We start from the raw sequence: 72,089 nt of genomic DNA on the forward strand, positions 1-72,089 counted from the left end.
TGGAAGATATTAACAGAATGTCTCTATGCTGGTGTGAAGGATTCAGGAGACGGAAATTTGACCACAAAAAGAGACACAAAAGCATTGTTGGAATGATATCCTCAGGTAGGGGAGAACTACAATCCAGTGCAGGAGCTGGTTTTCCACAGATAGTTAATCCACAATAACGAGAAGGAAAGCAGATTACATGGACACCGGGCGTGGGGAGGGGGTAGGTGTGACAGTGGAGAAGAGAGAAATAAGGACAAGAAAATGCTGGCAATTTAAGTAAAGAGGAAGTATGAAATCATTATCAAGGAGAGTGGGAGAGTTAATAGGGAAACACAGGGGAATTATCAAAAAGCTGAGGGTCAGTGTGGGGTTATGGTCATGATTTAAAATCAAATCAGGGGCGCCTCGGTGGCTCAGTCGGTTGAGCGTCCGACTTCGGCTCAGGTCAGGATCTCGCGGTCCGTGGGTTCGAGCCCCGCGTCGGGCTCTGGGCTGACGGCTCGGAGCCTGGAGCCTGCTTCCGATGCTGTGTCTCCCTCTCTCTCTGCCCCTCCCCCGTTCATGCTCTGTCTCTCTCTGTCTCAAAAATAAATAAATGTTAAAAACATAATAATAATAAATAAATAAAAAAAATAATAAAATCAATCAGCAACTTGTGGTTTTCTTCAGCTACGTTCAGCTGCTTTAGTGCAGTAAGGGAGTGGACAAAGTTGAGCTTCATCCGCAAATGCAAGGGAGGCGTGTTTAAATTTTCCAGGTGGTAATATGTGGCTGAATTCCAGTCTCAAAAACATTGGTAGAAATGAAATATGCCACTTTCAGGCTTGGCCTTGAAATTTCCCCACATGAACGTAAGCATCACCTCCTATCCATATAATAGGAATCAGAACATTCCCAGATAATACAGACATAAATGGAAGAAGCCCAAATACTTGAGTCATTAATTAGAGAAAGCGCTGCTCAGAAAAGCCATCCAACCTGATACAGATGAAGACTCGAATAAGAAAGTAACTTTTTGTAAGTTTATTTATTTATTTTTGATGGTGGGGCAGAGAGAGAGAGAGAGAGGGAGAGAGAATCCCAAGCAGGCTCCACACTGTCAGCTCAAAGCTGAATGAAGGTCTCGATCCCATGAACCATGACATCATGGCCTGAGCAGAAATCAAGAGCTGGACACTCAACTGAGCTACGCAGGGGCCCCAAGAAAGTAACTTTTATTCTGTGAATCCACAGAGATTTTAGAGTTTATTTCTCACTGCAGCTTTGATTAGCCTACACTTACTAATAGAGAAAAGAAAGACTGTGTTCTCTAACTGTTGTCACATATTTTTCCCAAGAAAGTCTAAAATCCTTTGGCTTTCTTTTATCCACATGACTTTAACAAGACCAAATTACACAAAGTTGTTACTAGGAGCCCCAGGTTCACCAAGTTGCCTCTGGAAACTTCCATGGCAGCCAGTTTAGGAAAGGATTATCAGTACTTCTCAGAACATTGTAAGAGTTGCTTTAACCCAAGAGGCACATAGCATTATCTGATAAGATATGATGTTGGTTTCTTGGTCATTAAGTCTAAGGAGATAAAGTTTTCTTGACATGGAGAAAATTTGAGGCCAAATAAGTTATTCCCCCACATGACTACAGTCAGAAACGCAAAGGAAAATACTGAGCTTAGCATAGGATATTCAAATGTTTACAATTTTTATTGCATGAATCTTCAACTGCATCTCAGTCTCAAGCTGATTACCCTTGCTATTTCTTAGGTGAGGATTTTTACCTCATTATTTTCAAAGGGAGAACCCTCTTGCCCTTAGATATAAAATGGAAATACCACTAATTTCTTGCCATGGGTACCTTACCAAATGGATACAACAATGCAGTTCTTTTAAGTTCAGTCTTAGAACAATGTAATTTGAAACCAACAAGCCATAAATGGACAGATCACCACTGTGACCACCAGTATGTGACTCTTACCCTCAATCCATCCGGCTAGTTCAGAAAAAGACAGCACTGGAGGCTGCTTTTCTGCCAGTGCCTAATAGGCTATTGTCTGTTTTACAAAGAATATCTGTACAGCAAGCCTACAGATTGTCTGCCCAATCAATTATTTCTGAAGCTTTCCAGTGTTGACTTATTTTTGAGCCTGACATTAATACCTTATTAAGTGGCCAGGTTGGAAGTAGCTCCATGATAACCAGCTGTGAATCCTCCTCCTCCTCCTCAAATAATTTTAAATAAAAACTCTTGGGCATTTTTCTAAATCTGTCTTTATTTTTCCCAAAATAGTATGTTTTCTCACCTCTGCTTGTTCTATTTCTGACCAGAATCTGATACTCATCATCATTTAGAAGTTCTCTTTGGTTCAACCATACTAATGGGACTGGATATAGATAGCAGCTACTCCTGATTTGCAATGTGACCTTACGAATTATTTAACTTCCAGATTTTAGTATCCCCAGACAAAGAACAGCTACTGTTGCCTACCAACTGCTTGCCACAGTGAAGGCACAGGCGTTGTGTCATTTGAAAGTAAATTCAGATTTCAGCTCTGCCATCTACTGGCTGTGTGGCCTTAAGCATGCTACTTAACCTACCTGAATCTTTGTTTTCCCTGTGAAATTCACTGTGAAAGGCATTACTGTGAACTTTCAGACTTAAGAGCTGATATATGAGGTTACTAACTCAGTGCCTGGCACATTACAGACACTCAACGAGTGTCCTTTAGCAAGTTCTCTATGAAATACTAGGAACTCACTGGTCTGGGAGTACTACATAGCTACAAGGAAGAATCACTGAGCATTCTCTAGAGGCAAACTGTTACCCAAAAGGCTTATAGAGGAAGGTGGAGTTACTAATAACTATATCAGTTCTACCCTAGGGAGGGAGAGGGAGAGTATACCAAAAATATTTTTATCCCTGGGTTTATAACCCCCAAGATATTTTCAGTGGTCAGCTTTACCGTGCATCAAAATGACTGCATGTGTCTCTGTCAGATATAACAGGATTGCTGATCTGCTGAGATGGGGGAAAAGGAGACTCCCAACGCAAAGAGTGCCTCATAGCAACAAGAGTACAGCCACTGTGAGTCGGGTAAACCTCATGAGTCCAGGAAGCACACGTTCCCTCCAAATTTACTAACTTCTGAACTTGCTCAGTCGAGACTGCTAAACTTCCTTGGCTTTGATTCTTGGGAAATGAAATCCTTCCAGCTGTGAATCTTTAGAACTGCAGGTTAGCTCTTTACACTTGGAAGAACCATTAGGAAGGCAAGCTTGAAGGAGGAAAAGAGCTAGTATTGATAAGATAAGATGCAATCATGTATTGATCAGGTGTAGCCGAAGACAGACTTGAATTGATGATACTTCCTGTTTTGATCCTTGCTCAGTCTCAATTGTAAATACACTTAAGAATGGGTGTAGGGGGCACCTGGGTGATTCAGTCAATTGAGTGTCTGACTCTTGATTTCAGCTCAGGTCATGACCCCAGGGTCATGGGATGGAGCCCCATATTGGGCTCCATGCTGACCATGGGGCCTGCTTGGGATTGTCTCTCTCTCTCTCTCTCTCTCTCTCTCTCTCTCTCTGCCCCTCCCCCACTCATTCTCATTATCTCTCAAAAAAAAAAAAGAAAGAAAGAAAGAAAAAGAAAAAGAAAAGAAAAAGAAAAAGAAAAAGAAAAAGAAAAAGAAAAAGAAAAAGAAAAGAAAAGAAAAAGAATGGGTGTAGGACTGTGTAGCATTGTGTTTTCTGCCCAGGCACAACATATTACTACCTTTCAAAGCCTATATCTATGCCACATTCTTCATCAAGCTTCTCTAGATCCTTCCAAATGAATGTCATCTCTGCCTTCTTTCAACTTCTCTTTAAGACACACACATTTTTCCTTACATGTAAGAGGAAGGGTATAATAACAAGAGACAGGACCTGGAGGTCCAACACTCTTGAGTTCAAATTCTGCCTCTACCATTGCTGCATGTGTTACTCAAGCTTGCTGAGCCTTAATTACATCATCTCTAAAATGTGAGAGGTGATATCACACAAATAGAATTACCATGAGCATTATATAAAATCATGCATGTAAAATATTTAGCAGACCCACAGTAAGCGCTTAAAACATTGCTGTGGTTATATTATCAAGGTTATTATCATTATCATTCTTATCTTTTCTACCATGACATAAGCTCACAGAGAATAGGGACAAGGTTTCATACTGCATTGCTTCCCTTGGAAGATTTGACTAAAATAACTACTCATAAAGTGTTTGTCAAATGAATTTACATTGAATATTTATAGTCGTTTGTTTCAATGAGAATGCTTTTAATTGTAACTGATGGAGACCATAATAAAACTGACTTAGGCAAGTGAGAAATTTATAAGAATAAGACTGAATACATCTCACTGAACTGAAGGACACCTGAATGACTAGGACCTGAGCAAGGCAGAAATGTGCCTGGGTTTCAGGAAGAGTTAAGAACTTGAATGTGACAAGGACCAACTTGGACCTCCTTTTTTTCCTCTCTTGGAGTGTCCACTTCAGTTTCAGCAACCAAAAACTGGTGTCCCCTACATAGAGGGAAAGCAATCACCAAGAGATCCTGAGCTTTACAAGTTGTGGTTCTCCTGTGCAGAGGGGAACGGAACTTTCACCAAAATCGCAAGGGAATATTCCCATTGGCTGAACTTGTCATGGCCACTGTCTGGCCTTGTGGTCAGAGTGAGACAGGGTTTTGGAAGGAGGTGGTTCCTGTGTAACTATACGGTGGAAATAGGGAAGAAGGAATTCCCAAGAGAAGGAGAACACTATTTCTGGAGGAAGGATGGGTACAGGACAGAAAAGGCCACACTGATCGCTAAACTAGGATCACAGAGTGCTACACTGTTCTTGAAACACAATAATGGTGATTCTAATACACTCTGGTATTTTAATGTCCAGATACATACAGCATGTAGATGAGTGGAGTGGCAGTAAAGGCCCAAGGCTAATGTACCTACCTCCAAAAAGAAAGTGGCATAAAATATTGTACTTTTTAAAGAAATAACAGTATGTGCTGAGACTTCAACGTATAATATTATCATACAAATAAATCAAATAGACCAACTTAAATGGATCACTTGACTAGAACAATATGCCTTTGTATGGGCTGATCTGCACAGCCCTGCCCCCCAAAACTACAAGCTATTAAAGTATTCTCATGCTCATATGTGTTGCAAAGTGGCTGGATTTTTCTTTTGCTTCTTATTTTTTCGGAGTATGGATTTTGACCTAAATTTGGTGTTCTGAATGACAGACACCTACTCTAGGTCTAAGCAATAGAAAATTAATAAGGAAACAAGTGTAACAAACAAGGAAAGGAGAGGGGAAGGGGATTTTATTTTTTATCTTCAGAAAAGTAGTACCTCGTTTTTTATCCCAAAATAAATACATCAAATAAACCATCCTATATGTTAAGTGACAGTACTCATGATCTTCCTTCAACGAATGACTGGGACCTCACCACAAAATCAGGCACTTGTGATAGGACGTTTTAAGACAGAATAAGAAAAACCAACCCCCATCAAAAAAGTAAGGAAAAGAGAGGGTTCCCAGTTGTCATTGCAATTGAATGACATTCTACCCAGCAACTTTTTGGCATCTGGAATTTAGGTTTGCCCCCATTTGCAGGCCTGTAGCAATCCCAGCTTGCCCGATTTATCTGAATCTTGGCAGAGAAAAGATGGCACTCGCAAACTGGGATGTGAAGAAAATGTAATAAAGAGACTATTTCCTATTTATAGGCAAGGAGTAAGATAAACACAAAGAAAAGTGTTGTCATCCAGGGCTAGTGATGACAGTATGCCATCACTTCCCTAGGTAGGAGTGAAGGGGTGAAGGAAATGTGGAGCCATGGGTACCAAAGATAGAAAGGGCTGTGGAAGGGGCACCTAACAAACCCGTGGCCTCCCATTGGCCACTCTGCAGGGAGACAACCAGAGAAACACTTTGCCTCAGTCTCTTCCTTCCATGGATCTCCTGCTGGGGCTCCCGTTAAACCATCTAACTCAAAGCCAGAGTGCAAGGGAGTCAGTTGATCTAACCCTTACAGGTCATATTCCCAGGGCCCAGGGCAGGGCAAAGAAGGGTGGACAGTGAACCCCGCACACCAAGGAATGGCCCCCTTATACACACAGCCCTCTGACTGGATCATATCAACACTTGAACTCTCTCTCGTTGTGATCACCCCAACCACGTGGTAGGAGATTCACAGAAAACTCAAAAAACCTCACATAACTTAATATTCTACAAATGCTAGGAGAGAAGTGAGAACATGCCCTGCTTCAGTCCAGCAATTTAACAAGAACCGCTTGGCTCCCTCCTTCCCTGGAGATCTAGGCTGTCCTCCGGGTGTCATTAGTGCAGCATCGACTGCCAGGGTATTGGACAGCTGACATCTCTTCAGGACAATGGCTCTTGCATTGCATACTGGGCCAGGTCCCACCAAGCCCACCCTCTCTAGCCCAGTAGATAGTACACATTTAACAGCTTCCAGGGATCAAGTCCTAACCCCTGCTCCTGTGGTGTGAGGTGTTGACAGAATTATGGCCTTTTGGCTCAGAGTTTCTGAAAATTCCCACAAGGGAACCAACAGGATTACAAATCAGGGAGTACAGATGGGCTGCCTTCTGAGTCCCAATGCCTCCTTACGCGGACTCCAGAGTGCCTTTTTAGAATATGAAATTGAAGCTGAAAGTGTGTCCAACATAAATTTTCCCGTCTCGTGGGGGAAGCATTTAAACTGTTACGGCCAAACGAACTCATGTAGAACCAAACTATAGCACAACTTGCCTCGACCATTGGTACTTGCTTCATTCTATAAGAATCTAGAAGCCCGCTTTGCTTCCCTCCCTTCCTGCAGGCTCCGCAGCTGAAGCACACTCAGTGTGAATGATCAGAATATTCATTTCCTAATGAACCTTACAGATGACCCCACCACCATGGCAGTTCACCACTGTGGTCTCAACCAGATAAAACACGCTACTCGAAAAGAAAGAGAAGAAAGACCAGGAAAAACACGCCTGACTAAGATTTACAAAGCAGGCACGTTGGGTTCTTTGCCCCTCACAGTGATCACGTGAGGCAGCAGGCAGGCGTCATTATTGTCCCTGTTTTAAGGTGAGATTCATGGACACTTGTCAACGTCACAGAGTTTTCCAGTGGCGGTGCCGGACTTGAAGCCCAAGTGTTAGGCCATGAATGTCATGATCTCTCCACTGTTTTATGCTGCTTTTTGTGGAATTAGAGTTAAGTCATACTAAGGCAGCATTTCCTCTGGGCGGGAGGTCACCAAAGCCAACTCATAAATAAACAAAGGGATTATTTCAGCAAATTTGTATCTTCGTCCTTTAGGCCTGTTTATATATATCATCAAAATAGAAATCCCTTATGCCATCCGAATGTTTTGTCTCGACAAACTGAACCTTCTGATATTTGAGAACCGGGTGTCCAGCATTATTAATGCCAGGCGGAGAATATATTTGAATGGTGAAAAGGGGGCTCCTTTTATTCCTCACTCTTGTCATAGAATGGCTAAAAGGCCAGTTTGCTGGTTGTGCAACTTTCCCCGATGATGTGAGCTTTAAAATTTTTACCACGGTCAGAACTTCCAACCCTTGAAAACTCCAACCAATAATCCTGGAGAAACTTCAAGGTTTGCTCAGACTTTGAGAAAATAATTCCGATATGTAGTATTGCATGACACCATATGTATGGGATCATCTGCTCTGTGCCTGCAATAAAGCAGGCCCTTCGTTGGAAATGAATCTGAATCATTCATTAGGGTTTTCTTGCCTGGTCAACACACCATTTTGTATTATATCTGAAGAAGAAGGAAAAACAGTGATTTATTCTTTTTCTCTCCACTTTAAAAGGGCATAATCTTCATTAAGATATAATAGATTGGGAAGGGAATATATGTTTCAATAATAATAGTAAAACAAGTGATAGTAGCAAAGAAATGTGTGTGCAAAGCATAAACTCAATAGAGGTAGATTTATCTTTCGAGATTGCTCCTTACTCCTTATAAATTTATCAGACACTAAAGCAGTCTGAATTTATTAGTAAATGTGTGATTTAGTTTGCACATGCTTGAGAAGGAAGAAAATGTTATTTTTACAATCTTTCCTTGATAATGAGGGTTCAGCAGGGGGATTGGCTCATTTGGTTACATGATTCTGTTTCTATAATGACACGAATCATACTTCGATGATTAATGCTAAAGTCTCATTCATGGTCCTTCTGTTTCCCTGTGGTGCAAGACATATGCTATCACTCAGTGTGTGTGTGTGTGTGTGTGTGTGTGTGTGTGTGTGTGTGTGTGTAATGCTATAAAATTACGTGACTTAGGCACATAAGCCTAAGAATCATTGATCTTGATTCACTCTAACTGTGAGAGATTTAGAGACCCCTGACAGTCCTATTTTTCATAACCCTCTCCTTTCTACTTTCTACTTTCTACAGGTATAGGTCTGTACCTTTTTTTCCCTCAGCAGCCTTTTTGGCACTGTGCTCTGGGAAGGTGAAATATCCCTACATGTCCTTCAAAAAAATTCTTTTCCCAATAATTTGCTATTGAAATGGGTTGGCTCATTAAGTTGGCTTATTGCATTTTTCTCTCGAGGGTTTTTTTTTTCAATTCAAGCTCTGCACTCTTTCACGTTTTGTTTTCCATCTTATTTTTGGAACAGCTCCACTTAGTTTCCAACCATACCTGCTTGCTACATAGACTGATCTTTTCTACTTGCAAGGAGAGGGTACGAAGAAAAAAATTCAATGTGAAATGGTATCCTGGAGAATAAACAGAAGCAACTAATTAAGATAATTGACTGTATGTTAGCATTTTTGGTCCTTGAAAACTAGTGGGGTTTAACGGAGTGTCACCCATAGTGGCCACACAGGGGGAACACCGTGCCTTTCCATCCTACTTCTGTCCAGAGCAGTCTAATTTTAGTTGTCACCCACTGCTCTAAAAAGTTTAGCGCCTTTAGAAAATGTACACAAAAAATGGCTGGTAGGCAATGGGTCACATCACTATCATTGCAAATGGACTCTTCCTCCTCCTCCTCCTCTATGACCTGCAGTGTCCCACTGCAGTAAATGGCACTATCATCCAGCTCGCCAGAACCTCTGGAGCCATCCTTTACTTCTCCAACCTGACCCCCCATCACCATCCAGTCACCATGCCCTAGGTATGCTGCTTCTTTAACATCTCTTGAATATATTGAATTTTCTCCATCACCATGACTATCACCCATCTCCACAGGATCACCATCATCTCACAACCGGACCGTGATCATACATGTGTCCACAGATACCTGCTCATTTCCCACTCTGCAACAACTGATGGTTTAAAACATAAATCCCAATACACCACGCCCAGGATTAAAACTTTTTTTACTCTCTTCCTCCCTTGTTACTTGCAGTTTGAAAAAAAAAAAAAAAAGGACCATTTGTACTCATTTTAGGACTTTGAGGTTAACTGAGTGACTATAAATTGATGTAGTATGTGTATTGGGCCAGGAGAGAAAGAAATCCTGTTCAGAAGGAAGAGGATAAGGCAGCATAACAATGAATCACAGAGCTGATTCCAATGCTGGAAGAAAGGAAAAAGACAATATTGAGAAGTCAGCTTGAACCCCAAAGTCCAGATTAATGTGGAGGAATGAAGGGCTCCAGATAGTACATTACAAAATAAAAGAAAATAAATAGATGGGTTATTCAACACACATCATCGTGATGAAAAGTTTGAGGAGTAAATAATAAGAGGCTTTTTTGAGAAAACAGCAAGATGAAACAATTGTTGCTACTATGGGAAACAACTTACACAAGAAAGTAAATGCCGTCGTATCATGGCTCAGATGTAAACACTATGAAACACTTATGTATACAGACTCTGAATAATAATTTAAGCAAGAATCATTTGTATCCACAGTAGGAGAATGGGAGAGCATGTATAAGTGAACAGGTCCTCATCTACCGTACTTGGAAATCAGCAGGACTGCCTCAATTAGAAAAAAAAAAAAGTTAAAAATAATATTTTAAATATGACATCTTAAAATATGAAGATAAATATAAACACAGTTAAAAATGAGTTTACATGTTTGCCTCTGGAGGGTTTTGTTTGGGCAATAACAAAAAAGAAGACTTCAGGTTTTCATTGAACATTGCAGCATAATTTGGCTTTTTTTTTTTTTTCAACGTTTATTTATTTTTGGGACAGAGAGAGACAGAGCATGAACGGGGGAGGGGCAGAGAGAGAGAGGGAGACACAGAATCGGAAACAGGCTCCAGGCTCTGAGCCATCAGCCCAGAGCCCGACGCGGGGCTCGAACTCCCGGACCGCGAGATCGTGACCTGGCTGAAGTCGGACGCTTAACCGACTGCACCACCCAGGCTCCCCAATAATTTGGCTTTTTAAATTATGGCCATATACTATTACTCTTAAGAAAATGTATATAAATATCTACAATGGTAGGATGATAAAATATGCAGCTAAAACATCAATCAATGAAAACAATATTAATACCAGGCAAAATAAAGTTTTAGACAAAAATGTTATTAGAAAAAGAAGTCTTTTTTAATGTTTATTTATCTATTTTGAGAGGGAAAGAAAGTACATGAGCAGGGGAGGGGTAGAGAGAGAGGGGGACAGAGGATCCCAAGATCTTGGATCCCAAGATAGGTTCCACACTATCAGCACAGAGTCTGATGCAGGGCTTGAACCCATGAACTGTGACATCATGACCTGAGCCAAAACCAAGAGCCAGAGGCTTAACTGACTGAGCCGCCTGGGTGCCCCTGGGAGGGTGGGGGGGAGTTTTATTCAATGACAAAAAAGGAACAACTCACCAGGAATTTATTATAATTCTATACCTGTAACCCTCTAACAACACCAATTCAGAAGGCAGATAGTGAACTTGGAGTTCCGTGAAGAAATAAAACACCCACAAGTGATTTAGAAGGGGAAAGGGACAGAGAAATGTGTATACTCAACAGTGTGTACAACGCAGCAGTTTCAGCATAGACTGGTACTCGTGAGAAATGTTTTGTACATGATTATTCATAACACACTTATTCATATTAGCCCCAAACTTGTAATACGCCAATAACCCTCCATCAACAGGTGAGTAGATAAACAAATTATGGTATATTCATAAATGGAAAGCTCCTGCGGAACGAAAAGGAAGTAACTACTGACCGCTTTACATTAATAAACCAAAAATATCATTCTAAGTTAAAAAGACAAACACAAAGGACCCACACTTTATGATTCAATTGTTTGAGGTCACAGAACGAACAAAACGAATCTATGGTGACAGCAAGTAGATTGCTGGGTTCCTGGAAAGGCAGTGGAGGTGGGAGGAGTGGATTTGACAGCAAAGAGGCATGAGGAAATTTTGGAGGTGACAGAAATGTGCAGTGGCTTGACTGGGATGGTTACAGAGGTATGCACGTTTGTCAAGATTCATTCGTATACCCAGATCCCTTATTCTATGTAAATTATAGTTTAAAAAATGTTATTTTTTTAATGTTTTATTTATTTTTGAGAGAGAGAGAGACAGAGAGAGAGAGTGAGAGCAGGGGAGGGGCAGAGAGAGAGGGAGACAGAATCTGAAGCAGGCTCCAGGCTCTGGGCTGTCAGCAAAGCCCAACGTGAGGCTCAAACCCATGAAACGTAAGATCGTGACCCAAGCCGAAGACGGACGCCCAACTGACTGAGCCACCCAGGTGCCCCATATGTAAATTATAGTTTAATAAATTAGGCTTTTAACGTTTTAAAGGCAGGGCATGTGTCTCTAGAGCAGTTCAGGCTGCTATAACGAAATGCCATACCCTGGATGGCTTAAACAGCAAATAATTATTGCCCACAGTTCTGGTGGCTGAGAAGTCCAAGATCAAGGTGCTGGTGGATTCCAGGTTTGGCAATGGTCATCTTCCCGGTTTGTAGGCAGCTGCCAGCCATCTTCTTGCTATAGCCTCATTTGGTGGAAGGGTAAACAAGGTGGGAGACGGAGAGAGAAAGACAGAAAGCTCTCTGAACTCTGCCTGTAAAGGCACTGATCCCACATGGAGGCTCTATCCTTCATGACTTCATCTAAACCTAATCATTTCTCAAAGGCTCCACTTCCAATACCATCGCATTAAGTAAGATTAGGGTTTTCAACATATGAACCTGGAGGGACACAAACACTCAATCCACAGCAACATGGGGCTTGTCAAAAGGCCTCTGGCCTGGGACCTGGTAACTTGTACACATTTCTTGGCAGTGGGGACTGGGACTTTGACAGAGTCAGACTACTTTAAGAAAGCCAATGAGGGGCGCCTGGGTGGCGCAGTCGGTTAAGCGTTCGACTTCAGCCAGGTCACGATCTCGCGGTCCGTGAGTTCGAGCCCCGCGTCAGGCTCTGGGCTGATGGCTCAGAGCCTGGAGCCTGTTTCCGATTCTGTGTCTCCCTCTCTCTCTGCCCCTCCCCCGTTCACGCTTTGTCTCTCTCTGTCCCAAAAATAAATAAATGTTGAAAAAAAAAAAAAAATTAAAAAAAAAAAAAAAAAAGAAAGCCAATGAAAAGGCGTAAGTCCTGATAGAAAGGAAGAGAACACTTTCCTCCCGTGAGAGGTGGAAACATGAGAGTGGTGATGGCCCAAAACCTACCTCGGTGGTCATGCTGGATGGGAGAAGTAGCACGAGCCAGTCAAGGCCACCAAGCAGTTTTCACACCAGAAGCAAGAGCAAAATTTAATTAGCTTCTGAAGATGTTGCTGGAGGCTCCACTGAATTAGTTATGTTTTATGACCATAATTAATATGATATAAACCCATAATATTCTCTCTCCCATTCTAAAGCTGATGTGTTCTGGGAAACTGAAATGTGCATCTATTTCATGGTGTTGTAATACGACCAGGAAAAACACATGAATAAGACTATAGAGACTGAACTGCTCTTAACCTCAGTTCCTCTTTGTTTAAAATGAAAACATTGGTCTAGGTGATTCCCAAGGTCTCTTCTAGTTTTATATTCTAAGGCATAGTACCTTTCCTTAAAGATGATGGAAGGGAATGACATTCATACATACATAATAAGAAAAAATAAATACAACATCAGTACTTGCATATACAGAAAACTCAAGGTAACCATTTCTAACTACTATATCATATTAATTGTTGATGTTGTATTATCATAATTACTATAATTATAGTAGAGTAATTATAATATGTTAAATATGTATGAGATTTTAGTAAAGTGAATGGAAACAAGATAATTACATTTATCTATCTCATCTCTTTATCTATGAATACCAGCAATAACTGGCTAGGAACTATAAGGTAATGAGAATAAAAAAAATTAGATTTAAAATGAGAGAAAAAAAGCATCAGTTAGCCAGGAACAACCATAACAAGAAATTTGCAAAATCCACACAGCTATAAACTTTCCAGACAGCTATAAAAGATCCGAGTAAATAAAAGGAGCCATAAAATATCTCTGGATGAATATTTCCTGGATGGAAAGTCTGAACTAAGCTGATCTCACATCTCCTTTTAGCTATCACTCTCTTCTATTCTCCCCTTCATGATCCAAATTTTTCGAGTTGTCTTCCTTGCCCATCTCCATTTCTTCTGTCCCATTTACTCTCCAACTGACTGCAGTCTGTCTTGCACCCTCTCTCTAGGCCACGAAGACTATTCTTTTCAAGGTCACTAACATACTTATTCCTAAGGCCAACGACAATTTGCATGCAGGGTCCTTCCTGATATCACAGGAACATCTGACGATGTCCCCTTTTCTAAGAAACCGTCTTCATTCTACTTCCAAGAGACCACGCTCCTCTATATGTCTGCCCTCCTCTGGCTGCTTGTTCTCTCTCGTTTTGTGGCTCCCCATCCTCTGCCTGAACCTTAAATACTGAACCTTAGACCCTCTGAGGTTATCACTCTGCAGACCCTGTCCGGAAGATCACAGCACTCATGTAGCTTAACCCACTCTTTAAATACTGAAGACACCCCAATTTGTACTCCATATTATCTCATTGCCGTCCAGATCTCAATAGCCTATTGGATGTGTAGTTCGAGCTATACTATGCACATCTCAAACTCAACATATGCAAAAATTAGCATTTTCCCCTGCCATCCTTCCCTTTCCTGCGTTCCCTCTCAATGAATAGAACCAACAGGTACCCAAATGCCACCTGATCCTTCTCTCTCCCTTATTTTATGTGCCTAATCAATCACCAATTTCTGTTTATTTTTAACTCCTAAATACCTTTCAAATATACCACGTATGTTAAATTCTCCCATATCTCTTCGTTCCTGGTACCATTACCCTAGCTGAGGCCAGCATCATTTTTCTTTTGTTCTGACTCATCAGAAAACTTGATTTCCCTGTCACATTTTTTTTGCCTCCATTCCAACTGATCTTTTGTATTGCAGCCAAACAGACCGTTCCTGAAGGTGAATCTGGTCAAGCCGCTCTCTTACTTAAGCCTTTCAATGATTCCCCACAATCCTCAGGACAAAGGCCATACTCCTTAATGCAGTTTGGCCCCTCTTGGCAAAGTCCCTGTCCAGCACCAACCCTCCACACTCTTGCCCCAGGCACACAGAATTATTTTCAGTTTCTCAAATGCATCAGGCCCTCTGACTTGGGTTTTACAGATGCTGCTGCATCTATCTTCAATTTCTTCTCTCTCACCTGTTGTAAACCTCAGGACTAAACCTAAATGTCATTCATCTAGAAAGCCTCACTGACTCCAAGCCTGGGGTAGACTCTTACCATATGTTCCCCCAACACCTTGTACCTCTCTTCTCATCACTCATGTTTCACTGGGTTGTATATATCAATTACTCTCTTGCTTCCTTCTCTAAAACCATGAATGTGAGAACAGGAACTATGTCCATCTAGTACATTGCTGTATCCTCATGTCAAGCACAGTTTCTAATATGTAGTAGGTGCTCAATAATTATGGGATAAAATAATTTATTAATTGTAAACCTGTAATAACATCAATAGTAGTATTGATACAAGAATGACTGGATCAGGGCACCTCGGTGGCTCAGTCAGTTAAGCATCTGACTCTTGGTTTTGGCTCAGGTCACGATCTCATGGTTCTTGAGTTCAAGCCCCACGCGGGGCTCTGCTCTGGCAGTGCAGAGTCTTCTTAGGATTCTCTCTCTCTCTCTCTCCCCTTGTCTCTGCTTCTCCCCCACTCACACTATCTCTGTCTCTCTCAAAATAAATAAATAAAACTTAAAAAAAAAAAAAAAGAATAGATGGATGGATCAATACAACAAAAGCCCAAAACAGATCCTTAGGAGATAGAGAATTTGACAGAATTTAGTGAAAGTATCTTTGTAAACAAGTGAAGGAAAATGAGAATTTCTAAGTTACTATTGGCTAGCTTTTCGGGTAATGAGTGGAGAAAACTTTGCTAAGATAACAGTTTATGGAAAATGCCACCAAAAAGTGTATTTGATTCCATAAACACTTACATGACTATTTGTCATAAATGTCATGAGCCAAATTAAAAGACAAACTGAAACTGGGGGCAAAAAAGTATGTTCATTAAATATGAGAGACAAAAAGTTAAAATCCTTTTTTATATAGTTATCTCAGATTTTAAGAAAAGATGATGATCCCAGATAAATCACCAAGGACATAGGAAAACATATGAGATACAAATTAATAATGAACCAAAAACTTCAACTTCAGTTATAATCAAAGAAATGCAAATGTTAAAAATGAGCATTTTTTAACCTTCACATTAGTAAATAATTTTAATGTAAAAATTCTAAGTATATGAGGCATTATTGGAGGCATGACAAATTGATACACCTTTCTGTTAAGCAATTTGCAATACCTATCAAGACTCCTTAGAATCTAGAATTCTTTGATATTCAAAGAATCAAGCCTAAAGGTAAAATCCAAAGTGAAAAACTTTTGTCCACACAAATATTAATCACAATGTTATTTATATTCATGCAAAATCAGGAAAAAAGAAAATTTGTAATGTTTATTTATTTGAGAGAGAGAGAGAGAGAGAGAGAATGCGGTAGGGGCAGGGTAGAGAGAGAGAGAGAGAGAGAGAGAGAGAGAGAGAGAGAGAGAATCCCAAGCAGGCTCTGTGCTTGTACTAAGACCGATGTGGGGCTCAATCTCATGAAATCATGTCCTGAGCTGAAATCAAGAGTTAGACACTTAACCAACTGAGTTACCCAGGTGCCCCAGGGGGGGAAAAAAAAGTATTAAATGGTAAGAAACTGGTGAAGTAAATTGTAGCATATCTACAGACTGGAATGTTTTGCAAACATGGATAGGTACATAGGTAAGTAGGTAAATAGATTTAAAAATGAGATTACCATTGTAAAATTAAGTACACAAAACACATTCATAAAGAGGCCACAAAGACATAAATATATTAGATATGCTTTCCTCTAGGTTAAGAGACTATTTTCTTTTCATATGTTTCCGTATTTCTGCATTTTCTATACTATGCATTCTTTTTATAATCCAGCAAAATAAAAATGATAAAAACTGACTGTGATAGGCTCTGAGAAAGCTAACTTGACCATATAAAAAGTGTCTAGACTGATAGAGTCAGGTATTGATTTTTGCATTGAAAAATCCTTTGGGGTGTAAATGTGGGTGAATCCTACAGCCCAATAATGTGACTAAAGGATGTCTTGCACTGACTGTCAGCATAGTGAGGGCTCAGGTATTAGAAAAGCATTTAGGGGGTGCGCCTGAGATCCCAGTGTGGGGTCTGGAAACCAAAGGAGTGGGAAACAGAGAACTGAGAAACATCAAAGGGACGCCAAGTGTCCTGAAATCAGGGAACCTGGAATCACAGATGGGGATATAGGTTACGGGCCTGTAGACTTGGGAAACAGGAGCTTTCAACAACACATAGAGCTCAAGGAAGACCTCAAATGAGCTAGACATGAGGCTTCTGGGCCACCATGTTACAAGCCTATTTCAAAGTCAAAACGTGGTATTCCAGAAAAGGGATGATGCTTAACTCTGAAAATAAGAATACTGACTTGGGGGTGCCTGGGTGGCTCTGTCACTTAAGCGTCCAATTCTTGGTTTCCACTCAGGTCCTGATCTCACGGTTTGTGGGTTTGAGCCCCGCACCAGGCTCTGAACTGATAGTACGGAACTTGCTTGGGATTCTGTCTCCCTCTCTCTCTGCCTCTCCCCTGGTTGCTCTCTCTCTCCCTCTCTCTCAAAAATAAATAAATAAGCATTAAAAAATTTTTTATAATACAGACTTGAAAGGGAGACTGAAGAAAAGGAGGCTTCAAGGAACCTACCAGAAGAGAAGACTTAAAAAGGTGCACATGTGCTAGGGAAACTTAGGGCGATCAGTGACCTTTGCTCAAAGTTCTGTATTCCTACCCATGACAGTAGTGTCAAAATGAGCTTGAAAGCATAAATACAGTGGATTTGTTAGAATCCAGTTCACCACCAGTGACAGAAACACTAAAATAAGAATGGTTAAGATAAGGGGCGCCTGGGTGACTCGGTTAAGCGGCCAACTTCGGCTCAGGTCACAATCTCGCAGTCCGTGGGTTTGAGCCCCGCGTCGGGCTCTGGGCTGATGGCTCAGAGCCTGGAGCCTGCTTCGGATTCTGTGTCTCCCTCTCTCTGACCCTCCCCCGTTCATGCTCTGTCTCTCTCTGTCTCAAAAGTAAATCAATGTTAAAAAAAAATTTTTTTTAAAAAAGAATGATTAAGATAATTCAGAAGTTTGTTTTTCTCTACAACACAAGTCAAGGAGTAGGCAGTCCTGCTGGGTAGTCTGTGTCCAGTATCAGGGATTCAGCCTCCCTCTACCTTATGGCTTTGCCATGCATCAACTCCATTTTCGATGCCCCCTCCAGTTCTGGGACAGCCCCTCCAGCTCCAGCCATTTATCTCGATGCCGATCAGCAGTGGAAAAGGAAAAGGTCGAAGAATGGTAAGGGAGGTTTCCAGATGCGGCTCCCTGATGCTTCTGTTTATGGCCCATAGGCCAGAACTTAGTCACAGGGCCGCACGTAGATGCGAGAGAAGCTGGGAAACGTAGTATCTATTCTGACCAGCTACGTGCCCAGCTCCACATTCTACTCCTACGAAAGTTGGAGAAAAGGGTACTGGGGGCTAGGCAGCAGTCTCTTCCAAAGCGAGATTTTGATAAATGAAGTAAGAGGCGAGAGTTCCAGAAGAGGGGAACGTTTTGCGCAAAGTCAAAGAGAAGCGAAGAGCATCATGGGCCTGGGACCTAGTGAGTACCATCCACCGGCTGGGGACGGCCTGATTCAGACAGCTTTAGCTTACATATTTGCCTCATGGCGGTGGGTGAGGGACCAATGATACCAGGACTCCTGTTACTTTTCTCGTCTCTTTACTTTCTCAACTTGTCGTAATTTGCATCAGTTAAGATGCTCGTGGTAGTGTTGGTAGTTTGTTTTTTATAGCACTTAACTGCTCCAAGTTTGTTCTCGTCTCCCGAGGACTATTAAAATGACTCAAACATCTACAAGGATGCGAACTGCAAACGGCTGGGTATATACTCACCCTGGATTTAAAAAGCATAGGTTTGCCAATGTTAGCTACCCACAACCAGAGATCTAAGCCAACCCGCCTGGCCCAAACTGGTAATTTTCATCTTTTGCAATATTGCATCCAAGAATACAAGTTAAACAGGCATATGACATTCAAAGGTGAGACAACTGAAGAGTCATTACAGCATGCCAGATGATTATGTCTCACAGAGCCAGAAAAACAGTATTTTGTGCAAAGTGTGATTGCTTCATTGCTCCATTTCCAGTAAACTTGATTTGAAACAGGGGAGATCGTTCCCTTAACCCTGTCCCTCAGCCCCGATTCCAGAAAATAAACATGACGCCATTTATCTGGCCCTTGGGTGGGTCTCAAAACTTTTGGACAAGTGCCTTCATAATTTGCTGCAATCAAATGTCTTGTGCAAAGTGTGGTCAACAATGGAGTGGCAGAAAATTTAACCCACTTAGGCACTCAGGGTCAAGTGTTCTTACCCATAAAGTATAGCATCAAGGTGAACTTGTGCTCACTGTCAAAGAGTCTTAGTGACGGGAGCACATTTGTCTCTAAAGTAACCACCAGACGGGCTGCAAAATAGCCATTTTTTGCAATATTCAGTGGGGAGCTCCCGGAGCTAACGCTACCTTTGGGGGAAAGCCTTTGGCAGAGAAGGACATGGCCAAACAGCTGGAATGAGTTACCGCTATGCAAAAACAAAAAACAAAACAAAAAAAACACTGGTTCTGGCCCTGTTCACACTGCAAACATCTTTATGCCCTCAGTTTAAGAACCATTATCTACAGGGAATATGATTACCATTTCTCACTGTTGTGCTCTGGCATTTTTCTTCCAGCACACGAGCTTGCTGCATTAAAATCTTTGCTCTGGAAACAGCTGGCTCAGCTCGAACAGTTGATCAAAAATGAAAGCCACGCTTATTCCTTTACAAGTTTCGTATCTGAGCATGAAATCGAGGGATCCGATCCCCTACGGCCCTGGGACTATTCTTGGGACAAAGTGCTTCTTGTCATGTTCCTAGTCTTGTCTTCATAATTAAGAATTTAGAACCATCTTCCTCTGAGCATTTCCACAGACACTACATCCATGACCTTCATTCATTTGTGAACCAGCCGCACCATTTTTGTCACTCCCCCCCCCAACCCCACCTCTCATATATATTTAACTGGCAAAAGCAGTGAGCGGAACAGTGGGATAACGTGCTATCATTTGAGTTGAAAAAATAAATTAAAAAAAAACTTACAGCATGATTTACATATAATTGTACCCCACCTAAGTTTTTCACGGGGATTATATTAAAGAACATAGTTACTAGTCAGAATCAGTCTGGGGTAGCAGGGAGGTGATTTAAAAAACACGCCTTTTCTACTCAGCCATGAAAATGAATGGGATCTCGCCAGGTGCCACCACATGGATAGAGCTAGCCAGTCAAAGACAAATACCGTATGATTTTACTCATATGTGGACTTTAAGAAACCAACCAAACAAAAAGAGATAAACAAAAATCATAATCTTAAATACAGAGAAGGAACTGGTAGTTACCAGAGGAGAGGTGGGTGGGGAGACGGGCGAAATAGATAAAGGAGATTAAGAGTACACTTATCACGGTGAGCACTAATTAAAAACGGGAAGAAAAAAAGAAACATGGTTTTTCCATTTGCATGCAGGTGAGGCTCCTGACACATGATGTGGAGACAAGGGTCCCAGGATCTGCCCTTTATATGAATAGTATCAAATGTCTCAATTTCTCTGATCCCTAGCTTCGCGACCTAGATAAAATGGCAACAATAGTCATAGTCAACATCGTTATTATATTATGCTCTCCAAATGGCTCTTAAAATTAACAGAGCATTGTGCAACTTTTCTATCTCAAGATCCTTGCCAACATTTGTCATTTCCATCTTTTTGATAATAGCCATTCTAACAGGTGACACCTCAATGTGGTTTTGACTGGCATTTACCTGATCATTAGTGATGTTGAGTAACAAACGAATCCAATGTGCTTTCAGTTGGTTGGATTCTTCCCCCAGTGGTGGGGAAGCATCTATCTGAGACCACCTGTCACTCACGTCTAAGGCTGGACAATCTCTGATAAAAGATTAGCTGAGATCCATGGCATCATCTGGGGCAAATGAACAGCTTCTCTTCGGCCTCCCATGCAGCTTTACCTCCACACCTTGGTCGCATGCACTGAAGAACTGAGCCAACCAGCCACAGTTAAGCTGATATTTTGGTCCCCTGAAAACATACCCATTTGCAACTAAATATGCTCAAGTTCATAGAAATTGGCATCTGAGTTTTTTTTTTTAATTTTATGATCTAGCCAAACATATTGGTGGTTGAAACCTAGCAAGAGAAAGAAAGCTTGCCTACTAGTTAAGGAAGGAGGCGAGTCTAGTGGTTGTGTCAGGCTGACTGCCCATGGCTTGAATAAGACACCTTTCCCGAGTTGCTGCAGTTTGTGGACTACTTGGCGTGGACCTCAGCAAATCAGACTATTGGCATCTTTTTGTTAAATCTACCTTAGCTTTCCGGAGAGAGAGCCATTAGAAGAAACCATTTCCCCCTTTTGTTAGTTTGATTCATGCTCCAACCTCCTCTAAACCATTAAAGGATGAAAATATTCATTAACACTATTCCCTCTTTGCAGATCTCCTCTCTGGTGGGTAAGTGAGGGTCTATTCTTTCCTCTACTTCAAGGACATTAAGGAAAAAGTCAACACGTAGGGCAAGAGGGAAAAATGTGGGAGCAAAGGCCATATGATCCGACCTCATTTAATTATTCAAATTTTATTTTGAAGCCAAATTTTCAGCAACACAGCTTGATGTCACTTAGGGACAATAGGAAAGAGACAATATGGTGTAAGCAGTTGACCAATTTTAAGTCATCCATAAATCAGCTTCAAATTTTGCTATATCCGGGACCTCCAAATACATACAAAATAGCGGGGAAAGCAACATTCAGAATAACATGAATAATATGCTACCATTTAGGTTAAAAAAAAAACCTTTTATGCAAACACACACACACACACACACACACACACACACACACACACACTCTACAATGAACATAATATATCCCTGAAAATACCAACAGGAAATTGTTGGTTGTAGTTGCCCTTACAGAAAATTTGTATGGCAAAAACCAAGGGTATACCTTTCTGTAATTTTTTAATATTGTACCATTTGTATATACTATCTGCTCAATAAAATAAATATTTTTATTGAGATATAGCTGATGTATAACATTATATTAGTTTCAGGTGTACAACATAAGGATTCATTATATGTATACAGTGTGAAATGATCACCACAGTAAGTCTACTTAACATCCATCACCTCACATAGTTACAGTTGTTTTTCTTGTGATGAGAACTTCTAAGATCTATTCTCTGAGCAACTTTCACGTATACAACACAGTATTATTAACTACAGTCACTATGCCGTACAGTACATCACCAGGACTTACGCAGTTTGTGACTGAAGTTTGTACCTTGTGACCACCTTCATCCACTTCACTGACCTCCACCCTCTGCCCCTAGCAACCAGCAATCTGTTCTCTGTTTCCATGGACTTGGTGCTCTATTGTTTTGTCTTGATTACAAGTGATATTATACGGTATTTGTCTTTCTCTGACTTATTTCCCTCAGCATAATATCTGCAAGTTCCATCCATGTTGTCATGTCAGGATTGCATTCATTTTTATGACTGAATCACATTGCACTGTGCATGTGTGTGTGTTTGCATATTTGTGTGTGCATATGTGTGTACATATATATTTGACATTTGCTATATCCATCCACCCACTGATGAACACGTAGGTTGTTTCCATGTGTTTGCTATTGTAAATGATGCTGCAATGAACGTGGGGGTGCATATATCATTTTGAGTTAGTGTCTTCATTTCCAGTGGATAAATACCCAGAAGTGGCATTTCTGGTTCATATGGTATTATTTTTATTTTTTTGAGGGACTTCCATACTGTTTCTCATAGCTGCACCAATTTGCATTCCCACTAACAGTGCACAACGGTTCCCTTTTCACCATATTCTTGCCAACATTTGTCATTTCCATCTTTTTAATAATAACCATTCTCACAGGTGTGAGGTGATCAAAACCTCAATGTGGTTTTGATTGGCATTCACCTGATTATTAGTGATGTTGAACACCTTTCCAATCACCTTTCAAGTATCAAGTTGGACATCTGTATGTCTTCATTGGCAAAAAATGTCTATCCATATCTTCTGCCTATTTTTTTAACTGGATTATTTGTTTATTTATTTGCTATTGAGTTGTAGGAGTTTTTTTAATATATATTTTTGGATATTAACCCCTTATCAGATATTTGATTTGCAAATATCTTCTCCCGTTCAGTAGGTCGCCTTTTCATGTTGTTGAGGATTTCCTTTACTGTGCAGAAGTGTTTTCATTTGGTGTAGTCCCACTTGTTTATTTTTACTTTTGTTGCCTTTGTTTTTGGTATCATATCCAAAATAAATCATCGTTATGAGCCCCATCAAGGAGCTTACTGCCTGTTTTCTTCTTGGCGTATCATGGCCTTAGGTCTTATGTTCAAGTATTTTATCCATTTTAAATTGATTTTTGTGTATGATGCAATATAGTGGTCCATTTCCATTCTTTTGCATGTGGCTGTCCAGTTTTTTCAGCACCATTTATTAAAGAGACTGCCCTATTGCATATTCTTGGCTCCTTTGTCATAAATTAATTGACCATATACGTGTGGATTTATTTCTGGGCTCTCTATTCTATTCCATTATTTAAAAACTATGTTTTAATAAAAAGAAAACCTTGTATCACCACAAATTGAGGGTAACTGTAAAATGGAACTAATACACTGTTTTGTGTCCTGCTCTGGAGTTGATGAAAGGGGATGTTACAGAGACATTGAAGACTAGAACCAGAGACATTCTCCTTTATGCATTTAGAACTGTTGAAAAAAGAAATTGATCAAGAGAATGAGAACACAGGCCAATCACTGGAAGAAAATATTTGCCAAAAACCCACATCTGATAAAAGACTGTTTTCCAAAACATACACGGAACTCCTAAAACTCTACAAGAAAATGAACAACCCAATTTAAAAATTGGCAAAGACCTGGACATCTCACCAAAGCAGATATACAGATGGCAAATAGGCATATTAAAACATGCTTCACAGTGTATGTTGTCAGGGAAATACAAATGAAAATAAGAATGAGACACCACTACATATCTATTAGAATGGCTAGTTGTAAAAAATGTACCACTCTAAATACAGGATGTTGACAGTAGGGGAGGGTGTGTGTATGTACAGGACTAGCAGGTACATGGGAACTCTCTATACTTTCCACTCAATTTTGCTGTGGATCTAAAACTGTACTGAAGAACAATGTTTATTAATTAAAAAAAAAAGAAATTAAAACATTTATAACCTTATGACTCGATGACATTTAGCTCCATGTTCATGCCTTATTGAAAATATTCACCCTTTGGGAAACTCTAGTATCACAGAAAAGTCATTCACCTTGAGAATCATGGTTTTGAGTCAGGTGCTCATCATTTTCCAAATCTATTTAATCAATCCAGTGTTTATTCTTCTCAGCCTTCTATTTTCCAAGGATTGAGTGGGATCAAATGAGATCATGCATGTGAAAATACTTAGGAAAGAATACCCAGATCAAAGGAAAATTATCTCTAGAATGTCTTATAGTAAATCATTCAAATCATTCTTCTAAAAACATATTTGTCGCTGCAGAGTTTTGTATCTTCACTTAAATATTTCTAGAAATAGGCTGAGAATGGGGAGAAGCCAGAGATTAGACAACAGTTGTCCAAATCTCACGCTGAACCCACTTAGAGAATCAAATGGGTAAATACATTTCATATCCTGACAGAAGCAGAACAAAGAAGGAGGGGAAACATTAAGCAGCAAGAATGGGGACTATTCTGGGGGGGGTTGTGTCACAAGACAAGGGACTCTCCTTAAACCTGAAAGGGAAGACTTTGGGGCAGTGAGTGCTTTAGCCAAACAGATATGGGATCCAGGCAGCCATTCCCTCCATCCTAACCAGGATGCTGGGCTCCTCCTGGTTAAGCGGTTGGCACAGCAGTGGAGAAACTCTGACTTAGAGGATTTATTCCTCTTTCACGAATATAATCACATTTTCCGACTGATTGTTCTACAAGAGGTTGTGTCTATGTGACCTCACAACATATCAGTCAATTATCTTAGACAATGAAAGCAACCAGTATGGGTTTTTCTTGTGCTGTGTTCCATGAGATGCATAGGTATTCACCTGGGAAGAAAATGGGTATCTGTGGCCAAATAAGAACCATAATATCTGAACCAAATAAAGGCAAACATTCATTTTATGGAAAGATATCTCAGAGCCTTTAAATAATGTGCTTCCTACTTCCTAGAAGGATATAAGTAAGTGATGTTTTCCTAACACCTGACCATGGGTCTTCTCTACTCCACCAACCCTTCTTCTCCCTTTTTTTTTAAACTTTATTTATTTATTTTTGAAAGAGAGAGAGAGAGAGAGAGAGAGAGAGAGAGAGAGAGAGAGAGAGCAGGGAAGGGGCAGAGAGAGAGGGAGAGAGAAAATCTCAAGCAGGCTCCACACTGTCAGCATGGAACCCAATGTGGGGCTCGAACTCACAAACCATGAGATCCTGACCTGAACTGACACCAAGAGTCAGATGCCTAACAGACTGAGCCACCAGGTGCCTCTTTTTTTTTTTAAGTTTATTTATTTTTGAGAGAGAGACAGAGAGAGTGAGCGGGGAAGGGGCGGAGAGAGAGGGAAAGAGACTCCCTTTTTTTTATGTAACATATATTAACAATATATTTTCAAAACTTTGAACTAAGTACATTGAGCAATACAGGCAGGGGTTGCCTTGGGCTATACTGCTCTGAATCCCTGACAGTATATTCAATAAACGGTGGAGGAATAGATAAATAATTTAGACAAGCCAGAATTAGCTTCTCTTCTAGGACTGTTCTCTTAAAGAGGATAATCTTTGAGGCCCCTTTCAAAAGACTATACAAACATAGATCTATTGTTTCATAAACAGCTTTAAGCATACTTATGCAAACACACACACACACACACACACACACACACCCCACATGTAAACTCTCATTTTCTTCCAAAGAAGAATGCACACACAGAGACTGTATGCCCATGATTTTTTATGCCAGCGTTAAGAAATGTATCATAAGAGTGTGTTAACTCAGAAAGCACTCCACTGGGATCTTTAGACCTCATTATTTCTCAGCATAATTAAATCTTTATTAGATTAAACTGCACTTTTTCTGGACTTCCCGATAAATTTAGTACCAACTCTTAATACACCGTTAGATAAGACCCAAAAAGAAATTTAAGGAAGAATATCCCTTACCAACGCATTCCGAATTCTCAAATCTAGAAGAATCCCCACAGACATGTGCTCCCTGCATTATCATGACATGACTTTCAAGGTATTTTTTTTTTCCAAATAAGAAAAGGAAGGAATCAATAGAACTAGCACAAGAAGGCTTTTGGCTGGCAAGGAAGTTAAAGGTAAAAATGGAAAGACTTTAAGGAGGATGTGGGTTTTTTTGACAACACAGACATATTGGCCCAAGTGTGAGGCCAAGCAAAACGAGGAAAACTTCAGCTCTGAAATTACAACACTCTCTTCACGATGCAACGACCTAAATGCTGCGGCCTTCACTCATTCATCAACCACCGCATATCCATGCTCCCACCCAGCCCCTCTCTCCTGCAAACATTGCCAACAAAGGCAACCATCCTCTCCCCCATGTTATTCTTCTATACCTTGCCGAAGGTTCTAGCACTTGAAATTTACCCAGAATTAGTGAGCAAGAAAGGCTGGAGTCTGATGTATACTGAAGGCACACTCTGACTTCGATTTGCCAGGGCATCGTCAGGAAAATGGCACTACAGTTTTTCTGCCTAAAAGACTACTTTTCACTGCACCCAGGTGTGGAAGTAAGTGCTGTAACGGTCTCACCAAATATGTGTTTCTTCAACAGCAAAGTTAAGCCACCCAAAAACGTTGCTGAGAACTTTAATATAGGAGAATCAAAATTCATCAGTATTCTTCATTCACTAAGCAGCCCAGTTCTCACCACCTAAGTCTGTCTAAGGTGATGCAATCACTTGTAAAGTCAACACAGTCAAACAAGAGTGTGTGTGCGTGTGTGTGTGCGTGTCTGTGAATTGACAGATGGTGGGTAAATGGGTTTCCATAGTATTTAGTGATTGCCCCTGCTATTGGATTACCACATTGCATTGAAATCTGTTTCCTGTATACTACAAACTTCTTAAGAAAAAGGATCATGCCTTTGTCTCCCCTTTTATCCCCCCAATACACAGCACAATGCTGGGCATGTATAATAGGAACTTGGTAAATATTTGTTGAGCTGACCCAAAATGACCTGAACTTATCCTTGCAGGCCACTAATACATCCACCCAAAGGCTCCTTTCAGAAAAGGATTGTTCCTTGTGTGACAGAATGCAAGCAATAGGAAATCACAGCCTAGACTGCTCTGTGAGACAACATGTGACTTCCAGGTTCTGGGATCCACCCATTAGGGATAGAGCATTTCAAGCCCTCTTACAGGAGAAAAAAAAAAAAAAGAGTCATCACTCTCAGATTCTACCTCCACTTACACAAACCCACCTCATCCTTACCAGCCCCTACTGGTGCTTGGCTTTCGTCTAGAAATAAATTTTACAAAGGAGTTTGGGACAACAGGAGCTACTCCTGCAACCGCTGAAACTGAACTTGCTTCCCTCTGGCTCATTTCACATGCGTTCCAAGAGTTTGCTGAATGAACTTGCACACGCTGGTGAGTTGAAAGGGAGAGCAGTTATGCTTGCAAAATATTTAGTCCTTCTCAGAAGAGAGAAGCTCCTTTTTAAGAGGTGGAATTTTAGAGGTAGATTTTTATATAGTTTGGTGCAATTCAGTAATGTTCCAGACAGGAGGATGTTTATCCAGTCCCAAAGTCTGTCTCTTTTAACATAAATGTACCTTTTTACCATTTACAACACTTCTAAAATTCAAGAAATGAACAGATTTCCTGGAAAAAAAAAAGGACAAAACACTTCCCTTTAAGCCCCTGGTGTTAATTTTATTCGTGCTACCTTAAACTTATAGATATAAAAGCCCTTCTGCTCATAGCTCTTGGACAACTAAAAAAAAGCTTTAAATTAAAGACAGACAAAACTTCGAGCCAATAAATTTTTAATTAGCCATCGTAATTTGATGTGATGGATGATAGTGGATTGCAGAGAGTTAATCATTTCTTGCAGTCTGAATCCGGAATCCATGTCTATGGGTATGGGTCCTTTCGGATTTGGCAGGCTTAAAAGAATAGATGCCATTTGATGACTCACTTCCTTCAATTGGATTACTGCAAAACTTTCATTTACAAAATGTGTATTTGCATCATTTACATATGAAATTGACCTCTATTATTCTCTTATTAGCTCAAGATAATTAAAGTAGGACTTCTTGGCACAAAAGACCCTGGATAGAGAATCACAAAGATAGGCACTAAATTCATCCAAATGATCTATGTACCTGTCAGGATTTCTTTTAGTTGCAAATTAAAAAATACAACCCAAACTGGGTCACAGCTGAAAGAATCTTTGGCAAATACTCCCCATCGGTTCGAACAGGTTACGTTCTCATCTCTGAGGCCAATGGAATGAAATATGCCGATCACCATCAGAGATAATACCAAGAGCCATGGATGGCATTACTTTTGCGCAAGCTGTGTACCTAAGAGAGAGAGAGAGAGGTGGTTTCTAAAGAAAGTTGGTGTTGCTGTTATCAAGAAAGAATGGTAATAGATATGCCACACAATCAACAATCAATGTCCACTATGATCTAGAAGATGTTTGCATTAGCATTTCAGATTTATTAAAACATGAACACAACATTTAAAAATTAATGTAAAGAATTCTCAGACCCTGCAAAGGTGGTCCTTAGATACATCCAAGATTTTTCAGACTCATGTTTGAGAAACACTGACCTAGGAGTTACAGGATAACAAAAGGGTGGAAAGCAATGTAAAACCTGACATTAAAAGTTCAAGAAAGCACATCCAGATGAGCAGAGGAATTTGATCAAGCAAATGCCTTCATTCATCCAGGAGCCTAAGGGGAAGCCATTACCACCTTTTAGATAATTTGATCTGATACTTTATATAAATAAAAAAGACTTCCATCTCTGTCTTGCCCTCCTCATATGAAATAGATTTCCCCAAATTTGGAGTTCACATTGGGACAGTCTGACTTGAACCACAGGCTACACGGCATTGATGAAATCTATTTGGGGAGGCTCTGGGAGGCACATTAAAGAGACCACAGTCTAACAGGTAAGGTAGTGACAACAGTGGTCTATTTATTCAACAATGGCCCAGGATTCTCTTGAAGAACACAGAGGGGGCTACCTGGACTGTAACATGAAATAATGTGGCTTCAGTGACAGCACTGGTGGCTTTCCCCAGGCAGGTACATTAACTGAACAGAGGTGGGGTCAAAGTCCTGTTCTCTTTGTCTTTGTCTCTTTGTACTGATATTCATTCTTAGTCTCTTGGAAACCGGTCTCATAGGGAACCTAAGGTTATCAGCAGCCTTTAATTGTTAATATGTGGACACAGTTGTTACCACGTGGAATAATCTAGGACTTCAATTTTTGCAAAGAATGGGCATCTAGGTCATGTTTCTATCTTTTGACTTCCAGGCAGTGATGTCCCTGGACCACTTCAGATGCAAATGTGCCATTTAAAAGTTTCCATAACCCCTGTCCTTGTGACTCTCAACAATGTGCACGGTCAGTTAGGATTCTGGATCCTATTCAGGGTCTCCTCCTGATTACGCCAGTAGCAGAGTAATCCAGGACAAATGATTTAATGTTTTTGTGGTGTCATTTCTCTGTTTAAAACAGAATGCTGACATTCACTTTGCCCCACTCAGGGCTGGTAATAGAATAAATAAAGGAGATCTCAGATGAGAAAATGATGTAAAAATTAATAGCAACCAACGCTGATGGAGCTCTACTCAATTATACACGTATTTCTTGACTATCTACCCTCTCCCTAGGACTATTACTGATTCCTCAGTTTTGTCCTAACGTGAAAAGTATGCAAATTCAAGTTCGCGAGATTATGTTTGGAAAGGGTGGCCCAAAACTGGAGCTTAAGCTTTGTGATGATCTGTAGATGTGAGCACACATTTGCCACAAGCAGTCTCGTAGAAACACATTTGTATGTATCGCAAACTGGGGGAAAATTGAGCTCACTCTCCATCGTTACAATTACTACTGCAATATTGTTATTTTATTACTATACCTTAATTAAATTCCTCTTACTAGAACTTAAAAACCATGAGAACCCAGACAGATTGAATGTAGCAGACCATTAAGTCACCCTCCTTTTCCTCATAGGATTCTGTTTTAGGGCACAAAAGGGACAATATTATAATGTAATTACTACTTTTAGCAGCAGTGAGTAATACCAACCCATCATCCAAGCACCAGAAATTGACAACAACATTTTGTTATGCTCTGTGGCTGCAGGCTCCTTTTTCTTTCCCCACCCAAGACTAAAAATCCAATAATGTCTTTCATAAGGGGGGTGATGTGGCTTGAGAAAGATCTGTTTATGATTCATGCTAAGGAGTGAGCAGAGTCGGCTACACAGCAGGCCATTCGCCTCAGAGGAAAACATGTTCTATGTTGCATTAACTCGGCTCTGAGGCAAAATATCACCGCCACATCATCGAATTAGGGCCTGAGTAGACAGCACTATTATCACCTGGCCCTGTTATCCCTTCCACACCAGAGACCTTGAAATGAGCTTCCCAATGGCTTGTGTGAAAGGTATCATTGATTCCATCTCACAGATGAGGCAGCTGAAATAGTGCAATATAGGATCACCTATATCTCGGTGAGATACTTGCAATTTATATGATAAAGAAGAGGATCCCAGAAACCTAGAGGCTAATTGCAAAATTAAGCAGCCAACAAAATCACTAGCTATGGTTCCATTTTTTTTTTATTTTTTTTAACGTTTATTTATTTTTGAGACAGAGAGAGACAGAGCATGAACGGGGGAGGGTCACAGAGAGAGGGAGACACAGAATCTGAAACAGGCTCCAGGCTCTGAGCGGTCAGCAACAGAGCCTGATGCGGGGCTCGAACCCATGGACCGTGAGATCATGACCTGAGCCGAAGTAGGACACTTAACCAACCGAGCCACCCAGGCGCCCCTGGTTCCATTTTTTGACTCAGGCTCTCCTAGCCCTCAAGGAAATTATGAAGTGAACAATTTTTCCATCCAGGGATCTTCCACTCCCTCCTGCCCCATCCATAGCCTGTTTTTTTTTTCTAATTGCCTGCCCAGGATCAAATCCCTCCACAGGATTGCTTTCAGATAGCCGCCCCAAACAGAAAGCAGGTTGATAAATGTATTTACTCTTCACTCATTTTTTTTTCATTCATAAGAGCATTTGTTAAGCTATGTTCTAGGCACTGTAGCAGACTCTTAGCATGCAAAGAATGATATGTCAATATCCTGCCTTTAAAATTCATAGTCTCATGTTGTATTTAATAGGTTATAGCTTGGTAGGGAACAGGAGTTAGATTTGAGGTGCCATCTAGGGAAAAGGAACGTAGTAGGTAGCACTGAAAAATAGAACATTTAGAAGGTGGTAAAGAATGCTGAGGACAAACATTGTCAAGGCCTACCCCCTATTTGCCAAACCACCAAATCAGCTCTCAGAACCTAAGAACTTTCCACCCGGATCCTGCCTCCACAATCTTCTTTCAACCATTCAGCATTATTTGGGCCCTACTTACGGCAGGCACTGCACTTCGGAGTGTTACATGGAGCTTACCTTAAGCAGTTCACTGTATAGCTGGGGAGACAGCTGCTAAACACGTAATTACGATAGCCTTAGTGACGTGCAATCAACATCAGAGGTTTGTGCAACACGCTATGCGTATGAGAGAGGGTACAGAGCAATTCATTCTCTCCATGGGAGCTAAGCAACGTTTCCATAGCAGACATATTTGAACAAAGTTTTAAAGGATGAGTAGGAATCAAACATCATATATAGGGAAGGGCATATTATATGTAATAAATAGGCATTCCTTTTGAAAATCAGAAGATTTGGCCACACCAGGCCCAAATTGCTGCATGTGGCAATAATTGCTGGAACTGAGTGGACTGCCTGCATGGCATGTGTATTGAACTCAACCCATGGCGTGTACTTATGTGCTTAATCCCTTAAGCAATTGCTATTGAGATCTCTGGTCCACTGATTCCAGCCTGGGTCCACATGATCACAAGGCAAGCAATGGAATTAGTCAACTATATGCAGCTACCACTTAATTCTGTATTTTTTAAACAGAATTGCTTATTTGATATTTTGTAACAACTGATTTAACATCTAAAGAGGTATCTTTTGACTGCATAGAACACCATGACCCAAAGTAAAGAATTAAGTATGATGATCCAAGCAACAGTGAATTATTCTGTCAATTGAAACAAATCAGTCCCTCAGAAAGAAAGAGCCCAAAAGCCTATCCAAAAGCCCATGGGTCCCGTCTACTTCTACACCTGTCAAGTGCCAGCTTCTCTCATGGTATTTCATGGAGTTCTAGTTTAGATGGATATGTGGATAGTGGTACCAGGTCACAGGGGGACTCTCAGACCTCCGCATTTTGGTGTGATGGAGTCTACAGTGGTTGTGCCGGGTTGGACAACACAGAGACAGGCTCTTAGCAGCCCAAACTGAAACATCAGGCCTCTACTAGCTGTGATTGCATTTCTGCATCAAAATGATCCCATGATCCCATGGCTGACAGACCAGACTGCAATGAGATTCAGGGTTCCAATTCATTCCATCACCTGAAGTGAGATCTGAAGTTGCATGCATCTGAAAACATCTGAAGCTATCTACGGGGAGTGTGTCCGTGTGTGTGTGTGTGTGTGTGTGTGTGTGTGCATGTGTATGTGTGTGTGTGAGAGAGAGAGAGAGAGAGATACCTTAGAATTCACACTACCTCCTTATTAAAAAGATCACAGAGATGTGCTGAAAGCACTCCCACAGATCTTCCTGTGAAGATCTTATAAAAGTTATAATATCTGAAGAGAACAGCAGAGCATACTAAATTTGGTTTTGCCCGGCTCTGTTTCTTGATTAGGTCTGGCTAGACAAACAGTCTGATTTAAATGGTTGACTTCAATACCTCCTCAGAGTTGAATAGCTTGCACTAAATCTATCAGACTTCCATTCCAAAATCAGCACAATGAATCTCCTCATTCCTTGCTGCTTTATTTACTTTTTAAAACCATTCTTTCATGGAGGGAAAGAACTGGAGAGTGGTTTTAGTATTTTCTTTTTACAAGGATGTGGAGAGCAAAGCAAAAAAGGATGGTAAGATGAGAGTGAGTTGAATCCAAATAATTGCTGAGAACAGGTGTGTGTGTGTGTGTGTGTGTGTGTGTGTGTGTGTGTGCGCGCGCGCGTGTGTTCAATGGTCCTAAGAACGAGTATATAAAAATATAAGAAAAATAAGTTAAGACTCTAGAATACTCATTGTAAATAATGGGCTTCTTAAGGAACTGTTTTTACATTTTCGGGAAGGTGAGAATATGTCTGAAAATTGTAGTGATTCCAGCAATTCTGCCTGATTTATTTTTCCCTGAGTATACTTGTTCACTGTAATATTAGTCCCACCTATGTGGTTGGAGCTGCCAAATTAGATGATTTTATATAGAGACTCAAACTCCATGACTGCCAAATTCAACTGAAGACCAAAGTTGTGTCTACATGACTAGGTAGAATTATAAGAAGAAAAAAAACAGTATTTTTCCAATGCCTGTCTCTGTTATGAGAAAGGCTGGCCTGAAAGTTCAAGAAGCTACCCTAACAAACCAGTGAACTTGACGAACTCAATAGACATCACCTTAAGAGAGATGAAGAAAAAGGTTGATTTGTATCAATTTAATTCCAAAAAAAGTCACAGTCGGAAATCCAGTAGAGTTATCTGTAGTAACATTCAATGATGATAATAATGATATAACCCTGACCTATTCCAATATATGACAATACTTTTAAAATAATTTTTAAATTAAAATGTTTTAAGTTAGGACAATAAATCTCAGTTCTGGCATTTCTAAGATTTTTTAAAATTTTATTTTTATTTTTTCAAGTTTATTTATTTATTTTGAGAGAGAAGGAGAGAGCAGGAGGGACAGGGAGAGAGGGAGAGAGAAAGAATCCCAAGCAGGCTCCACACTGTCAGTGCAGAGCCCGAAGTCAGGCTCAAACCCACAAACTGTGAGCTCATGACCTGGGCTGAAACCAAGAGTCAGACACTTAACCAATTAATTGACCCAGACGACCCAATTTTTTTTCTTTTAATAAGAATGATTTAAACTTACATTTCTATGTTCATCAGTGTTTCATATTTTGCCTTTGATTTATTGTGCTTATTTTTAAGATTATTTCTCATCTTCATAGTAGTTTGTGTGGGGCAACATCGGAAAGAACTGTATCTATAGAGTAGGCTACACCACTCAACAATTCAAGATATTTGTTCAACTTTATTTAAATTTAAGAATCATGACATCCATACTTTAAGAAGTAACCTTGATAACAGAGCTGCTTTATAAAGAAACACAACTAATTAAAGGGAAAAAATACAGAGATCACATCTGGAAACTGCTAGAATTCAAATGGTGTTTCCCCAACCCTGACTTAAAATAGAAGGGTAAAGAAAAATACATACACCTAAGGCTTTTGTAAAAAAAAAAAAAAAAAAAAAAAAAAAAAAAAAAAAAACTCTCATTCTCTTTCTTTTCCTCTCTCTTTCTTTTCATTAATACAATGGTCGTTTTACACACAAGACCTTAGATTTATTTACAAAAGCGTCATGTGTAATGAATTCTCATCTACTAGAGATCTGAGAAGACCATCTGGAATAAAGAGAGTCTACATGAGTCAGTAGGTCCCAACAGCTGGCATCAATGTGCAAACCTTCTGCCATTTTTTTGGATTTTCACTGCTAAGTTATTGTATTTCTAAATACACCATTGCTTCTTTAAATAAGCTTCCAACTTCTGCCTTTCCACAACATCGTTGGATTTGTTTGTCATATGGCACCCAAACAAAAAAATGCAAAACCGAAAAGGAGTGCTAATTAAGTGTGGGAGTTGCAATGTTAAATGATTTTTTAATAAACATCAAATTTCTAGATTCTCAAGAGAAGGCAGCCCAGCCCCTTGGAGAAAACACGGGCTCTAAAGTGAGAAAGATGATGTGTTGATACCCATATTTGCCAGCCTTGAGCTTCTTTTCTGTAAGACCGGGGTGATCATGCCTGCCTAAAGGAGTTGTCATGAGCATTAAGTGATACAGAAAATGTAAACTTTTAGGGCAGCTCTGAAGTCTTGTGTTAGAATGCCACAGAGAAGTGTGTGAAGTGAGCCTTCTTTGAAAGCAGTTTAGGACAATTCAAGAGGGTCCCTATTTCCCTCCAATTGGCTGACGGCTCCCATGGCAGCCCTTCTGGGAACCAAGACATAGGGGATGGGGAGGCCATGGCACCATGCTTTCAAAGGAGAGTTGAACTTCAGAGCTTAGAGAGAGTCATCTCATTAAGGCTTGGCTGGATCTGTGGGAAGATATGAATGCCAACACATCCAAAGTAACATAATAGTTCTCTGTGCCTTCTCTGAATACAGAGCTACTCTGGGGAGCAGCGGCAGGGGCCCTCACATTTTTCACTGATGAAAAAAAGGCTACCCTGACGTACAATAACACTCTGGGGCTCCTGTGGATTTTCTTTCAGGGAGGTGTGTTCCCACACACCTGCTGAGAGGTCACTCTCAGGCAGCAGCCCTGATTGCCTAGAATTTGGATTAGATAAACCCACTTGCCATTTTCCCCTTTCTGTTGGACCGGACATCAATGGAGCCCAATGATGTACACAGCAGAGCAGTAGCCAGTGCCTTCCATTCTGCCGGGAAAAAAAAAAAAATCCTAGAGACTCATTACCATAAGAGGAGTTAACCCAAGGGCCCAGTCCAGGCAAATAGAAAATTTTCTTCATCACTGAAGTCAAGAGGAAAGGAGAGCCTAACAGAGATGAGACATATTTCTGACAAAATGGAAGCAAATGAGAACCCAAGACATTCTCACGGAAAGAACCAAACCAATAAATGCTTATATAATATCAGCTTTGTAACCAGCACTCAGAAGAAAAGGGAATAAAAAGTATAGGATGAAGTCCCTGCCTTCAAAAATATTATAATGCAGATTATAAGCTCAAAGAAAAAAAATTTCAAAACCATAGAAAATGAAATAACAGTAGATCATTTATGAAGTAGGAGGAATGATGTTAGGGGGATGGGGGAGAGTGAGGGAGAGAGAGGTGGATGGATGGATGGATGGATGGATGGATGGATGGATAATAGATAATAAAGAGAAAAATGATAGAGGGAAAAATAGAGATGATAGATAGATAGATAGACAGATAGATAGACAGACAGACAGATAGATGCATGGACATCATGCCCTGAATGGAAGTTGGATACTTAACTAACTGAGCCATCCAGGTGCCCCCCAGTCTTGGATAAGTTTAAAAAACTAATGAGGGATAAAACTAGTGAGAGGTAAGGCTGGGATTTGAGTTCCGGAGTAACTTCAAATACTTTTTCAGAGCTTAAATGATGTTATATTTCTCTCCCCAGTGCTGACAGGTGGCTCAGCTCAGGTATTTCAGCATTATGTACCCTTTATGATTGGTATATTTCTGCTATGTGATTTTATTGCAACTATTTCATGTTTTGCCAATTTTTTTGAAAGAAGGAGGATCTACATAAAGAAATTGTATTAAATTGACTCCAAAGCTCATGTCTGTCTGTTGTATCACACCGTGCATTAAAAAAACAGATCTCAGGGAGCCTGGGTGGCACAGTCGGTTAAGCATCCAACTTCGGCTCACGTCATGATCTTGTGGTTCATGAGTTCAATCCCTGTGTCGGGCTCTGTGCTGACAGCTTGGAGCCTGGGGCCTGCTTCGGATTCTGTGTCTCTGTCTCTGTCTGTCTGTCTGCCTCTCTCTCTCTCTTTCTCTGCCCCTACCTGGCTTGTGCTCTCTCTCAGAAATAATAAATGAATAAACTTGGAGAAAAAAAGAGCAGTGATTTAAAAAAAAAAAAAAAGGAACAGATCTCAGCAACAATTGAAACTGAAAGGCAGAACAAGGTGTATTGCCAACTGCACTGTTAGGACCAAAAAAACAAAAATAAAAGCCATCAACAGTCACAAAGGAGAGATCTTTCATTCTCACTGAGGGATTCAGGGACAGAAAGGGGTGGGACTCCAGTGGGGTCACTGAAGGCTGAGAGAAGCAGAAGAGAAGCAGGGGTAGGTTTCTCACATAGCTAGTAAAAGCAAGAAAGAAAACAAAATTCGAACCAGAAAGGAGAGAGACATTAAATGCCAGCAAATAAAAACAATTCGAGCTTGGGGCGCCTGGGTGGCGCAGTCGGTTAAGCGTCCGACTTCAGCCAGGTCACGATCTCACGGTCCGGGAGTTCGAGCCCCGCGTCAGGCTCTGGGCTGATGGCTCAGAGCCTGGAGCCTGTTTCCGATTCTGTGTCTCCCTCGCTCTCTGCCCCTCCCCCGTTCATGCTCTGTCTCTCTCTGTCCCAAAAATAAATAAACGTTGAAAAAAAAAAATTAAAAAAAAAAAAAAAAAAACAAAAACAATTCGAGCTTGCTGCATGTTCAAAGCCATTACTGAAGTTTCATTTCTTTGGGGGTCCCTGTTTGACATTTGTTGCCTTCAAATCGATACCTACTTTGGGGGAAGGTTTTCCTTTCCTTCCTCGGACAACCTGCCCTCCCAGCAACAGCTGATCCCAAAGGTGGAGGAACAGGTGCTCATGCCATTTCCTGGGCAAAGGAATCGTACCAGTGTTCGGACCCATCACCCTGCCGGTTTCACAGGTAAAGATGCATTTGGGGAGAGTCTTTTCCCTTTCATATGCTGCCTGAGAATGCTCTGGTTTTCTCTGGAAAGTGAGATAAGGCTTTCCTTCCCTCTCCTTAAGGCTCTCCTGTGAATTCTGCAATGCCAGGAAATTAGCAAAACAGTGCTGGTAGTGTCACTTTCTCCACCTCATTCTATTTCCCAGCTAGACTCTGGGGCCTGCAGGTGACAGACAGAGCCAGTCGGTACCGGCACAGATGTTCCCCCACATCCTCACTATCCCCAGAGAAGAACAGCCCTCAGAGGCATGGTCAATCCTAGGATCCAGCAACTGCACTCCTGGGCACTTACCCAAAGAATACAAAAATACTGATTTGAAGGGATACATGCACCTTGATGTTTACAGCATCATCAACAATAGCCAAATTATGGAAACAGCCTAAGTGTCCATCAGTTGATGAATGAAGAAGATGTGTGTGCGTATACACACACACACACACACACACACACACACACACACACAATGGAATGTTACTCAGCCATAAAAAGGAATGAAATCTTGCCATTTGCAACAACGTGGATGGAATTAGAGAGTGTTATGCTAAGTCAAATAAGTCAGTCAGAGAAAGACAAATACCGTATGATTTCACTCATATGTGAAACTTAAGGAGCAAAGACAAAAACAGAGTGAGAGAGACAAATCAAGAAACAGATTCTTAACTACAGAGAACAAACTGATTTTTACCAGAGTGGGGGGATGGGGGAAATGGGTGACGGGCATCAAGGAGGGCACTCGTTGTGATGAACACCAGGTGTGGTATGGAAGTTGAATCACTATATTGTACACTTGAAACTAACACTACACTACATTAACCAACTGGAATTTAAATACCAACTCTTAAAAACAAAACTGCTTGCTTAGCCTCCAGGAGCAATCTCAGACATGAAATATTAAGGGAGCCCAGAGCCCCCTGTGTAAGCGACTGACTATCCAGTTGCCAGAGAGTTTTCCTCATTTATAAGTTTCATGACTCTGCCAACATATACCAACTCCTGCTCTCAAAGGGACTCTTTTCCTCATCGTTGCTATTATCAAAAAGCATTTATTAAACATTCATCTGCCTATGGTGCTGGGTACAGCGGGGCACAAGGGCCATTTTCTGTTTGAAGTAGAGTTCTATGGGACCAACCCATTTACCCTTCTTCCCTTCATTTGATAAACGAGGAGTCAATTTCTACTACAGAAACGAGGAGTCAATTTCTACCACAGAGCAGAGGTCAGAGGATCAACAGCCTGAACAAAGGCCTTCGACACAGGCCAGGAGGATGGGGATCTGTTCTACCCCGCACCCTAAAACAGGTAGGGCACATGAAGATATCACTTGAGGTTCAAAAGGCTCACCCTCAAACTGGAGACGCAAGGCAGCAGGCAGAAGTCTGTTCCCGCAGGCATTTTCTTCACTTTCTATCCCTTCTTCATTGACGCTTAAAAATTATGTGATATTTGAAACATACTAAAGAAAACGTGTAGCAAATATATGAATTATGAATATGATAATAAAAAGAGCAGAAGAACCTACCAATGATCTTAATATGAGAGCTTTACTCTTAGCAATGAATCTCCCCGTATGCTTTGTTCCTCTTTCACCCTACACCTTTCCCTCCAGAGTTGAACATTGCACTGAATTTGGTGTTAAACGCTGATTTGCTTTAGTGCATATATTTATAAATAAACAACATATTATTTCCTCTTGGTTGGTTTTGAACCTTATGTAACGAGTCTCCGTTTGCACCTCCCTACTTACAAATGAAGTTAAACATATTTCCTTTGCCTCTTCAGTAATATGTCTTTTCCTTGTTTCTTCTACTGGGTTGATGATCTTTTTTTTTTTTTTGATGATTTGTAGAAGTATTTTGGACATACAGATGGTTAAGAGACCCATGAAAAGATGCTCCACACCACTCATCATCAGGGAAATATAAACCAAAACTACAGTGAGATATCACCTCACATCTGCCAAATGGCTAAAATCAATAATGCAGGAAACATTATTATCTCCTTAGGGCTCTCCTGTGAATTCGGCAATGCCAGGAAATTAGCAAAACAGTGCTGGTAGCATCACTTTCTCCACCTCATTCTATTTCCCAGCTAGACTATTGGCAAGGATGCAGAGAAAGGGGCACCCTCTCGCACCGTTAGTGGGAATGCAACCTGGTGCAGCCACTCTGGAGAACAGTATGGAGGTTGTTCAAAAAGTTAAAAATAGAACTACCCTAGGATCCAGGAATTGCACTATTAGGTATTTATCCAAAGGATACAAAAATATTGATTTGAAGAGATACATGAATCCTGATGTCTCTAGCAGCATTATCAACAATAGCCAAATGTGGTGAAGACATATGCAATGGAATATTACTCGGCCATCAAAAAGAATGAAATCTTGGGGTGCCTGCATGGCTCAATTGCTTGAGCATCTGACTGTTGATTTCAGCTCAGGTTATGATCCCGGGGTCATGGGATCTAGGCCCACATTGGGCTCTGCAGTGAACGTGGAGCCTGCTTGGGATTCCCTCTCTCTCTTTCTCCCTTTGCCCCTCTCCCCTACTCATGCTTGCTCTCTCTCGCTCAAAATTAAAAATATTTTTTAAAAAAAGAATGAAATATCACCATTTGCACTGACACGATTGGAGAGAGTATTAGGCTAAGCAAAATAAGTCATTCAGAGAAAGAAAAATACCATATGATTTCACTCATGTGGAATTTAAGAAACAAAACAAATGAACGTAGTGGGGAAAAAAGAGAGGCAAATCAAGAAACAGACTCTTAACTATAGAGAACAAACTGATGGTTACCAGAGGGGAGGTGGGCAGGGGGATGGGTTAAATAGATAATGGGGGCTAAGAAAGGCACTTGTGATGAGCTTTGAGCATTGAATAGCAGTGTTGAATCGCTACATTCCACACCTGAAGCTAATATTACACTGTATGTTGAACTGAAAATTAAATAAAAACTTGGATAAAATGATTTGTAGAAATTCTTTACATAGTCCAGAAATTAATTCTACTTCAAGTATATGCCAGGCAAAGGCTATCTCCTTGTATTTTCATTTACTTTGTGGTGTCTCTGATAAGCAGAAGTTCCTACTTTAATGTAGTTGAATTTTTAAAAACTTAAGTTAGTGCTTTCTGTGTCTTACATAAATATTTTCTTACCCCAGGATGTAAGTTGTCCTACACCTTCCATAAAAAGTTCTGAATTTCAATATATATACTTTAATCCAACCAGAGTGGAGTGTCTTTATGATATGGAGTAGATCTCCTCAAGGTTAAATTTGGATAGCAACTCATCGATAATCAACTCTGTTGGTATCGTCTATTGAGTGCTACCTCCTTTCCCAGTCATTCACCGTGCCACCTGTCATACAAAGTGCCACATGTGGATTGGTTTCTGAGATGCCTATTCTCCTTAGTCTAATTTGTAACCCCGTTTGAATTATAACTCCATATATTATGTCGATTACAATGGCTTTCTCTATACATGGTTATCCGGTCATGCAAATCCTTCCATTGTTTCCTTCTTGAGCAGGGTCTTGTTTCACCTTGAGACTTTCTTCTTTCATTTAAATTTTAGAATTAGCCACCATTCACAAAAATAAACTCAAAATGGATAAAGGACCTGAATGTGAGACAGGAAACCATCAAAACCCTAGAGGAGAAAGCAGGAAAAGACCTCTCTGACCTCAGCCATAGCAATTTCCTACTTGACACATCCCCAAAGGCAAGGGAATTAAAAGCAAAAATGAACTACTGGGACCTTATGAAGATAAAAAGCTTCTGCACAGCCAAGGAAACAACCAACAAAACTAAAAGGCAACCAACGGAATGGGAAAAGATATTCGCAAATGACATATCGGACAAAGGGCTAGTATCCAAAATCTATAAAGAGCTCACCAAACTCCACACCCAAAAAACAAATAACCCAGTGAAGAAATGGGCAGAAAACATGAATAGACACTTCTCTAAAGAAGACATCCGGATGGCCAACAGGCACATGAAAAGATGCTCAACGTTGCTCCTCATCGGGGAAATACAAATCAAAACCACACTCAGATATCACCTCACACCAGTCAGAGTGGCCAAAATGAACAAATCAGGAGACTATAGATTCTGGAGAGGATGTGGAGAAACGGGAACCCTCTTGCACTGTTGGTGGGAATGCAAATTGGTGCAGCCGCTCTGGAAAACAGTGTGGAGGTTCTTCAGAAAATTAAAAATAGACCTACCCTATGACCCAGCAATAGCACTGCTAGGAATTTATCCAAGGGATACAGGAGTACTGATGCATAGGGGCACTTGTACCCCAATGTTTATAGCAGCACTCTCAACAATAGCCAAATTATGGAAAGAGCCTAAGTGTCCATCAACTGATGAATGGATAAAAAAATTGTGGTTTATATACACAATGGAGTACTACATGGCAATGAGAAAGAATGAAATATGGCCCTTTGTGGCAACATGGATGGAACTGGAGAGTGTGATGCTAAGTGAAATAAGCCATACAGAGAAAGACAGATACCATATGGTTTCACTCTTATGTGGATCCTGAGAAACTTAACAGAAACCCATGGGGGAGGGGAAGGAAAAAAAAAGAGATTAGAGTGGAAGAGAGCCAAAGCATAAGAGACTCTTAAAAACTGAGAACAAACTGAGGGTTGATGGGGGGTGGGAGGGAGGAGAGGGTGGGTGATGGGTATTGAGGAGGGCACCTGTTGGAATGAGCACTGGGTGTTGTATGGAAACCAATTTGACAATAAACTTCATATATTGAAACAAATATAAAATAAAAATAAATAAATTTTAGAATTAGCTAGTCAAGTCCCCTTAAAAAAAAAAAAAGGAAAAGAAAACTGTTGGGATTTTTGATAAAAATCGTCCCAAGTCTGTAATTCAATTTAGAGAGAAGAGACACCTACGTAATACTGAAGCATTCTGTACACAAATATGGTATATTTCTCTGTTTCGGTCTTTTCAGTGACTTTCAATAAAGTTTTATTGGTAAGCAAACAACCATTATCTTCATTCAGATTTTGCACATTATTTGTTAGGTATACTTTGGACTCCATTTGTTTGTCTCCATTTGTATTACATTTCTGTGTGCTGCTGCTTTTAGAAGTTGGATCCTTATTTGTTTTTTTTTTAATTCTTTTTTATATCTTACTTCACTGCCAAGGAACTCTACTACTCTCAGGGACGCAGCCCTGAAGACTGCACAAGGTGGGATTCACATACCTAGGGGGGGATATCACCCTCTAGATCTGTAGCGCGTCCAGGCTGTGCAAGCACAGAGGAAGGCCTTGTTCACCGTCCTGACCTATTACTCCCTCTTGAAGACTTCCAAGATTTGTAATAAATTCAGTAATGCATAAAAAAAGTGTTTGCTGTCATTTCTTCAGGACATAACTATGTTTAATGAGAAGGTCTGCCAGGGTACTAATCTTCTAAAATGCCAAGAGCCTATCTCCACCTCTTCAATCCCTTGATTTTTCTAAATCTCTACAATCTGGCTTCAGTCCCTTTTGGTCTAACAACCTAGGAATTTCAACTGACACCTGTTTGCAAAACTAGGTATTTACCTCCATTTTCTCTTAATTCTCCGCTCAGATTGTCTGTGCTTACTATATCTTCCTTCTTGGAATTCTCCCCTTCCTTAACATCTATGATTCTATGTTATCCTGATGTAGTAAGTAATATTTTAATATACGTTGTTCTTCTGGTATTTACATTTGCTAGACTTGGAACATCTCGTCCCATATCACAGCAAGACCAGGCCAAAAAAAAAAAAAAAATTATATTCTTGGTTTTACAGTTTCCAAAGCAAAGTTCCAGGTGTATGACAAAAGTAATAGGAAAACTATGTGAATAGGAAAGCCATTATTTTTCCTACACTTTGATAAACCTTCTGAGCCATGGAAGGTGGAGAAAGAAGAGACAATGAAGAAAATTTGGTTGACCCCATGACTGGAGACTAGGTAGAGCCCAGCCCAGAAAGAGCAAGCAGGCATATGGGTAGAGTCAACATCCAGAGACGTTACTGCCCTGCCCTGAAGCACCACCATCTCTGGTCAGCACAGGGAGGGGGTGCGAGCCCTGCCTGTGTCCCAGACCACCCAGTTTCCATTCTAGTGGGTAACGTACATCATGACTCTTGTCACTGGTGTTCAATGAAGAAGTTCCATCGTAAGCAGCCATCCCTTTACTTAGGATCATTCAGCCGGAAAGATACCTGTTTCTGCCCCAGGTGTGGTTTTCAGAAGTTAACTGCCTTAGATAAACAACACTTTTTCCGATTTAGGAAACCCAAGAGCTACCAGAGAAAAAGTAAGGTTAGGACACGGAGAGCAATGAACATCCTGTCGGCAGTCATCCTATCCCATCAGCACTGGGGTGGTCTCACGGGGACACACCTCCCTTTCCCTGCACCCCTGCTCTCTGACTATTCCTTCCTGCTGTCCTTCACTGGATTTGCTTCTTTCTCCCAACATCTAAATGCTTACTCACTAAGAGTTTACCTTTGGTGCTATCTCCATTCTCTCTCTGCCGTCTCTGGACACAGGTCACAAGTTCTATAAGAGACATGGGTTTAAAAGGTAACACAGAATCACAGAGGAAGGAGAGCTCCAGTTTGCCTTATAAGACAAGTCAGACACTTTCCCGGAGAGTAAGTGACACACGATCCTGAGGGGCAGCGTCACTCGCAGAGATACAGCTTAGGGCCACCAAAGAGACACAAGGTGATAGCAGTTGCTTGACAAAGCGAGGGACCCATCTGTATGGGTAATTGCTTGGTGACCACATTTGCTATTTTATGAATATTTTCTCATCTAGTTTAGGAAAACCTTTCCCAAGTCTTCCTAAGTAGCATCACTATGCTCATGGCTGGCCATGGGTCTTTAGAGACTTGCTGAAAACCAAGTGTAAAGCTGGCTCCCTCCTCCAAGGCACTAATGTAAAAACCCATCCGTCCCTCGCAGGTGCCCTGATGCTTTGGTGCAAGCAAACCAGACAAAGCGAGCGAGTCCTGCTCTCTCCACTGCGTTCTCCCTTTGCATCGGAGCATGATGAACCATTTTCCAAGTCCCGGGATAAATCAACCTGTATTTTCTTTTTAACAGAACTCTGTGGCAACTTTATAGTTAGAATAACTTGTTCAATATTTTCATTACTTGGAGATAACAGAGAACACGAAAAGGGCCAGTGGATTCTCAGGTCATTAAAGCCAGCGCGAGTCTACGGAATGCCCCTGAGATGCGTGTAATTGCCTCCAGTAATATGCACCTTGTCATGTTTCGTTGCCAAAGCTATCAGGGACTCTTCACTGTCTCTTACCAGGCTTCCACTTGCTACAACAAAACTGAACTTGTTGTAGCCCTGACATTTGCGACAAGATCATTAGTTGCTGAAGACAAGGCAGGGCGCGGGGGCCTCGAAATTTCAGGAGAGCCGCGTGGGTAGGCCGACGGCCGGAAAAGGGGGTGTTATTACCAGGAGGCCTGCTCATTCGCTTTCCGTCTTTATTACTCTAACTGAAGCCCACATGTCATGAGTCGTCTTCGTGCTGCAGCACCCCCGTTTCCTGCATACTCACAGATCTGCCACCACCACGCCCCCCACGTACACACCCAATCCCAAGAGGCTTTAAAGTATCCAAAAGGCTCTTCCGTCAGACAGCTGCCTGATGAAAAGTCAACATCAGACCGAAAGCACTTCTGGATTCCGCAGCACATTTGTTCTTCTGGCAAGAGCCGCGCCTCAAGTGGGATTTGCTACCAAGGAAGTAGTGGGACGTCGGTTCCTGAGGCTGTGCGATCTGAAAGCTCTTTTCCTTGCCTTTCCATGGGCTCCCCTCCCTCAGAAGCCTCATCTCACGGCCACAGGGGACGGAAAAAAAAATCAGAATACCTTCTACCTCTTCCTTGCTGGGAAACACGGCAAAGAAGCGTCATACTACGGTTGTTGCAAAGAAATTCAGATTCTTGGATTAGCGTACCGGCAGCATTGAAAGTGTCATCCTAAAATTGCCCGAGGATGGACAAAAGCCCCGAGAGTGAGGATTATGTAAATAAGCCAGGTGAGAAAGAGCAGGTTTGCATGTTCGAGTCAGGAAGGTGCTAGGGGTGACATAACATTTGTTTGAGGTCACTGCCACTTATCTGCTGGCGTTAAGATATTCCTTAGTTTTTAAACGTGATTGCCAACCTGAAGATTTCCTTAATGTTTATTTTTATTTTTGAGAAAGCACAAGTGGGGGGAGGGATGGAGGAAGAGGGACGGAGAATCAGAGGCAGGCTCTGTGCTGACCGGCTGACAGCAACAAGCCTGACATGGGCTGGAACTCATGAACCATGAGATCATGACCTGGGCTGAAGTCGGGCGTTCGACCACCCAGGTGCCCCAGAAAAATTTTTTTTTTATCATTAAGCAGCAATTCGTTGAGACAAGAGGTAGATTACTGACACTTGAATAACCTGTTAAAGTTATTCGTACCTTATGAAATATTTTAATTCCAAGTTACCTTTTGCAGCGCCTCGATGAGGGTCTTGTTTAATACGTAGGGTGGTCATTAAATGCCCTTCTCAACACAGACTGGCAGAGTCTTACGGTGCCAGAGTCCCTGACAGAGATTCCATTGAGTTCAGGCAATACAAGGCTCTTGGGCTCTGAGCCCCATCTGAAGAGGAGATAATAATCCCTGCCCTACCTATTTCTGGAAGTAATCGTGGGGGCCAAACAAAGGAAAGTGTGTCAAAGTGTTGTAAGCTGTCAGGGACTGTGCATATTCAGGTTGCTGCTGAGACATCCTAGGATCTTTATCTGCGTTCAGAAACACCTACACCTTACATGGCCTTTCTCCTCCACCACACTGAGGTCATTTTGAAAAGTAAAGTTCTTAATGTGAGTCAGAGATCTCCAAACATTGGCTGGAAAGAGGGCAACGCGTTCACAGCTGAAGAACATCCGAGCAGCTGTAGTTTGGAGTCTCTCCCGCCCCTTAACTATTTTACCCCGGACAAGCTGGTACGGCTAATTAGTTGGATGAGAAATTCCTACAGGGGACGAGGCTACAGACTTGGAGAAGAGGCTACCGCTGGTTGCCTACTTGGACCTGGGAACCCTCTTTCCAGGAGTCTTCTCCTCCACCCAGCCCTCCTCCATGGCCCAAGCAGCTCTCTCAGGACCATCAGCACCTTCTTTAAGGTCCAGGTCCCTCTGGTGGCTTGATGACTGGGCTTCCACAGAGGACGGCTGACTTTAAGGAACATCACGGATTCTATGCAAAAACTCAGGCTGGCCCTTCTTCTTGGAGCACTCACCTCCTGCGTTTTTGGAGTAGGCGTAAATATATACCACTAGAGAGACAGAGACACAGGCCTTGACCTCTGTGCTCTGGTCAGGGGATTATATAAATGCACCACTCAACTCTACCGCAAGGCACAACCCAGCAAGTGCAAAGAAGCATCCTGAGGGCTCAGAACTTTTGTTATCGAAGTCAAAGCGAAAAGAGAATGAATCCAGGAAGGAGCATCAAGAAATGGTGTTAGAAAAATGGTGTCTTTTGAGGGGCACCTGGGTGGCTCAGTTGGTTTAGCATCTGACTCTTGATTTTGGCTCCAGTCGTGATCCCAAGGGTTGTGGGATCAAGTCCTGCATCAGGCTCCATGCTGAGCTTGGGGCCTGCTTAAGACTGTCTCTCTCTCCCTCTTTCTCTCCCTCTCTCATTCTGCTCCTCTCCCCTGCTCACACTCACTCTCTCGCTCTCTCTAAAAAATGATAATAATATTTTTTTAAAAGAGGGTGCCATTTTTATAAGCGAAAGTGCCGGAAGAAACAGCATACACAAAGGCTCAGGCTGGAGAAGCAGGATCGTATTTAAGGCAGGGAAGTTACCCGAACAGAGAACAGGTGGACCACGGGGAGGCTGGAGTCACAGGCGAGGGTGTCGGGTGTCAGGCTCTTGTTTTCACGTACCCACTGCAGCGATGTCCCCTTTCTTCCACCTCCCTGTCCCTTCAGAATCTCAGTGTTCGTTGCCCCCTCCTGCCTCCTTCCCTCTGTCACCAAAGCTGCTGCCAGGGAAGGATCTGATAGAGATGATTTCAGGCCCAATGAGAATTGAAGGCAGACTAATACTTCATCTTAAACCTTGGCTCAATTATAGAGTAAAAGGCATTTTTTCCTATCAAAGGAATTCCAGGAACCAAGATGAAGAGACACCACATCCCTCAGCCGACTGAAAGCCAGTGAGACTAAAGGAATATCAGAACTACGTGATTTATTTGTCATGTGGGCAGGCGGTCTCACCTCCCTTCACTTCAATCTCCTTGTCACAAAATCCTGTTATGCCTACGTCACAGCTGTTGTCAGGCTCATAAAACAATCCGCCTAAAGACAAAACACCTTGACTACAAGGATGCTCACCCCTCCCCCCGGAATCTCAGGCTGCTCCCAGGCGCCCTGGTGACAGTCCCATCACAGAGCTAATGGCTCAGACGGGGGGCAGGGAACTGCACAACCCTTAGGACATTCTCCCTCTGGCTTCACCAAGGATGTCCCAAATGCACAGGACTCTGGCCTGGGCTGCCCCAGTGTAGGCCGCTGGCACTGGAGCACTTTAGGAGGAATTAGACAACAGATACCACACTTAGCTCTTAACCTCTCACAGGTGCCGAGTCTGGGAGCACATCTTCCAAGCGGGGACAAAGGAGACCTTGCCTACTCACGGGAACTCAGACCAGCACTCCGCCCCTTTGAACACGATTTCTTTTTTTTAAGTTTTATTTATTTGTTTTGAGAACGAGAGTGAGAGAGGAGGACAGAGTATCCAAAGTGGGCTTTGTGCTGACAGCACAGACCCCGATGTGGGGCTCAAACTCGCAAACCATGAGATCACGACCTGAGCCAAAGTTGGACTCTTAACCGACTGAGCCACCCAGGTGCCCCTGAACGTGATGTCTTCTGTGAATTGGAAATGATACCACCTGTCTCGTCCACCTGAAAAGCCTAAGATGCATTTCACAGAAGCACACTCTAATTCGTGTCTGTGATTCTGACAGAAGGGCTTTGGAAGGTCTGTGAAGCATGGGGCGTCCTCTGAGGTCTTGTCTCAAACGCTGTGTCCTTGAGGACATCTTCCCCAGTCTCACGCAGAGAATCCCTCTCCGTCTGTGCGCTCCCCGAGTACTCCAACACTTCCTCTGACACACGCCCTGTCATCCTCTAATTAATCGCATGTGTGTGTGCCCCCCACCGAGGTCCTTGCAGGTCAGGAGTCCTACGTTTGCCACCTTCCATTTCCATTTCACCTGGAATCCCCACGACCGGGCACAAGGCGCTTGCACAGAAAACGCTTGGATGGGTGAACGCGTTCTCAGACAGTGGTTTTCTTCTGGACTTCCTTTCTGCCTGTAGGACTCCCCAGGCTTGGAAACAGGACGCTTTTTAGATGCTTGGTAAAAACTGGGCCTGGAGCACCAGGAGGGAAGTACGGGACTATTAGGAGAGGATGAAAAAAGTCAAGTACAATGTGAGCTACTGCATATTCAGTCTTTGCCCTGAGGGCTCTAAGGCAGAGATGCCCTCACACCTTTCTTTTCTATCTTAGAAACTGTGTCCCCCAAATATTTTTCATTGGAACACTGGGATTCCAAATTAGGCCACGTGATCTTACTGATGGGTCAGCTGCCGAAGTGCCAATAAATTACTCAATGGCACCACAGCGTTGCTTCGCTCAGGCTCCATTAAACACGCAATATTCTACCCACAAATGCCAAGAGACAGAAATGAGATACTTTTATTGCAAAGCAGAGGAATGTGAAGCAGCCAAACCAAAAATTTTGCTAACGTTTTTTAGCCCCCTCCGTCAATGTGATCTCAAGATGGAATGCGAGCCAGTATTGAAAATGGAACAATTTAACAGTGTTTGCTTCCAAAGCATGAAACATGCAAAAATGTAGTCCGGGGGATGTGGAGCCAGGCTGGCAAAGAGATTCACCAGCCATTCTTGGGCACTTTTTAAGGGGAAGTACTATTGAGATTCAACTGAGCTGGGCAAAGTCCCAGTCATATTAATGACACTGGCTCAATTGCTTTTGGTAGCGAGAAGAACAGGCCGTAATGGGTTGTGATGCACAACGTTGTGTCTAAAGACATGGTTTATTAAGGAGGAAATGATCACTGGGGTGTCTGTCTACGTAACGAAGCACTTATAACCAAAAACCACCAGGGCAAACAGACTGTTAAAAATGACCCCGAATGCTACAGAGAGTTAAAACGAATTGATATCTGTGCCTCTGGTTGGGTCGCCGTTCTTTGCGATAAAATTGTCTCCTAAGAGGCATGTATGTTGTTTGAGGTTAGGAAGACATGCCTCTAGGCTTCTGTTCAACAAATCAGAATTCCTTTTACCACGTGCGATTGCTGGATTTCAGGCAATCATTTATGGCACTGTTACAGATAGGCGAGGCTTCCACTATTGAGCGCTGACATGATGCTAACTTATTAGCTATGTCTCATTTAATCCGCCCAACAACCTTCCTACCAGATACTATTATTATGCTCATTTTATTAAAGAGTAAAATTGAGGCTTAAAGACACTATGCACCTGCCTCAAGACCACACAACCAGCAAATAGAAAACCCAACTTTCTAACTCGGGTCCGACAAAGTCTAAAGTCTGCCATTCCCATATTATGGACAAAGACACTGAGGCTGACAGAGGTTAGTTACTAGACCACAACTGGTCACCCTACAAAGCTGAGATGTCAAAGTAGGTGCATCAACTCCAAAGCCAACCTCTTTTCCTGTTACGTGACCGTGCTGTCTCTTGAATTTGCCTTTCTTAAGACCCTTTACGTGACTGGATTCGTGTTGGAAACTCAACTTTCTCCAAAGCATCAGCCTCTTTGGGTATTTTGTACCCCATAAGCAGCTCAGTAGACTCCTAACTGCTGAGGAAGAGGGCCTCTGTCATTCCCACACAGCCATGCAGTTGTGCCCGTCTGGGGTCTCCGCAGGTTAGAGAGACAGCTTGAGGGAGTGTGCAAAACTGTGGGAATCTTATCAGAGGCACAGATGTCCCCAAGTCCATGATTTACCCTTAGAGACTTCTTGACCTTCTCCCACGTATTGAACGAATATGCTTTGGCAGCTTACTCTGAGCCAGTAGCAGGACAGGCTTTAGGGACACAGAAGGGATGACTGTGGTCCCTTCCCTTAAGTACAAAAATAACAGACAAAAATTTGTTGAGCGTTTAGTATGTGCTAGAAGTCCTCCCAGTGTTGCATATGCATGAAGTCATTCAATCCACACATACCCCATGATCAGTACGGGTGTACTGGTCCCATTTTACAGGTAAGACCACGGAGGTATAACTTCCCCATTGTCAAGTACGGGACGCAGACCAGTAGATAAACCTCGTCAATTCAGTGTATTAAGTGCTGGGCCTGAGGTCATGCAGGATCGTGTGGACTCTTCGCCCAGCCTGGGAGTTAGGAAAGGCTTCCCAGAGACCAAAGAATGAGTTGGAATGAGCCACTGAATAGGTGAGACAAGAACTTTTGACATGGAAGGAACAGTGTGTGTGAAGGGGAGGACAAGTTCAATGTGCCTGAACACAGAGAGGGCAAAGATGAAGCCAAGGGAGTAGGTACCCAGGCCTTTCGTGCCATGAGATGCATTACCAGGGCCCGAAATCTTTTTCACACCATCAAAACCAGACACTTTTCAACATCACGAACTAGACTGTCGTGATCTAGACTGTACATGACCTAGAACGTAATCTAGACTGGAGCAAATCAAAAGTAGGAAAGCACAGTGCATGTCACATTCCCCCACGACATTGCTTTCGAAAGAAAAGGTGGATTTTTTTTTTCCTTCGACTCATATTGATTCCGGGAGGTCTTTAGTTTTACCTGAAGCTATGGTGATAAAAAGTGCTGGGGGAAAGTAATATGTTTGTCTCCCAGAGTATCCTCCACAGGAAGCTTTTCACGAAATGCTAGACTCACCAGCCCTATTCTGGGCAGACCCACCAAGTGGCACACTCTTGTATTCACCCTGATTCCTCTCCAGCCTCCACCTCCAAAATCTGGGGCTCAGAAAGGTATCTGACCACCGTCTACTGCTCACACAATGAGTCCCCAGCTTCCTACCCAAACGGGGGCCCAATAAAATCTTATCACAAGAGCATACGTATTTCATATTTAAAAACACAGACGATTCACAAAAGCATAGCCATTAAAAGTCCAGGGTGAAAAAGTCACATCTTGAGCTTTGTAATCCAAGTATTAGCTGGCACTTAAAAACCAGCACTATTATGGCACCTGGGTGGCCCAGGCGGTTGCACATCTGGCTCTTGATTTGGGCTCATGATCTCAGGGTCACGGGATCAAGCCCCGCACCGGGCTCCGCACTGAGCACGCAGCCTGCTTGGGATTCTCCCTTTCTCTCTCCCTTTGCCCCTCTCCCCGACTCACATGCACTCAGTCTCTGAAAAATAAATGAATAAAAATAAGTAAAAAAATAAATAAAAACCAGCACTACTGCAGTCTGCAACAGCCAAGACAGGGAAACAACCTAAGTGTCCATCAACAGATGAATGAATAAAGAATATATATATTACACACACACACACACACACACACACACACACACACACCAGAATATTATTCAGCCTTTCAGAAGAAGGAAATCCTGCTATCTGCAACAACATTGGAGGGCATCATGCTGAGATAAGTCAGACACAGACATATACTATATGATCCCACTTGCATCTGGAATCTAAAAAAAAAAGAATCTGAATTACTCACAGATACACAGACTAGTCGTTGTCAGATGCAGGGTGGGAGAGAAAGGTGGAGTGGGTGAAGGTGGTCATACCGCACAAATTTCCACGTATACGAGAGAAATTCTGGTGATGTACTATACGGCATGGTGATTAAAATTAACAAAACGAGACTGTATATTTGAAAGCTGCTAAGAGTAAATCTTAGAAGTGCTCACCACAAGAGAAAAGGTAACCATATAAGGTGATGGATGTTTAGCCCAGGTTCCATTGTAGTAGGCACTTTGCAACATGTACACATATCAAGGCAGGCTGTGCTTTGCAAACTATACGATGTTATATGTCAATGACAGTACAGTAAAATTAGAACAAAAATTTTAAAAGAAACACAGCAGCGAACGGTAATGACCACCCACAAATTAAGACAGTTTCCGCGATGAAGCCATCCCTCCAAAGCTCAATGGAATCCCCAGCCCTGGTCATCTCATATACTCACGTCTACAGTTTGGGTCATGCTAATGACTTTGAAAAGTCTCTGGTTCTAATCATTCAGAGAGGATTTCAGGCCATGACAATGAGCCGCATGACATAAAATGCCTTCAGCTCTTACCTCTCCAGCTTCATCTTTTGCCTTCTCTCTGCTTCGGGTGCACAATTCTGCTCAGTCATCCTTGAGAACGTCCAGGTGGACTTCTACCATTTTCCTAGCATGGTGGCCACTTGTGAAAATGGTTAAGACTCAGTTTATTGCTCCCGAGTAAGGACGAAAGTGTGAGAGAATACAAAAGACAAGAGCCAGTTAGAGGCCCCCCAAAGGGACATCGCAAACCCTTCACCTCCGGTCCCCTCTTTCTTAGAACCCACTCTCACCTCATCTGCCAAACGTGAGGCCCCTGGGGGAAGGCCACAGCTCAAGGTGAGGGACTGACTGAAGGAAGAGAGTAAACACTAAAAACCTAATGTCACAAACTGAACTTCAAAGATGCTTTTACTGGGTAAATCCAAAATGTAAATGGAGGCTGAATTAAAATTAAAAAATAAAATGTCCCTAAGTCCCACTTCTTGACTCCTCACAGACTGTATTCGGGAGAATCAAGTCGGTCAGTCAGTCAAATGTTTTTCGGAGCTCCCTCAGCCATCACATACACCCTGCCCATGCCTCTCATGTTTTTACTCAGCAGGTATTAACTGAGCATGAGTCTGTGTCCTTGGAGCGCCAAGGTGAGCACGGCCCTGCTCTCTGCCCCTAGCAAGACCTCAGCCATCTTGTATTGATCTGCTCTGGAGGCAGATTCTAGAACCAGTCCCAGGGTAGTGTGGGCAGAAACCCAAGACACCTCTAACTGGTTGGGCTTTCTTCCTCCTCCACTCACTCACGAAACTAACCTCTAACGTCACTAAAAGGAGATGTTAGAGGTGAGAAGCCACAGAGGGAAACACAATGGAAAGGTCTGCTAACTGAGGCGGAGATTTTTTTCCTTGGAGCTTCACCTTCATCCCCAGACCAGAGTCCCCGCCCCCTCTCCCCCCCCAATCCCTTACGTTTGGATTTTCTCATCCCCAAGCTTGCGAAGAGTTGTTTCTTTTTAACTGCCTTCAATAAGACGTGAAAAGAGTTGCCTTCAAAAGTCCCCCTCGTGACTGAATAATGCCTGTGACTGTGGTCTCCTAAGTATTTTACCTTCAAACTAAGAATGTCCTAGCGGGACTTTTTCATAATCAGTAACTACCCCTGGAAAACATAACGTACGAGCCTGTATCATTTTCTAAGCACATAAGCAAGATCGTTGGAGGCTGGCAGCTGCTCGGAGCCTCCGTTCTCTATCTTTTCCTACCTGGTAGGTATACTTCGGAAAATTGAAAATAAGACAGTGCTTCCTCAGGCCTCAGACTTCTTTAACCACAAAGACAACCTCAGCTGCAATTCATATTGTCTGCTTCCACGAACGCTTCGAAAATGGCTGAGGCAGACAAAATTCTTCAGAATCCAGCCCCCCCCCCCCCCCCCCCCGCCTTGAATCTGGGAGGGGAGAGAAGGGGGGAAAGGGATTCCTTTCTCCTTTTATAACCTCAAGACAATTGAACGTTGCCAGTGGAATTCTTCTTGCGAGCTAGTCCCAGAGTTTGACCTCAGGCTGTTACAGAAACAATGTTTTCCATGAGGTGCTCTTGGTTAAGAAATTTCCTCTCACCCCAAGAGGCCAACAAAGCGTGGCTTATACACCCTAAGCCTCAACTCAAATGGCCTAGGCCGGGCCGTCCAAGCCGGCAAGAGCTATAATTTCCAAGTAACTCTGCATGCTATGTGCCCACTTGTCATTTTATGGCTGGGGGAATTTTTTTTTTTTTAATAAAAAATGATGCTTGGGTGAGAATATGCTGAAATTCCCTTTGGAGCATGCAGACAAGTTGCAGAGAAGGGACAGCTCGGAGGCAGCCAGAGACGTGTGTGAGGGAGTTTTCTTTGCAAGGGGGAGGACGAAGACGTGCCTGCTGTCTAGCAAAGAGCTGCAAAACAGGCTCCTGGTTCTTTTCTTGTCTGGCCCCCCTCTGCATAATTCTCTCCCAATGAGCTGAACTGCTGACTCAAAATGACTGCTCCGTCCCCAAGGAAGAACCAAGGGAGTTAGCTAATGCTGGGCTATTTTCAGAAAGAAAATAAGAAAAGAGCTGGGGAGAGAGGCAGGGGAGGGAAGGATGAAAGGGACAAGAAGAAAAACACAACAAAACCTACACGTACCTGGTGGTAGACACGTACCCTATAAATGAAATGTTCTGGTTCTGCCCCTCAAGACCAAAATCATTTGCTAAATCTGTGTTCACTGCAGAGCCGCATATTAAACTATCAAATAAGAGAGCATCCGTCTGCTCATGAGGCTTTTCATTAAGAAGCATTCTGTAACCACACAGGCTAATAACCTGACGGATCCTCAGCAAATAAATAATGTGTGCTATTTCCAGAAGTAATCGCTGTGTCTCTTCCTTCCTTTCTGGGTTAGAGTGCAGTAAACTGAGAACCTGTTGTATTCTCCCATGCACCTTGCCAGCTCTAGCTCAGACAGGCGTCATTACCTTCTATTTAAACACCTCGACCTCTCCTTTGAAGTACGCACCTGTTTGCACAGGGTGTCCGTATGCCGAACCTTCCCTGTTGACCTGCCAACCTGCACTGCAATGTTGCGGTGCAACATCCTCGGGATGGACACCTGCGACTCCTCGGGGGGGTTATTATGCTATAGATGAAGCATCCAGCTCTGTTGGGTCATCCTGTCTGTCCAGCATGGCCGTCCAGCCTCCAGCCCTATGGTCTTGATCTCACTCCGGGCAAAGTTTAACCGGTGTTCCCCTGTTCTACCTCTGGCTTTGCTAGAACGGATCACCCACAAAAACTTCCTGGGGAAGTCCATTCTTAGTTCATGCTCTGTTGTCTATTCTCTTTTACAGTGGACACCGCTTTCCCACAAAGTGTCCGCGTGGGCACAAGGTAGGGCCCCAGGACGTGGGTACACTTTACTGCAGTTTCCTGGGCCAAGTTTATGTCGGGAAGGGAAAAGCTTTTCTTCTCCTCAGCAAAACTCAGATACATACTAAATCAGAAGAAGCATCGGGGAGAACACTGGGCCGATCTTACCTCACTTTTCGTGTCTTCTCCTACCTTAGAAACAGTTGTGGAAAAACCATGAGGAAAGGAGATTGGCCAATGGATGATAGTAGTAACCCATTCATTCAGAGCTCAGAAGTTTATCCAAGAGAGGTAAATAATTTGAAGACAGTCTAGAAGGTCCTATTCAAACGCCCTCTGTTTCCTGAACCCAGTCAGATGCCCGGCCATTCCTGTCTGCCTCTCTTCCCTGATAAGGCTGGATGGCCCTTACAAAGCAAAACCTCATTTTGTCAAAGCAGCCTGGAATGATTTTTTTTCTTTCCTTTTTTTGTTACATGTGCGGGCTTTTCAGCCCCAGGATCTTTTAATCTGATACAACTCATTTAAAATAGATGAGAATGTTCCATCACCCAATCTAAATGCCTTTGGGAACAGAAGGGAGCTGTCATAATTGCAAACCGTATGGTGAATTGGGAAAACCGTCAGGCGGGGTTTACACGGCTCACACGGGCTGGAACGAAGCGCATGCACACGGAGCTTCCACAGCCAAGGGGAGTGATCCTAGGGCAGATTTCCAGGCAGTCTGTGGGGCAAAAAGGGGTGGCGGGGCCAGTCGGGCCTGTTACGTGACCCCTCGGCAAGACCTTGTTAAGTTGAATCACTGCGGTAAAATCCAAACGCTCCCATGTAAGCATCTTCCTCATGGAGTCATGAGACAGTTTCTGTTTTGTGGTCTCCTTGTGGCCGCTGCGATGGGTTTACTACCTGCAATTTTTTAAGGTTATGACCCTGTCTGGCACTATCAGCTTCCCCAAGTGTGTATCTGGATTTTTCCTCTGTGTTTAGAACACACAAATTTCCCAGTCCTGGCCTCTTGGCCAGCTCTTTGATATACAACCTTGTTCCTGGAGAATTGGGTCTCCTGGTGTTTGATAACATGCCTGGTTTTATCTCATTTCTTGGCCCTCTACTGTATGTGAGATGTGTCTAAACTGCTCATCTTGATTTTGACCCCAAGACACACACACACACACACACACACACACACATTATTTGAGTACCTACCATGTGCCGGCTTTCAGGGGGTTCTGTGGTGAACAAAACAAACCTGTATTTCCTCTGCTTAGAAATCTTAAAATTCAGCAATTAAGACAGATACTAATCCTTAACCGAAATAAACATATAATCATAAATTATAAGAGCTACTGTGAAAAGAACAAAGCACTCTGGGGCAGACTGGCAGGAAAGGCCTTTCCGAGAAAATGACATTTACGCTAAAACCTGAAGGATTAGTAGGAGTCAAACAGCTTTCCAGGCAAGGAAAACAACACGACCAAAGAAAGATCTCCTGGCAGGAAAGAGCTTGGCAAATTCAGAGAAATTAAAGTAAGTTAATGTGACTGGAGGCCAGCAGGGAAAAAAAGGGAAAGTGAAATGAGGTTGTGGAATCACGAAGGGCAAGGCGATGTAAGGAATTTGTCGGGTATTTGGTGTTCGGGTCTGAGGCACCGGAGGCCACTGCAAGAGTTTAAGCAGCAGAATGACTGTGATCCCATTTATGTTATTCAAAGGGCAAGGGCAACACCTGAAGCAAGGAAGCCAGTAAGAGAATAATCTCACAAAGTATGAGAAGACTGGCTTTGACCCTCAGGGAATCCACCTGGTTCAGTCCGCTCCCCCCGGACTCTTCAGTCCTGGACCACAGTCCGGAACGGGTTCTTCTTGCTCTGGCCGAGCATCTGTTCCCGTGAGGCCTCGGTCCTGTGGGAACTCAAACATCACTGAGACTTGCCCACCTTCATCAGAAAAGCCCAACCAGAGAAGAGAGCAAGACAACCACCAAGCATGTTAGGAAGAATAGATCTGATTTTCAACAGTTTGTTCTGCGGCCATAAGAAGGACCCTAGGGGTCAGTCACTTATATCTTTTTCAAACCCCTCTCCCCACCACCAACACAGGGGAAGGAAGGACCAGGAATTAAAAGGGCAAGTAGATGGTCTTATTTCAGAGATTTCCCAGACTGTAGAGGTGACACAAATTTAATCGGAAGGTAAGATGAACTATAAAAAAAAAAAAAAGTAGTAAGACTGACTTTTGACAAAATGCAGCACAGTGTTTCTGATTCAGGTACTATGTCGAAGGATAGAAACTTAAATCTCTGCGAGGTCAAATCCAGGCTTTGATCCAAAAAATAAATAAATAAATAAATAAATAAATAAATAAATAAATAAATAAATCCTTAAATAGAGCAGAGAAAACCAAATGACCTGAACTTCAACACACTTCCAAGCGATAATCCTAGGTACGAGTTCTCTCACAAATATTACTGAATCCTCCCAGATACCAGGAGGTCCTCGGGGTCAGAGGTGGTGAGAAGGAAACATTTATTTATTACAATCCAGGTTTATGGAGGGAACATTTAGTGGAAACCTTTCTCCATGGTCAGGAAATTGAAGAGTTGTTGGAATCAGTCAGAAAGCAAAGGTTTTTGAATAAAAGCCAGGGTAGTCTTGCAGGAAGCCCTAGGGTCCGTCGGTAGTAAATATTGATAGAAGTTCACAGTGAATGTTGCTGAATTGTGTGGATGGCATTTTACTGTCTCTATATCCCCTCGGTGTGCTGGGGGAAAGGAGAGGGGCTAATAAAATACGTCGTGTGTGCACGTGTGCATGTTTGATTTCTCTACAAGGAAGGCAATGATATGCCTCAAAGCACAGAAAGACATTTCAGTGACATCTGTTCTGAAATACTGCAATCACCACCTTACATTCATCCTTTTTCCGGGCTGAAAGCAAATAAATAATATTGGTTTAATTCATTTTACAGGCTGGGTTGTAAACCCAGTTGAACGTCTGGTTAACTGGCAGTGGGGTAAATTGCTTGCTCACAGTAAGCGCCCCCTTTAATGATCACTTGAGGCAAAGCTACACCTAGGGGAGGAAAGAGACATTTTTATCTTCACGTTACCAACTCCTCTGTTTAATGCTTTTGTGACATGTCACGTATTGATTCCAAATCTGAATACTTCTTGACTTCAGCAGGAAATTGGAAGGAAAATTTTGAGGTTTCTGTAGATGCTATGTTTAGCTCTGATACCAGGAAAACAGCACAAAATAAAAGCACATTGTTACCGTCCTGATCTTAGAAGAAGCAAGAACGGAGCATAGGAAAGGAGAAGAAAGAGCGAACAAAATAGCTCGAGCTGGTGCCCGGCCTTGGTCTGAGAGTCAACGGCATTTACTCAAAAACAAAAAGAATTGCTCATAAGACAGAATGTGGAACCAGAAAAATGCTCCAGCTGGTCCTAGACAAGGATTCCCACCTTAGCTTTATTATCCTTTTCATGATGGGGTAGCTTCCCATAAGTCAGATGTACCCATTGTAGCCATTTTAACAGATGCCTTATAATACAAATAAGAATAATTTTTGATTCATCCACATGGTTATCATCACATGAACCCAGAAAATTCTGCACAGTGTATTTATAAAGTTATATGGCGTCTACTATTTGAGAGTTAAAACTACATCCAGGAGAGTCATTGCTTTGTCTCATTATTCTTGGTCTAGATGGTTCTGGCAGGAATCACACCAATGGAAAACACCAACTCATGAAACAGATTTGGAGGTTACTAAATGCCTCTTTTGAAGGAGCTAGTCACAATAAAAAGTAATAATAATAGTTGTTTTCCAGTTAAACAGGGCTTATACTTTCCCAAAGTTGGGAGAGTGAAGAGTATGAATTGGAAACCGTACTGACACGGCCTCTGCTCCTGGCCTAGCTCTCTGGTGTCGAGTAACTGGGTGACCTTGGGCATGTCACCTACAAATGGGGGATAGCAGTCAGGGATTAAGCAAGCAGATTGAATACAGCCTCTGTCACTCACATGCATAAAACACCGAAGTCCTTGCAATCATGATCGGTGCATAATAAGTGCTCAGTAACTGTCAAAGACCCTTCCTTAGAATACTGACTTTAGGCAAATAACTGAACCTCTCTTGGGCCTCAGCTTTCCTTATTTAGAAACTGAGCTAAAAAGTCATTATAAATATTAAATGAGATAACATTTATGAAAGGGCCAGGCACAATGCTAAGCAAATAGTAGGTGCTCAGTAAATGTTTTCTTCCTTCCTCAAAGTTGTGTGGGTTTATTATGTATGACTAGTCAAAAACAAACAAACAAACAAAAAAACCTTCTTCTGTTCTATAACAAGATCTTTTGGGGGGGGGGAGAAAACATGGGTTATAGGACCCAGCTCACCATAAAATTGTATTTATTTGTTTAAAAAATCCTTCTTGAAAAGAACCAACCAAATTTAAAAAACAAAAGCAAAAACATTCTCAGAACCACCATATCTCTTAGCGGATTTTTAAATTGTGGCAAAAAAATTCATCACAGGAAACCTACCATCATTAACCATTTTTTAATGTACTGCTTATATATTCACATCGTTGTGTAACCAATCCCAAAAGTGAAATTCTCTTCCTTCCAAAAGTGAAATTCTATACTCATTAAACAGTAACTCCTCATTCTCCCCCTCCCACAGGCCCTAGCAACCACTATTCTACTGTCTACGGACTGGACTATGCTGGATACGTCATATAAGTGGAATCATAACAATACTTGTCTTTTTGTGACTGGCTTATTTCACTAAAGTTTCATCCATGATGTAGCAGGTGTCAGAGTATCCTTCCTATTTAATGCTGAGGAATATTCCATTCTATGTATATACCACACTTTATCTATTCATCCATGGATTCTCTTAGCAGATTTATCCAAAATCTTTTCTAAAAATAAAATGTCCAGGTAACAAAATGCTACCATGTTGTCCCCCAAAACCTCAATTTAGCAGTCTGGTTCACTAAAAGGAAATCAAAAATCACGGGGAAAACGAGTTCATTTGTGTCCCCCTCCCCACCCGCACACGTATGGATGTTCATATTGACAACGTGTTTTCCTCAAACCTCAGCAGGCTCTTCCCCCCTCAGCTCAACCCTGACAAAACAAAATAATAGCAATAAGAAAACTCTCAGTTCTGTTTCTTCACCCACCAGCTGAGTGTTATTGCACTTGACTCTTTTTACACTGTGGTCTCACCTCTACGCTCTACTTGTCTCTTCTCTGACTTTGTTGCTTGGTTTGGTTTGGTTTGGTTTGGTTTTGTTTTGTTTTGTTTTGTTTTGTTTTGTTTTGTTTTGTTTTGTTTTGTTGTTGTTTGGCAGGAGGAAGTGGGGGAGGATGCAATAACAATTCTTCCAGAAGGAATTTACCAAAGGAGAGGACACGCGGAGACCAGGAGGTGTGGACGCTCAACATCAAATTCTTCTTGGATCCACATTCCCCGTTGTCCATCTGGCTGGGATTTCTTTGGACTTTGGTCTAATAAAGCTTGGCCATCATTCATGATTGCCTTCACATTACACAGAGGAAAGAGAAAATAAACACCCACACTACTAGCTTTGTTTTTTCAGAATATTTAAATCCTGCACACCAAAATGGTCTGCTTAGCAGGGAGGGAACTGTAAGAACTAAAAGGGACAGAGTCTGGTTCTGCCTCATCTTTCAAATCCCTGTGTGTGACTAGGGGCCACAATGACTCTTATTCAGATGCACAAGTCCAAACTATTTTCTGGCAGAATTTCCAGGTCCTTAGCTTACTAAATTGGGTGAAGAAGCTATTATTGATATTTTCAGGGTGCACCAAACCTTCCTTTTCTTTCCAATTAAAGCACAACATGGCGTCCTACCCTTCTGGCATGGGATCCTTTACAAGCACGTTGCATCATCCCTGCCAGGTTGTAAGCAGGGACACCGTTTCTTGTATATCTTTCCAGCTCCCACCGCCTGGTGCTGAGTCTGGGACATGATAGAGGTTGTTCAGTCTCTGTTCCCTCCTATCCCTCTCCCCCTTGAAGCCTCTTTCCATTATTGTAACTCCTCTGTGGTTGGCATTTGTATTATGCCCTCTGTTTTCCTCCCAGTGATCAGCACTGAAATCCTCATAATGGACGGGGCTATATGTTTGTCTCCAGGACTACCAGAAAGACCATATACTCGGCTATCATTCTTACTGGAAAGACATGATACTGGTATAGAAAATAAGTCAGGAAGGTCTGAGACAGAGAAAGAAGTCTGGAGATCTAAACAGAGAGACTCCAGGGTGGTTCTGTTCCATATGGTGGCCATTAGTCACACATGGCTATTTACACTTAATGTGAAATTAGTTAAAATTGAATAAAGTTTCAAATGCTGGTCCTCTCACACTGCATAAAAGCCACATGCAGCTAGTGTCTATAATTAGATAGCACAAGTATAGAGCATTTCCATCACTGCAGAAAGTTCTATTGGGCACAGTGCTCTAGAGATTTCCAGATAAAGGTCTGATTAGGAGCTTTGAACACCGGGATGAGTATCCATTATCCATATGCTGACAATATAGCCTGCTGTCCAAACAGGAATATTTTGGAGAGAGAAAAAAGGCATTCATATTATGCTGGGGCTACAAAGAATGGAAAGGAATACTATGGAAAATTATGTCGGGATGTCTTAGGGTTCTCCAGAGAAACAAAACCAACAGGATACATATAGATATAGAAGAGGAAAGTTATAAAAACTGGCTCATGTGATTACGGAGGCTGAGAAGTCCAGTGATGTGCCATTTGCAAGCCAGAGACCCGGGTACGGCAGTGGTGTAAGTCACTCCGAGGCTGAAGGCCTGAGATGAGGGACCAAGGATGTAAGTCCTGGTCTGAGTCAAAGCCCAAGAACCAGGAGCTCCAATGTCAGAGGGCAGAAGAAGGATGTCTGTGCTGAAGTGGAGAGAGAGAATTCTCCCTTCCTCCACCTTTTTGTTCTATTCAGACCCTCAATGGATTGAATGATACCCACTCACACTGGTGAGAATGATCTTCTTTACTCAGCCTACTGATTTAAATGCTATTCTCTTCCAGAGGCTCCTCACTGACCTACCCAGAAATGACCAGCTATCTGGGCATCACCTACCCCGTCAGGTCGACATATCAAACTAAGCATCTTGGAAGGCAAACTTGGAAGCCCCATCACCCCGATCGTCACCTTCTTCTCGGAGGTGCCCTTCGGGGAGACTGCGATTCAAGCTGTGCCTCCGGAGCTGTGCGTGGGTCTCTATTACTTTTATAGACAGAACTAGAATTAGAATTCCTTTTTAAAAGGCCCATCCCCTAAAAACATAATCCTCTTTCTGAAACAGGTCTATTCTAGAGCGAGCTGAAGCCACTCCCTCTTTCTTGATGCTATTTCTTTCTTAGACCATTCCTGTCTTAGAGCCCCAGACCACACTCAGATCTGTGTTTTCCCTGGGTCAGGCTGGAATGAGACTTGTCTCATCCAAAGTGAGCCAGGTCCTAGGCAACAGGATTGTTTTTCAACAGTTTCTCCGATGTGAGACTCTGCTATGAATACAGTTGTCTTTAAATCACTTTATCTGCCCCAGGCTACACACCCATCATATTGAATAGTGGTGCTGGAGGGGAAGGATCTCTGAAGGTACCTAGGAAGGAGATCCCTTTTTTGTTTCATTGTGTTTGGGGGCACCTAAGAACACTGAAAAACCTTCATTTTCAAAGTATTACCAAATAATGTATCAAACAGCTACATTGAAACCTCTTTAAAGTCAAAGGAAAATCAAAGCACCCCATTCTCACTTTGAATTTCCTCGCATTCTCCTCTCCTGGAATGAAGTCAAAGCTCCAATCTGAGTCCCACTGGGGGACAGACAGGAACACAAATGCCAGCCTTCTCCTTGTCCAGAGTGAGGCAGTCAGCGCAACAGGATGGAATCTTCCTTCTCCCGGGGTCATCCGAGAGGACTGAGTTTTGTCACTAACTTTTCCGGACACCCCTTCTAAAAACCACAGAGACTCCAAAATGTACCATGGCTATAGGATTAACCTTGGAAAATAGTAAAGGAGATAATAGAGCCGCTCTGAGCCTCCCGGCTTTGGGTTGGTAGATTTGTGCGGTAGGAACCCAGTACCCGCAACGCCAGGGGTTCAAAGATCCCACGACCCAGCCTAGCCTCGCTGGGCTGGTCCTGCTTCCGGTGTGCAGAGACATTAGAAAAGATTAACTTCTTCTCAATGATTGGCTACCTCCACTCACACCACAGAGGCCTTATATGTCCAAAGTCCGTGCCACTCAGGGAGTGTAATTCAGCTGCCTTGCTTAGGCCACTATTTCCCACCGAAAGGAATAGCCCGGCACCTACAGTGTATTCAAGCACATTTGTGGGCACCGGGGATATAGTTGCAAGCGAGATAAGAGCCTATCATCACCGCCGTGAGGTAACCGGACGGAGGTATGGTCACTGAAAGCTCCTGGAGGAGGCGCCAGCATCCTTGACCTGAAGGTTAAGAAGGAATCAACCAGGCAATGGAGGAATGATGAGCTTGAGGTCTTGAAGAGGGAAAAGAGAGCGCTACATTTCCAAGGGCAACCTGGGAGAAGGCCAGAGGGCCCAGGCCTTGGAAACAAGCACAGGGAGCAAGAGAAGACAAGTTTGAGAAAGTAAGCAGAGGGGCGCCTGGGTGGCTCTGTCAGTTAAGCGTCTTAAGCATCCAACTCTTGGTTTCGGCTCAGGTCATGATCTCGTGGTTCTTGGGTTTAAGCCCCATGTCCGGTTCTGTGCTAACAACTCAGAGCCTGGAGCCTGTTTCCGATTCTGTGTCTCCCTCTCTCTCTCTGCCCCTCCCCTAGTCTCGTTCTGTCTCTCCCTCTCTCAAAAATAAATAATTTTTTTTTAAAAAAAGAATGTTTTCTCTCTCCCACCAATGGAACAGACTTTGTAGATTTCTGAAAAGGACTTGGGGCTACCCAAAGTCTAAAATTATACAAATTAGGGGCGCCTGGGTGGTTGGTTGACTGTCCGACTTTGGCTCAGATCATGATCTCACGGTTCGTGGGTTCAAGCCCCGTGTCGGGCTTTTTGCTGACAGCTCAGAGCCTGAAGCCTGCTTTGGATTCTGTCTCTGTCTCTCTGCTCATCCCCTACTCACTCTCTCTCTCTCAAATATAAAAAATAAAACATAAAAATAAATAAATAAATAAATAAATAAGTAAATAAAGTATACAAATTAACACAACAGCAAGAGAAACACAAACAGGTTCTGTGACTTGACCAAGGTCATATGACAAGTTAGGTGACCTTTTTGAGTCAACATCAAAACTATGTTCCAGCACAGCATGTAGGATACAATGTTCCTCTTTGAACAATTTGTACTTGGAAAGTGAGACTATCTTTAGACATTCCTACTGGTTCTCCCGGGACCAAACACTGTATCACGGATTTGAAAATGCTTACATTTTAGAAACAACTGCAAAATAGGAGCATTCATTACGCCCCTGAGTAGCAAAGACTAGCCCTGCCTTTGCCACCCCTGCAATTGATATTTTATTTGTGGGGAGGCATTCTGTTGTCAGCCAATATTATTTGTAGCCTAATAATTTATTCACAAAATAACCCCACTTACTTGTGTTTCAGATATATCTTTCCTAAGAGACTCAATATATTTAATGATCGCATCGCAAATATGCCCAATAGGACAGTGCAATTTGCAACTCAATAGAAAAAAAGTGTGTAAACAATACGATATGGTTTCCGTATGAAGAACTGAAGGCTTTGCTCCAAATGCACTGGCCCCGAGACACTGGAGACAGAGGCGCAAGGCACAGCCGCTCACGTGGTCTGCAAGGGTAATTCCGCAGCCAAAGCTGAGAGCCGGGTCATAACCCACGACCAGCACTGGTGAAAGACAAGTCATAACTGACCATAATAACAAGTCCTTCTTCCCCAATCCGATTTGTCTGCCAGACAGGCCATCTGATGACTGTTTTGTATGGAAAAAAGAACGTAGACCAAAAAGGAAACACACACACACACACACACACACACACACACACACACACACAACTTGAAACATGGGGCAAAGGAAAAATCAGGCAAACACTAATGCAGACCCACCTAACTGAAACAAATTTAAAACACTTCTAAGGCACACGTAGTATCCTATATCTTTTGTTTTTTCCTAAACCATTTTGTCTTGAGTCCTCAGGCCTGAATTACTGGAGCGTCTTGTATCTTTCCTCTTGCCACACGCTTTAAAATTTCCAAAAGGCTTGAGAGAGATGTGATGTGACTCGGACCCCCTGATCTGAGGAAGAGAGACCCCGGAGTCCGACGGGTGCGTAGCTACCTCTGCTTTTTTGCCATCACGTGATGCGGGGCTTGCACGGTCACCCTAGCCTGCTGCTGATTCGAGTCCTGACAGAGACAACCTGGACCCTCACGGGAAGGTGATTCTGCTCCCCCAAGAGCACTTTTGATCCAGAACGTGATGAGTTCCCAGAATCAGAACTCTGAGTGCCCACGTCCCAACACCAACACAGTGAGTCCAGCCCCAGCGTGTTAAGGACACAGAGCTACTGTCTCCTTTTTTTCCCTGGGATCCGTTATGTCTTTCCTCCCTAAAATTGGGCGGCTTTTCCCATGAATCCCAGAAATTTAAAAGGCCCCAGACATGTAAACACTGCGTGTCCCTACAGATAGCTGCTCTCTCCAACATGCATTATTACCACTTGCTCCATAAATTTTGTGCAAATGAGGAGGCAGACAAGACAGGATTGAAAATTAACATACTTATTGAAATGTGCTAGGCATTCAGCAGATTACTGTTTGTGCTTTCCGACACATTTATGCCATTTATTTGCAGCTCCACAACAACCTTGTAAGATATATTTTATTAAGTTTATTTTGCAGATGGAAGAACTAAGGTTCAAAGAGATGGAAAAAAACTCTGCAGTGAATAGCAAGAATTTGAATTTGAAGCCAGAATTTGAATTCTCAACTTTTTTTTTTCCATTCCATATTCTGATGTGTACAAAGGAAAAGAGAAGAAGGAGCTTGGTTCCCCACCTTCTAAGATGTGAGGCTCACACTAAGTCAGAAGAACAAAACTGGGGGGTACCATTAAGGGCGAATGTTGAATGCTGATTTCCCCCACTAGAATCTCTGGAGAACACATAGTCCCTGTCTGTAAAGAGAATGCTGTAGAAAGCCCAGGACTAGCCTGAGGGTGGCTCGTGCAGGAGAATGAACATCATGTTAACAAACCCAACTCTGGGTGATAATCACGGGGGCAAACAGTGGAAACAACCAGAAAGTCAGGATATACCCGCACGCGGAAATGATTCGCTGAGGGGAAGATAAAGAGGATTCAAAGACTCACAAGAATTCACTCTGACTTGAGAGTACTTCATGACACGATCCCAGGAAGCTAAAAACAGAAGGCTCCCCTGGAAGCAGAGGGACCACGTGTCCTGGAAAACAAACAGTGTTCCACCATCCAGGATTTTACCTTCCCTCGCTCACTATTCCAATCCCCACATCCCAACTCAGCTGCTAGAAGAAAAACAGAAGGGGCAGTAGTAAAAGTCCGAAAGGCAATGCTCAGAGTCCTAACTTCCTCTGCTTTTCAAAATGCACTTGACGTTTCATTTGATTGGATGTGCCATCGCATCTTGGAAAAGAGGACGCTAGAATACAGAGAAGCTGAGGTGACTGGTCTACGTGACTGAGCGATGATGGGGTTTCAAGGCTAGAACTCAGTTCCGTATTCCTGTCGGACAAATGGAGAGAGGAGACTAAAGAAGAACATTCCTTCTCACAGCACTTTTCGTTTTATCCTTTCACCCTTGATGTGTGTGAGGGCGGGAGGGGGGAGACGCACACGTGCATGCACACACACACAAACACACACACACACACCACACCATTATGCAGACACTGAAAACAATGGTTCTATAAAGAAAAATATGAGCTGCTAGGTATGGATCCAGGTGGGGAATGTCTTGCACTGAAGAATATGGTGAATGGACCCGGGCTGGTACACTGAAGTCTGTGGCATTCTGGAAGAAGCCTCGGACTTCTTTGAAACCTTTCTGGTCAAGACACGGATAAAGGGGAGATTCAGTCTGCTAACACCAGGGCCAGTTAAAGAAGTAGAAAAAAGCAGCCGAAGGGGCTCCTGGGCGGCTCAGTCAGTTAAGCGTCTGACCCTTGATTTCGGCTCAGCTCATGATCTCACGGTTTGTGGGTTTGAGCCCTGTGTTGGGCTCTGTGCTGGCAGCATGGAACCTGCTCAGGATTCTGTCTCTCCGTCTCTCTCTGCCCTTCCCTGCTCATGCTCACTCTCTCTCTTTCTCTCAAAAATAAATAAGTAAACATTAAAAGAAAAGAAAAAGTAACCGGAATCCTTCTGAAATTAGTCTATTAGATGAACATGGAATCTTTATTATTATCTATTATTATCTTTTTATAACCACAGAAGAGTGTGATGGTATCGAGACCTCCATCAGAGGTATCTTTTTTTTTTTTAATTCATACTCAGGCACACTTACGTGCAATTTTTCTGTGTGGCTTCTCTACACATTGGGAATGAGGGGTATCTAAGGACAAACTTTGGGTCTTTCTCTAGTATCTCCCTTAAATCCAGACAACTGGGGCTCCCTCTAGGGGCCCTGTGTCTTAGAAGGCCCCATCTGGACCTCTTACAGAGCAAGAGTAAGGAATCCACAGGCAGAAGGATTTTGCCAGTCTGGAACCCATGCCCCTGACCCTGCTCTGGGTACCTGGGACCTGGAATCCCCTGCCCAAATAGTCCAGAATATACCTGGGGACTTGAATAGCTTCCTCCAACTGTGTATTCTTCGGAGAGCAAACAATGCTGCCCATGTGCCCCCAGGTCTGTTCAGGGGGATGGGAGGGGCCCACAGCCGGCGCTTGGAAACATGGATGCTGTCATGTGAGCCCCAAGAGGAAATGGGAAGGAAAGGGGGTAGGCCTCAGTCGAGTGGGGTCCCGGGAGTGAGAAGGTGGCCTCCATTCAGAGTCTTGGTAGTGGGAGGCTGGCCCCACTACCTCCCAAGAAATAGAGCCTCATAACTAGACTCACTGCCTTCTGCTTCTGCCTCAACTTATCCTCCATTCGTGACCAAGGTCTTCCTTTAAAGACACAGACATGATCTTACCAAATCTCTGACTAAAAATACTTCATGGCTTCTATTTTTTACAATATCATAACCAAACTCCAGTTACTCACAGTCCCTTATGATCTGACTAGTCTCCAACCATTATTCCTCCCACAAACACTTGCTGTGGCTTACAGCACTGACCATCTTAGGCAATCTTTGTTTTTTAATGTTTTATTTTATTTTTGAGAGAGAGAGGTAGCGGGGGGGCGGGGAGGGCAAAGAGAGAGGGAGACACAGAACCTGAAGCAGGCTCCGGGCTCTGAGTTGTCAGCACACAGCCCGACACAGGGCTCGAACTCACAGACTGTGAGATCATGACCTGAGCTGAAGTCGGACACTTAACTGACTGAGCCACCCAGGCGCCCCTAGCAATCTTTTGAACTTTAAACATAATCTGTTCACTCAAGCCCACGTATGCTTAATGATGATGTTCTTTTGTCTGGCCAGTGTATAGAAAGTACAAAATAAATTTTTTTGAATTGAAATTTATGATTTACTTATAAGACAAAACAATTTTTTGAGATGTTTTATTTACATTTGTTCTCTTTGTGTTTCCCATGCTTCCCACCCCTTCTAAGCAGGTTGCCAACCCTTTCATATTTCATTGTCTTGGAAACGTTTTTTTCAGTCTGGAAAAATATATGCTTCTTCTTCAACTCAAAGGTTTTTCTTATCGACAATAAAAGCCTAAACTCTTTCAAGAGATTATGCTCTAGAGAGGAAGTATGCTCCAACTGGTGGCTGTGGGAAAGTGCTTTTGAAAAGAAAAATACAGGGGAAAGAAAACAGATAGCCAGAAACTAAGCGGGGACAGAGATTGGCAGGTCTCTGACTTTGGTGTCAGTGTCCTGAGTGGCAGGTCCTCGGGGGCTGCGGGGTTAAGAAGTTCTAGAGATGGGGCACCCGGGTGGCTCAGTCATTTAAGCATCTGACTCTTGATTTTGGCATAGGTCATGTTCTCTCACAGTTCTTGGGACTGAACCCTGCACTGTCAGCACAGAGCCTGCCTGGGATTCTCTCTGCCTCTCTGCCCCTCCCCCCAACTCACTCATGCCCTTTCTCTCTCTCAAAATGAATAAAAAGTTAAAAAAAAAGTGATAGAGATGGATGTTGAGACAATCTCCACAAGGTTGGCTGGGGCAAATTGTCGTGATGCCAGGCTACGACATTAAGTCTTCTGTGGTGTTAGCCAAGTAACATTTCCTGGCTCCTAAGTAACGTACAGTTCATTCACATGTCCCTTGAGTCAGTGGAAGGATGCTAGAATAATTACACAGCCATCTCCTGCTCAGGACATAGGTATGTGGCTCGAACAGTGAGGATCATGTCTAGCCACTTTTACTATTACCAAGTTGATGTCTTCATTGGTCGCCAGGTTATTGAATAGAGCTTGAATGGGATTTCCTCCAGCTATATCTGCAAAAGGAAATGTTTCCCAGCCCTTTATTATTTGTTCCCTTCATCCCATAGTTTTTTCTGCATAGCCAGTAGTGTGAGGCCAGTTATGAAAAGCAAGCCCAGTGATCTTCCCAGGGCTGCTTCCGCTGGCTTGACAGAAGACATTCTCCGATGGACCCAACCAAGAGCTGCCTATTCTAGAGGCCCACGCATCCTAACATAGCGCAGTGTCAGAAGTTAAAGAAGGTCTTCTTATCTAGTTAGGATGAGTAAGAACGACTGTAGAGAACTATGTTATAGGCTTCCTAAAGTCATCGGGCTTGACCATTAGACATCAGCACAAAACGCAAGCAGCTACAACCAAATGCAGACATCTTCTGTCTACTTACAGGTTGTTTTATCTCTCACACACTGCTACTTGGTCCTCACTGTTAAAAGCAACTTACAGGTGTTTCAGAATGGGTGTGTCAAGCTGTCTGGGCTCTAAAACCCACCGTGTCATATCAGGATATTTGTCTTGAACTCATCCCACAGATACCAGGAGTCAGCTCAAGACATGGTGAGCTAGAACACGAGATCCACCTCTCTGCCTTCCTTCCCCGTTTCAGATATCCAACTGGACGGAGGCATGTCAACCTAACTGACAAAGTGTGTCTATTGGATGGTTTACCAAATGTCATTTTGTCACCCACACACAAATCTTCCTCCAGTGCACAGTAATATCTTGGGAGACAAAAAATTTCTTGAGAAAATGTAATAAAGGAGTAGAAAAGGTTAGAAGAGTCTAGTCTGCACATTAATGCTGATTTATTATTCATGGGTCTGTTACCAAATTGTCCCATGAACGATCTACATAATCATCCTTAGATACTTAGAACAGAGCCAATAAATGTTAAGTAAACAGGACGTTAGGCCATAAAATCACAAGACACGTAGCTGTTCCCGCTCACCAGCTGAATGCGTATTTCTCATCCACAGGAGAGACCTGCCTCAAAATTTCTCCGAGCCTCTTCACTCACTCAGCTTTAAACCTCATAAATAATAGCGAAGACATCCATGCCACCTTGGGTTGTTCCACTCCCTTTCCTGCCAGGACGCCAAAATATTTCACCCACACTAGCATTTATCCCTGTCGAGACAGGAAGATAGAACCCAAATAATCAGCTACTTGGTAGGCTCTCCAATCCCTTCTCTCTGTTTTGGATTCTTTCTCAGCCAGAATCTTCATCTCCTGCTACAACACCTCTCACATCTTCCATCTGCAAGGAGCCTCATTTAGATGTAAATCAAAATCAAAACACTTCTTCCAGACTGAAATGCTCTGTAGTTCAGTCAGATGTGGTCATATTGTGGCAAAGTGGAAACCGTTCTTTTCAACTCAGTGAGTTCAGAAACTACAATACGTGGAAATATGGGGGAGACATTAACATTTTAATACCATTTTAAAATGTTGCCTGTGTTCTAATTCAGCTTCCAGGACAGGTGCAGTCAAGAGTCGTGTGCAGACTCCCCTAAGCTCAGCACAGAAAGTCAAATGTTTTTGTTTAACTTTTAAGACTGTTGAACGCTCCAAAGATTT

This window comes from Prionailurus viverrinus, chromosome D4 (genome assembly GCF_022837055.1).
Source record: "Prionailurus viverrinus isolate Anna chromosome D4, UM_Priviv_1.0, whole genome shotgun sequence".
In the NCBI taxonomy this organism is placed as follows: Eukaryota; Metazoa; Chordata; class Mammalia; order Carnivora; family Felidae; genus Prionailurus; species Prionailurus viverrinus.